The following is a 72,089-nucleotide window of genomic DNA, read 5'->3' on the forward strand; positions in this document are numbered from 1 at the left end:
GGGAATATACCCAAGAGAGGTCCTATCATATAACAAAAGTATATGCTCAACTATGTTCATAGCAGCATTGTTTGTAATAGCCAGAACCTGGAAACAACCTAGATGCCCTTCAATGGAAGAATGGATGAAGAAAGTATGGAATATATACATATTAGTGTACTACTCAGCAGTAAAAAACAAGGACTTCTTGTATTTTGCATGCAAATGGATGGAAATAGAAAACACTATCCTGAGTGAGGTAAGTCAGACCCTAAAAGAGGAGCATGGGATGTACTCACTCATATTTGGTTTCTAGCCATAAACAAAGGACATTGAGCCTATAATTAGTGATCCTAGAGAAGCTAAATAAGGAGAACCCAAAGAAAAACATATAGGCTGCCTCCTGAATATTAACCTTCATCAGGCGATGAAAGGAGACAGAGACAGAGACAGAGACCCACATTGGAGCATCGGACAGAAATCTCAAGGTCCAAATCAGGAGCAGAAGGAGAGGGAGCACGAGCAAGAAACTCAGGACCGCAAGGGGTGCACCCACACACTGAGACAATGGGGATGTTCTATTGGGAACTCACCAAGGTCAGCTGGCCTGGGTCTGAAAAAGCCTGGGATAAAACCGGACTCTCAGAACATAGCAAACAATGAGAACTACTGAGAACTCAAGAACAATGGCAATGGGTTTCTGATCCTACTGCACGTACTGGCTTTGTGGGAGCCTAGGCAGTTTGGATGCTCAACTTACTAGACCTGGAAGGAGGTGGGGGTTCCTTGGACTTCCCACAGGGCAGGGAACCCTGATTGCTCTTCGGGCTGAGGGGGGGGACTTAATTGGGGGAGGGGGAGGGAAATGGGAGGTGGTGGCGGGGAAGAGACAGAAATCTTTAATAAATAAATTAAAAAAAGAAAGAAAGATAGATTATAGGTAGGTAGATAGATAGATAGATGATAGATAGATAGATAGATAGATAGATAGATAGATAGATAGATAGATGAATGAGTGGATTTCACAATTTTAGGAGTTCTATCACCACTTACAAGTTTAATGATTTACTGGAAGATTCATATGACACAACATAAACTTATCTTCTTGGGTAAGATTTATTGCAGCGAGGAATATAGTGCAATAGCACCAGAAAAAAAGTATATCCACAGGTAAATTGTAGAAAGGTAAAAAAGATTTCTTATTCTTTCACTGTGGGGATTACAAATATTGTTTTCCATTGAAATGAAAACTGCAGGAAGCCAGGTGGTGGTGGCACAGGCCTTTAATCTCAGCACTCTGGAGACAGAGGCCAGTGGATCTCTGTTAGTTTGAGGCCAGCCTGGTCTACAAGAGCTAGTTCCAGGACAGGCTCCAAAGCTACAGAGAACCCCTGTTTAAATAAAAAAAGAAAAGAAAATTGCAGGAAAACTGCTTCAAAAATATAGAGTAACATTATTACCTAGTAATTTCATTAATATCCTAGGAGTTTTGTTTTCAAAGTCATTGCTAATTGATAAGGATGATAAAATGATAAACATGAGCAGAATTAGAAGAGACCTCTGGGACCCTGAAATTGTTCAGTGATCAAGGGAATTGTGAAAACTCTACCTCAGATTCCAGCACCCATATCATATGGTTCACAAATGCCTATACCCAAGAGATCTAACCCCCACTTTATCTATCAGGCATATGCACATATATAATCACAAATACATAGTCATGTAAACAAAGATTCATGCACACAAATACAATACAGTAAAATATATCCTAGAAAAGATTTCTCTACACTAACTCTTTCATAAGAGTTTACATACATAAAAAAGAACTCATTTAGCTTGAAAATCATATGTAGCATATTATATGAATATATATAGCATATTATATTGATCTGTATATGATAACTGTAACTAATGATAATGTAAATATAGCATTTAGATCAACTCAAATATTGAGTTTTATTCACTTCACAAGCTTCATTAGTTAATTCTCACAAACATTTTCTTATATCAATATAATTCTTCCCATTTGCAGGTGATAAACTGAAACACAAAGTACTTAGAGCTTAAGTAATCAAGTCTTATGTTTTAGAACTGAAATCGCTGTCTCTAGTTCTCATGACTCAGAATAGACAATGGGGCAAAAATCAAATTGAAATAGAAATACTCGGGAATTCTTATAAAACCTCAGGAGCATCCCTGAGGCTTGCTTAATTTTGGAATAACATGCTACTCTTAAGTCATAAGGATAAGGATAAGGATAAGGATAAGGATAAGGATAAGGATAAGGTTGCTTTTGCAGTAAAAATACCATCATTAAATTAGGCCACTCCAGGAAACTACCAAAAGTGATTCCACCCCACACATATCCAGTAGAGCTGAACATTCTATGCAACTATCTAAAATTCCATTCAGCTATGGAGCGTGAATGGAGGCAGATGATGTTGAGACAGCTAACAATGACTGATATTCTCAAGTTAGTGGTAAAATTGGATTGCACGTCGAATATACCCTTGCTTATTTACTGCAAATTATGAGTTTTATACCCTAACTTATCTAGATACAGCCTGGATCAAATCTCATTACAGATAGTTTTTATAAGCAAAGTCTTGCTCAAACACAATCATGTCTATTTGTTTCTCTGTTGGCTATGGCTACTTCCATGAGACAATACAAAGAGAAAGTAGAGTAGTAAGGATGAAGATTCCAACAAACTCTTAAAATGTTTACTGCTTAGAAAAGTTTTCCAATCCCTAAAGAAATTAAAGTTACATAGTCTTTCATTGTGCATCTATGTGGCACTACCTCTGTCCTCAGCCTGTGAAGTAAACCTTTCACATGTTTCAACATTTGACTTCTATTTCTTCATTGTTTTATTTTATCCAGGCAGTCTTTGAGAAGGAGTCTTTAGATTAATTCATTTATTTTTTATTCTTTTTTAAAATTTATTATGTATACAGTATTCTCAGTATTCTGTCTGCATGTATGCCTGCAGTCCAGAAGAGGGCACCAGATCTCACTACAGATGGTTGTGAGCCACCATGTAGTTGCTGGGAATTGAACTAAGGACCTTTGGAAGAGCAGGCAGTGCTCTTAACCACTGAGCCATATCTCCAGCCCTGTCTTCAGATTAATTTTAAGATAATTAATGTAAATGAAAATGTACTCTAAATTTTATGGCACATGCATATTATCCTAGCATTTGGAAGGCAAAAAAGGAGGATCATTAAAAGTTAAAAATTAATCTAAGCTACACAGGGAATTCTAAGCCAGACAAGGATACACAATGAGACCGTTTATCAAAATATCAGTAATAACAAATAAAAAATAAAACTGTACTCTTATTACTTGACCACATATGAATTGGAACTTTTCAATCAAAACTTTACTTTTTATTTATTTGTATTACTTTAAAAGGGACATGAGAATAGTTCTCTAGTTCTGTATCATCTTTGGGACTTTGACTAAGATCAAGGGGAGAGTAGTTCTGTGCAAGTGCATTAGCTGTTTCTGCTGAAATCAAAATGATTCACAATGCTAAATTCAGAGAAATAATGTCTTGAAGTTGTTAAAACTACATATTATTATCCAGATGCTTACCATACTCATTCTATGTTGAAACAAATGCTTCTCTTGGAAGCCTGAAGAGTTGGGTTTAATCCCAAAATGTGGAAAAAATATTGAAAATTTCCCTCTAGAAATTACACGCTTCTTGCTCTGTTGTTATTAAGATACATGGCACCATAGTTGCCTATACCTTTGTCTAGGTTGGAAGTTCCATGAGGTTTTTCCCTTTCCCATGTTAACATGTCTATTTTTGTCTTTGTTAAGGTCTTATTTACACATCCATGCTGATAAGATTTCATGGTTGTAGTTTAGGATGCACAATCTCATACAAACTTCCTGTTGCTCATGTTCTTACTATCTTTCTGCCCAATCTTCCAGAATGATCCTTGAAACTTGGGGTGCATGAGTTGTCTTGTAGAAGCATCAGTTGGGACTGAAAACCACAAGATCACTTGTCCTCTGCATCTTGATCATTTGTGGTTTTCTTTAATGGTCTCTGTATGTTGCAAGGTGAATTTCTTTCATGAAGTATGTCCTATACTTAACTTGCTATAAGGATAAATATTTAGAATGTAGTTAGGAAATGTGTTGGTTTAGTAAAGTGGGAGTTGTAGGTAACTAATAAATGCTGAAAGTGGGAGAAGTAGTCTGCCTCGGGGAAGAGCCCTCAGATTTGTTATCCAGTACCAAGTGGTCAGTCCTGAAATCATATACATACAATTAACATCATACTGACTGAGCAAGTTGTATTTTTATACTGGAATGTGTGTGTGTGTGTGTGTGTGTGTGTGTGTGTGTGTGTTTAACAGCAATTAAAGAAATAGAAGCCAGAAATTTGAGAGATGGTAGTGAGGTACATGGGTAGGATTGGATGGAGGAAAGGAAACTGTGGAAACATTTTAATTTCAAAAATAAAATAAATGGGTATAGCACCAGTAAAACTTTATCTTCAAAGAGTTGGTTCAGACTTCTCAGGCTTAAAACAATTCAAGTCAGTTATAAGAATCCAGAAGCACCCTGTATTGTCTATTCTGCTAAAAAAAATCCATGCTCTTCTATTGTTGTAAAATGCAATATGTCTTTTCATCCCTCCTAAAAACCAATTCCCATGCAGATGTGCCTTTTTCTGGGCTGTCTTGGAGATTTTCTTTTGTATTGATTTAATTGAGCTATACATTTTTTCTGCCCCCTCCCCCACAAGCCTCTCCCCTCCCCTTCAACCCTCTCCCAAGGTCCCCATGCTCCCAGTTAACTCAGGAAATCTTGTCTTTTCCTGTTTCCCATGTCGATTAGATCCATGTATATCTCTTTTAGGGTCTCATTGTTTTCAAAGTTCTCTGGGACTGTGGTTTGTAGGCTGGCTTTCTTTGCTTTATGTCTAAAAGCCACTTATGAGGGAGTACGTGTGATAATTTTCTTTCTGGGTCTGGGTTACCTCACTCAAAATGATGTTTTCTAGCTCTATCCATTTGCCTGCAAAATTCAAGATGTCATTATTTTTTTCTGCTGTGTAGTACTCCATTGTGTAAATGTACCACATTTTCCTTATCCATTCTTCGGCTGAAGGCCATTTAGGTTGTTTCCAGGTTCTATCTATGACAAACAATACTGCTACGAACACAGTTGAGCACATGTCCTTGTGGCACGACTGACCATGCTTTGGATATATACCCAAAAGTGGTATTGCTGGGTCTTGAGGAAGGTTGTTTCCTAATTTTCTGAGAAATTGCCATACTGATATCCAAAGGGGCTGCAACAGCTTGCACTCCTATCAGCAATGCAGGAGTGTTCCCTTTCCTGCACAACCTTTTCTATTGGAGATTTTCAATAGCCACAGACTTATCATTCAGCAGAACAAACACCTAGGCAAGTTTCTTGTCCTTGAGCAACCATTTTAAGAAGACTGTGAATTTCTACATCTGAAATTGCTGCTTCAGATCACTTGAACAACTTGCAAGTCAATAAATTATGGGAAGTAATTTCAGAGTTTCAGACTCTTTTGAAAAATAATATATGTACTCAAAGTCATGCTTTCCAGTATTGATGACATTAAAATTAAGCTTGATATTCAATCATAATGTGAAAAGAGAGTTGCATAGAAATAACAATTAAAAATAGCCACATGAAAGATAACAACATAGGAACAAACTGGACCTTCTGAATGTGGGTGACAATTGTATGGCTGGGGCAAACTGTGGGGCCACTAGAAGTGGCACCAGGGCTTATACCTTCTGCTTGTCCTGGCTTTTTGTAACCCATTCTCTTGGGATTTTTGGCCTAGATAAAGTAGGGAGGACCTTAAACCTTACCAAAACAATGTGCCTTACATTCTTTGGGGAGTGGATGGGGAATATGAAGAATGTGGAGAGAATGAGAAGAGAGGAGGGAGTGGAAACTGGGATTAGTATTTATAATAAAAAAAATAGTTTGTTTTCTTTTTTAAAAAAATAAAATAAAAAATAAATCTATGGGCATCACAAATTGGAATTGAAAGGTTATTAAATTGTGTTTGTGTTTTCTTAATTCTGTGTTGGATAGTTTTCTATTGAAAAATAATTTTATACATTGAAAAAAAGAGTGGCCTCATTATGTAATTCTCCCATGATTTTAATTATAAAACTGCTTCACTGCTCTCCTCCATTTTATAAGACTTCATGGAAGTAAACTCAACGAGAACGAAGATGAAGAATCTGCAACAACCCTAATTCAATCAATATACTTTCCATCAAGTAATGACTTCAAAAGGTCTTATTTAAGTATTTTATTATTCTAAATTTCTTCTTTCATTATTAAGCAGAAAGTTAGCTAGGGCTGATATCTTTTTTAATTAGTTCCAACTTTCTGTGTGAGAAGAGCTATTAGACTTGTAATTCTCACCTCAAGCCCTAACCTACAGAGTTCACAAAGACTTAAAAAGAAACAGTCTCCTCAGGTTGCCTATAATGAGCTTTTGAAGCATTTCTGGAGAAGTAAGAGAAGTCTGTTGAAGAGATAACAGAAATCAAATCTTCAGACATAATGTATATATGTATCCAACCAGTGATTCTATTGAAAAATATAGTGGTACCTGAATCAATCCAATTTACTTTTATTACATTGCACAGCTGATCTGATTCATTTTTCCTTTGAAATTCAAGTTAGTTCGGGTGAGTAACCTATAGCCCTTTAGGGGACAACATTGCTCTCTTAATTTCTAGAACTACCTGCCTAGCTTTCTCTCATAAGCTAAGTAAAGTTTTTTTCTTAGCAGCAGTCACTATAAGCACTTTTCGTTTATTTTATTTAGGACACATTAAAGAGAAACTGATAACTTGGAAAGGCTATATTAAAGTCATATACAAATCTTATCCTAACACATCCAGAATTTCTACTTTCTGCCATTTCTCTATCAAGCCAAATTCAAAACCAAACAAGGGAGTCCTAGCAAGCTCTGTTTCCATAGCATCCAAGAAAATCTCAAGTCACATAATATCATGATGTCAACATAGGAAAGAAAAGCATACAAAGACTTCAAGTTAGCAAATATTAATTCTGAATAAAACAAAAGGGAAATGGTAACCACCTTTTATCATTGTATTTGACTTCATCTATTTTTTTAAATCATAAAAATGTAACGCAGAAGCTCATTTCAACGTTCATGATAATAAAAGATAAAGTTATTTTAAATATTTGTCCTAAGAATTTATTTGATAGTATTGAAATTTTAACAATTGTTGCTCATAGAAATTTAATAGGGAGGTAGATAAAATTTCCAACATATTCTTATCTGTGAATATTAGCCATATTTCTGACTAATGTGGTAGTTAAATGAAAAAAATTCTAGTTATGAAAAATGTAAGAAGTACATCATTAGCTCATAGATCTCCATGAAATCTTGTTTTCAAAATGTACAATTATAATATGTTTAATTAGTAAGACCTTAATTATATGCTTTCAATGTGGAGAGAAAATACAAGGTCTCTACTTAGAAGGAAAAACATTTTTCAAACTTTATTTGACACATGAAAGAACAATAGTAGATATCAAACTTGGTGGTAAACTACAGATAAAGAAATCACCGTGAACCAAGGTCATCTGGATCTTTGGGGAAATGTTAAAATATAGGTAAATCAAGAGGCATAAATAAAAGCTTTTAATTTTCTCAGATATGCAAACAATCACATGAAATTAAATTAAAAGGCTGGTATGGATTCACTTAGAATGCTTATTTTCTTATAGTTTACAGATTTTTATAGTTGTAGCTCTTAAATTTTGAGACAAAAATTCATTGTTTTTCTTTTTAAGGGTTACTAATTCAAGCCCTGACATATTTTCCCAAGTAAGAAAAGGGCTTCAGGTCATATCACAAAAGACTACCATTAGAGAATGAACCTACTGCTTGTGATTTCATATTTGAGAGTAATTAGAAGACAAATTTAGTTCAGCACTAATTTTAGTGGCAAGCTCTGTCACAAAATCAGAAAGCTGGATATTTACCATAAGATTTCATTGCATTAAAGCATATGAAAATATTATTAATATTTCACTTAACACATTCTTTCTTTTCTATGTCTAAGAGTTTGGCATGATGGTTCATGCCTAGAGACTCAGTACTTGAGACACAGTAGCAAAAAGATCATCCTTGAATGCAGGAACATAGTAAGTTCTCGGCCCATCTGAGCTTCATAGGAAGAACCATTCTCAAACAAACAATCAAGCAAGCAAGCAAACAAACAGAAACAACACAACTGGAATCAGGAAATAAATTAAAATTATTTCTGAACACAATTATTACTGAAAACAAAATTATTAGTGTATCCTTCAGGATTAGCCTACCGATCATTGTTATGATTGTCAAGATTTTCATACATTTAAAAAAGATATATAAATTATTTAATCAAATTTAGAAAGTTACTAAATGACATTGTTATCATTCTAACCATGAAAAGAAATAATAATTTGGAAAAATAGAGAGTTAATAACATCAATAAAAGCAAAGTATATTAACTTCTCCTAAATGACGAAAGCTTACACTAAAAGGAGTAATCTGTATACACTTTTATCTTCTGTAGACAGAAAGACACAAACAGAAACTGACAAAGACAGCAGAAGTGAAAAAGCAAGAGAAAATTTGAAAATGTTTGACAAGCACAGGTAAGCATGATGGCTGAGATTCTGCTGTAAGAACCAACAAACATTACAGAACAAACTCGCTGTCATCGCCTATTCAGCCACAAAAGCTTTATCATGGGCCGTCACTGATTACACAAATGAACTCTGCTAACAGCAGGCATAAAAGCACAAAGACAGAAACCACTTTGCTGCGCTCTGGCAGTCAGAGAATGGACTGAAGTGAAGGCTGATAGCAGAATAGACATCTCAAGAGCCCCAAGGAAATGGAACGTGATGAGGGCAGCTATAGAACAAGGAAAACTTTCTATAAGCTCCAAAAATTATTGGCAAAGCTAAAATGTGTTTCGGGGAAAAAAAACACGCCACAGTAACACCAGTGCTCAAATTTCCAACAATTCTCAGGATATAGACATAATTTTACGAATCAAAATGAATCAAAAGCAAATCCCAAGTACCAAACAGTCTGATCAAAGTGAACATACCTTTATTTTATTTTATTTTTTTTATTAAAAATCTCCGCCTCCTGCCCGCCTCCCATTTCCTTCACCCTCCCCCCATTCCCCTCCCCCCCTACAGTTTTAAGAGCAGTCAGAGTGCCCAGCCCTGTGGGAAGTCCAAGGACCTCCCCCTTCCATCCAGGTCTAGGAAGGTGAGCATCTAAACAGGCTGGACTCAAAACCCCGTGCCATTGTCCTTGGCTTCTCAGCAGCCCTCAAAAAAAAAAAAAAAAAAAAAAAACCCAAACCACCACAGTCACACCAGCGCTCAAATTTCCAACAATTCTCAGGATATAGACATAATTTTACAAACTGAATCAAAATGAATCAAAAGCAAGTCCCAAGTACCAAACAGTCTGAATAAAGTGAACATACCTGTACCTTTTTTGTTCACTTGTTTAGTTCAGCAATTGACTTTTGGGAAGTTATAATATATACTAACTAGTGAGAAATTAAGTCACACTGAAAAAAAGAATAGGAACATTTGGTGCCTGAATAAGTAAAGCTAAGAATGACAAACTAGCTGGGTGGTAGTGGTGCACTCCTTTAATCTCAGCTCTTGTGAGACAGAGGCAGGCAAATCCCTGTGTTTAAAGCTAGCCTTGACTATATAGTGACTTAAAGAACAGAACAGCCAGAGCTACATAGTAAGACTCAGAAGAGGTGATAACTTTGTTACTGAAAAATTAGTTGATAAGGCACGGAGTGGTGGCACAGGCCTTTAGTTCAGTCAGAGGCCTGCAGATCTCAGAGTTCAAGGACAGTCTACAGAGTGGGTTCCAGGATAGTCAAGTCTACACAAAGAAACTGCCTCAAGCTGAAAGATAACCCTGTAGTCTAATTAATAAAAAAAATACTGAAATAAATGTATGTCAATGTCAAGGGCTGTAGTAGAAAGGGCAAATAGCATGATATAGAAGAAGATAAATTTCATTAGATAAATGTGTAGAAAAAATAAAAGTAATCTAAAATTAAAAGCAGAGATGATGTATTAATGTACGACAAGTATGGAAGGATAAATGAGGTCATTTGTGACTACAACAAGTTGCGTATAACAGAGGAAATAATCATGGAACTCCAACAAAAGCAAAACCAAAAGGAACAAAATACATGAGATCTGTTGGAATAACATCCTATCATAAATGCATAATCAAAGATCCCAGAAGTAGAGAAATAAGAAGGATTTCTGAGAATCTTTTCAAAAGTCGATCATAGAAAAATAAAATAAAATATTGAAAGGTACCAAGCCACAAAAATAACAGTTTCAGCAACGCACATAAAGGAGATATTCAAAACACCAAGTACATAATTAGGTAATCCATGCTTCAGCAGTTTCAATCCAAACTACAAAAAAATATATATTAAAATTATACTTATGATTAACATAAAATAATTGCAATGTTTCTCCTTGCATATTTTGACCAAAGTTCTAGCTTATTTTTTGATAGAAATGACAAGGGAGAAAACAAGGTATACATATTATTCAAATGTGCTGGGTGAAAAAGCCACCCATCAAGAATTCTATATTTAGCAAAAACGTCCTTCACATATGACAGCAAAATAAATACATTTTAGGCAGGCAAAAGCTTTGGTAATTTATATTTTCCAGACACTCTGAGCAATCCTAAAAACAATACTTCAGGCTAAGAGGGAATTAAATCTGACGGAAACCCAGAATGATAGGGAGGACTGCAAAGCAGAAGAAAGGGTAAACATATATGAAATCATAAAAGATAATTTGAATATTTTTCTGTGATATATGTATTTTTTGTGGGAATTTTCAAGACAGGGTTTCTCTGTAGTTTTTTTGTTTGTTTGTTTGTTTCCTGTTCTGGAACTAGCTCTTGTAGACCAGGCTGGTCTCGAACTCACAGAGATCCTCCTGCCTCTACCTCCCGAGTGCTGGGATTAAAAGCGTGCGCCACCAGCACCTGGCTGATATATGTATTATATTGCTTTAAAAATACTGTTTGTGCAATAAAAGTGAAAGAGGAAGCTGTATATTGGTTCCTTATCTAAATAGGATGAATAATAAAATGAAAGTTAAAACTACATGCGTTTGACAGCAGAAAGAAGAGGATTTAAATGAAATTTTCCTACTGAAAGTTACCTGAATTTTTCATCAAATTGTACAAAATTATTTGATTGGATCGTCAAGAAGTAACAGCTGAGTACTATGTAGTCATTCTAGCTAGTATAAAATAATGCAAAATTATACAGTTTAGTCTAGAGAACAGATACATAAAGTGCTGTTTAAACAACTGACAAATGTCAAGGAAGGAAAGGAAGTAACAAGTAAGAAATAAACAGCCCTCAAAAAATCCTAATAGTTAGATTGAAAAACAAACAGATGGCTTAGATGTACATGAAATTTAGCATTGCAACTAAAAGCAGACTGTCAGTCTCACTAAAATGAAGACCACAACTCTATATAGTAATAGCTACAGCCTTCAAATACAAAGCTACAGATAGTGCAAAGATAAAGGAATTGAATTTATAAGATACAAACTAAACAAAATGCCAATATACTAATTGTCAAAGTATGTAAAATTATGTACTCCATAATGACACAAATCAAACTATTAAGAGCACACAAGTCAACATGTATACATCTAATAACAAATGGGGCTTCAAGAAACATGAAGCAAAACTGAAACACTTAATGAATCTAAACTCTGAAGATTTAGTGTAGTCCATTTAGTAATGTGGTATAACAAAGAAATTCCAAAGGTATAGAATATTTGCACAATAATATTAATAAGCTTGATCCATTTGACACTAATCAAGCAGTAGAATTTACTGCAAAAATGTTGTTTCAGAACAATTTATAACCAAACATGGAAGCTCATGTCTGTAATCTGAGAATTCTGGAGTCCAAGGCAGGGGGATGAGTTCATGGCTTGATTGGGACACACATTAAGACCCTGTTCCCCAAATAAAAACAATACTGAGTAAGATAATACTGTTGTTTTGGTTAATGAGTATAATGTGACTATCAAATTGTGTTCTCTAAATACTTAGGTTCGTGGCACAAAGATTAGTGCTGCTTTGCTCAGAGATTCTTTTGAAGGACTGCACAGAAGTTGCTAGAGTAACTCAACTGTTTAGAGTATGGAGACGAAATAGTGTTTAATGTTCACCTCTAAATTGATCATCTATGGTACCTCTTGAAGACTCAGCGAGCATCATTGGAGAGGAGGCAGAGGACATTTACTAGCTGCAAGGAGAGGTAGAATGCTTTAGAATGCAAGGAAAGTCATGGCCATGGCACTTGCACTCATGAACTCAAAGAAACTTTGCCTCCTTCCCCAAGATTGAGCTCCTCTACCTTCCTTCATGAAAGGAAAAGTGGATTCCAAGGCCTCTCACTTTTCTGAAGATGGATAGATAGGTACCTATTGTTGAGGATGGTAGGATAGTATTCAGCAGGAATGGAAGGTAGACCAAAGAAGGTAATGTGAAGTAACTATGATCAGAGTACACTTAACACATGTATTCAAATGTCATATTGGACCCATTATTATATATCATTAATATGTGTGAATAAAAAGCAAAATATCTCCCCCACAAACATAAATGGAGGATAATTTGCTGTGTTCTAATCATCAGAAAAAAAAACCTTCTTAGAATTCTCATCTAATTTATTCTCTTTTTCCCTCAAAATGCTTCTCTTCTACTAGGATATACTAAGAACCCATCCTTCAGGTCTCTACTCCTCTCCTCATATATGTTTAAACCACTAAGCAATAATAAGCTTGTCACCCATAAATTATATCCCACTTGGACATGCAGCAGTCTGTCTCTCTTCTCTCTTCTCACGCTCACCACCTCCTGATGCCTTCCACCTAGTTGGGTGTGCATAAGCCAAAAGAACTACCAAAATTCCTGCATGGGAAGCATAGGAGAATAGAAAGATCACTGAAACAAGCCAAAAGACCTGAGGTCTTTGTTTCTACTCAGATGCCATCTTATTTTAACCCCTCTTAATCTCCATTTTCTTTAGAGAAAGGTAGTTTCCATCACAATGTGCTTGAGATCTTTCAACACCCTAAAGAATTTTGTAATATATGCTTTAAGGTTTTTCTTCATTCACTGATATTGTAATTTAGAAGATACCTGAAGCATGATTAATAAAAACTCAGTCAGAAATGGGATTCAACCTGAAGATCTGAAAAGTAAAACAGCCAGCCATTTGCTCTTACCTTGACCTCAGTCTGAAAATGGTGATCCTGCCTCCAGGAATCTCAGAAGGAGAGCTGTCTTTTCCCATGTTGTATTCTTCTCTAGGGCTGGGATTAAAGGCATGCACTGCTATGGGACTATCATCTGTATCCTGTCACTTGTATTTTAAATTAATGCTGATTGGCAAGTAGCTAATCAGGAAGTATAGGTGGGGCAACCAGGCAGGAAGTACAGGCGGGGCAATGAGAATTCTGGGAAGAGGGAAGTTTCAGTCTGTTGTTGTCACAGAGACAGAGAGGAAGCCAGACACAAAGCAAGCAGGATGTATTAGCCTTGCCATAATTATTATGAAATATGGGCTAATATAAGTTATGCATTAATAAGAAGCCTGAAACACTAGGCCAATCAGTTTATACTTAATATAGGCCTCTATGTGATTTATTTGGGACTGAAAAACTTGGTGGGACAGAAAACTCAGTCAACAATGGACCACTCAATTTCTATGACAACTAGTGTGGCTACTGGAATTACAGGTGCTGAGTGTCATTGTGGCTACAGTATATGTTACCATAATTTTACTCTCAAATCTTTAGCTAATCTTTATTTATTAAAATACAATTGAAGCACCACTATAAATCCCTTTTTTACAGGTAGTTGAGTAATGAAATGAGGTGTTTGTAAACCTGGAAAAATAGAGTGAAATTAAGATGGTATCAAAAGGCTCTTTGAGTCCTCTGGTATTTTCCACAAAGAATAATCATGAGAATTGCTTATGATTTGAATGTACGTGCCTGTGAGAAAAATTATAGAATTTTTTTCATTTCCTTTGCCTAAACTTTGCCTTTTTGTAGCAAGATCAGAAAATGACCGCGCGGCTTCTGGATCTCAGAAGAGGTTGTTTGCAGGCCGTGCTCACAGTAATGAGAAAGTGGAAATGTGTTCTGTGATAAGGAAAACTGGCTTTATCTTCCTCTCAACTGTTATTTATCACTGGTTGACATTTCATCATCCTCTTATAGATTCACTTTTGGATGATTTAATTTTTATTAAACTTTCATTCTTCAAAAAAATTGTATTACTTCTCTGAAAATTTCATATACTTGTTTTAATCATATTTATCTCCTCTTCCCAAATCCTCCCACACCCACCAAACTTCGATATCCACCCAACTTTGTGTTTTCAGTAAATCCATTAAGTCCAATGTATGATGCCCATATTTTGAGTATGCAGCCATCCATTGAAGCACTATGGACCTACCAGCAGTCATACCCTTAAAAAAAAAAACTAACTTTCTTTTTTAGCTTCTATTAGTTACCAATAGCTACTAAGCTAAGGTTTGGACCTCTTGCTCACTCCATCTTCATGCTCAGATTTTGTCTTACTTAGGCTTGTATAAGTATTTGCATGCTGTCTCATCTTCTATGAGTACATATGAGCAACTGCCCTCTTGTGCCTGGAAAACAGTTTTAGTCATCCACCGCATCTAACTCTTACAAATTGCTACCCAGTCTTCTGCAATGATCCATGCACCTTTGAGAGAAAGTGGTATTATTTTGCTCTCTCCTTTTCAGTATTTTGTATATGTATATACGAAAATATTTTCATACTTACCACTATTTTCCCCTGACTGCCCCAACTACCTCCTGAATAGATACCCCCTCCAAAATCCACATCTTTGTTTTATAACTCACAAAATCCCTTTACATCTGCCCTTGCTCATTTATAATCTGGAGGGATCACATTATGTACCCAGAACAGAATCTAGTACATATTAGGTATTTAACATCATAAAGCAGATAGATTTTAATTCCCAGAACACCAGGAAGTCTACTGTGTGTGTATCTCTCTTAGAAATGGCTCCATAAACACAATATGGAAAATGCCAATGTCAACAGACATGCTAACAAGGAAGGGAAACTATTTCCACAGAGTTCCACCCCTAGGCTATCAACTAAAATCAACTAATGACTGCAATGAGAAGGAGAATCAACCTCCTCCTGGGATGAGCTCCTTTATTGGTAACAAATGCCAAGTGATCAGCCTTGAAATTATGCACATACACAAACCAAAAAAGGGAAAGTTGGCAGGCTATATTTAAATGTTTTTACATACACACATATGGAACAAAAGTAATCACAGAAAAATTTGCTATGAATTTGAGAGTGGGGTGAGCATGAGAGATGTTAAAGGGAGTACCTGAAAGGCTTTGGCTGGAAGGCAGGGAGAGGGGAAGGTCATATAATCTTATTTTAATAAAAATGTATTAAGAATAAAGAAGAAAACAGAACAAAACAAATCAAAACCACAAATGACTTCTAAAATCATTGTATAGTAAGCTGTAAATAAATGTTGCTAATTTTTTTTAAATACTGAAATCATAAAATACAACTTGTGGGATCATTATTATTTTAATCCAGAATAAGGGAAACTAATAATGTTAGCAGATATGACAAAGTAAAGATCCTGAAATTAACTTTCCCACCTATAAAAATGACAAGATCACAGATGGAAATTGTCAACATGAACATCTTCAAAATTAATAAAAATTAATTCTGAAATTAACAAAACCAACACATCAATAGCATTTGTTCAGAACAATAGGCATGGCAAACCTGTGCGGCCAGTTTTACTTTCCCTAATCCTATGGCTTTCTCTTTAGTTCTGTGGCGCTCTTAGAAGTAACTCCAGAATCTTATTAAAAATCTGTCACCCAGAGGCCACTGGAGGATTCAGAAAAGCATTTCTACCAATGATTATGTTCCTGTTCCTGAACATGATAGGACCTGTTTGGAAATTACTTAGAAACCCTGCTTAAAGGGCTTTTCTACACTTGATATATGTTTAATTCACCTGTGAATAACTCTAACTTTCCTACGGTGTTCAGTGAAAACCATCAGTGCCTACTGCTTGCATTGCTATCTGCCTAAGGTAGTGATAACAATTGGAGCAAACAGTAATGATGGTATGAAACAATGGTCTGTATTCTGTCAATTATATTTTAAATAAATGCTGATAATCCAGTAGCCAGGCAGGAAGTATAGGCAGGGCCCAGGCAGGAAGTAGAGGCAGGCAATGAGAATTCTAGGAAAAAGAAAGTTCATTCTGCAGTCCTGGCCCAGCCACAGAAGAAGCAAGATGTGACTGACACGCTGAAAAAAATACTGAGCCATGTGGCTAACATAGACAAGAATAATTGGCTAATATAAGTTGTAAGAGTTAATAAGAAGCCTGAGATACTGGGCCAATCAGTTTATAACTAATATATACCACTGTGTGATTTCTTTGGGACTTAACGATTGTGGGAACCAGGCAGGACAGAAACCTTGTTCATGCTGACAGGGAAATGTATTGCCGACTGCATGGCTTAACAAGATTAATTTTTTTTTCTCAAGTATGGAGGTACAAAGCCTAAAGTTAAGTTGCCAGTAAAATTCATTTCTCCTGAGGTTTTTATCCTGACAAAAATTTTGGTTTGTAAACCTTTAGAACCCATAAGTCTCCTTTTCTATACACACACACACACACACACACACACACACACTACACAAATGTGTAGGTACCAAGATTGTTAAGAATATGATAAAGCTTTTCAGGATGTTCATGAAATTGTAACTTAATTATTTAAAAATTTCTCACTGTGTTGTCTGAGGTTTCTGTCCTGCCCGGTTCCCACAATTGTTCAGTCCCAAAGAAATCACACAGAGATCTACATTAGTTATAAACTGATTGGCCCAGTATCTCGTATTTCTTGTTGGATTTCTCTGTTTAGTGAGCCACTTTTTATACTTTGCAAGCACACTTATTATATATATATATATATATATATATATATATATATATATATGATATATGTATTTATATATTTTCTTTAGATATTTGAACATACTTACTCCATCTCGCATGTTTGTCCAGCAAGTACAAAATCTGTACTTTTTTTCTCATTTTAAAAAAATTTCTTTATTTATATTACATGCAACCTTAGTTTCTTCTACCTCTTCTCCTCCAAGCCCCCTCCTAACCTCTTCTCTACCCACCCAATCCTTCTCTCCTCAATTTCTATTCAGAAAAGTTCAGGGCTCCATTGGTTTTTAAGAAAATACAGCATATCAAATTGCAGTATCACTAAGCACCTCCCCTTGTATTAAGGCTGGGCAAAGCAACCCAATATGAGGAATAGGGTTCATCAAAAGAGTCAAAGATAGCCCATAGTCCCACAAGAAGGACAAGTCATAGAACAGTCACATACATGGAGAGGGCCTAGATCAATCCCATGCAGGCTCCCTGGTTGTCAGTTCAATCTCTGTGAGCCATATGAATCCAGGTTAGTTAATTCTGTGGATTTTCTTGTGATTCCCTTAACTCTGCTGGTTCCTACAATCTTTCCTCCCTCTCTTCAACAGGATTCCCAGAGCTCAGTCTAATGTTTGGCTGTGGGCTTCTGCATCTTTTTCCATCAGGTGCTGGATGAAGCCTCTTTGAGTCAGTTGGGGTAGACACCAATCTATGAGTATAGGCGGATTTCATTAATCATTACATTGACATTTTTCTCCAGTCCTGTTTGATTCTATTCCAGGTCTCTGAGTCATCCAGCCTCTTAGTTCTAGAGCTCCACGCAGTATCAGGGATGGGCTCACTCTCATTGCAGGTCTAAGGTTGGCCACTCCAACAATCTCTGTACCACCCTTGCCCCAGCTCATTCCATAGTCAGGACAGACCATAGGTCAAATATCTTTGTCCAGTAAGTCCAAAATCTGTAGAAATAATTTCAATCTCCATTTTACTCCTCATCCTTGCATATGGTTTGCATGTCTTTGATTCTTGCATATTTCATACGCTTTAGTTGAAGGGTGTACACTATTAATAATATAATCAGCCATATATGGTGTGTTCATCTCAGAATGTGGAAGGCTGAAGCAGTAGAGATACTATTTATAGACCAATCTGGTAAGACTTGATCTGAAAGACGGTAGGCTGTCAAATAATGTAATGTGGTAGGTTGTTATACATATCCCTTGGCGGCTTTGTGGTCAAATAAAAGTAGTAAAATATAGCATAAACCTGGAACAAAAATGACTAGTTTAGTTATATTGGTGCATTTCATTGTTTAGATAAATATAAGCACTCCCAGGTACTTCTGAGAGCTCCTTCTGAGAAACCGTGGATAAGATTAATGTCTAATTTGTAAGGCAGGAAATATTATATTAGTAAGGGAATAGTAGCATTTTTTGCTCTCTACCATATCCTAAATGATGATTCTTGTTGTAATTTGAATATTAATGCGTCATCTAAAATCTGATATTAGGTATTAATTGCTAGGCTTCTGAGAAGTGATGAGATCGTGAAAGATCTAACCTAAGCAAGGGATTAGCTAATTCCTTGACGTATTACCACGACGATGTCATTATTTGGAGTAGTAACATGTAATAGTTGGGGTCAATTTGGAGGAAGTAGTCTTTAAATGGCATGCTTTTGGGTCTGCCTTGCTCTATTGACTTCTCTCATGTCTTTTCCATTACCAAATGAAGAAGCTGCTATGCTTAGTACAAACTGCTGCTGCCATAATATTCTGTTGAATTTCATGGGTCCAAATAATCATAGACTAAACCTTCTGAAATTAAAACCAAAAAATTCTCCCCTTTTAAAAATTGTTTATGTCATGTATTTCATAATAATGACGATTAAACAGAGTGACACACTTCTTCCTAGACCTCTATTGGCACTAAGATATAAATATTAGAGGGTTTTGAATGAGTTATTTCCTTTGTAAGTAAAAAATTCTAATTCCTAAAAATTATTGATTTATGTCTGTAAACTCAACAGAAATAAGAAAATCAGAAAGGCAAACAATTCATGAAATCTTTTTTTATTTTATTAGTCTGCTAATGTGTCATTTTATTAATTTTTTAAATTTTTTTTAAATTTATTTATTTATTAAAGATTTATGTCTCTTCCCCATCACCACTTCCCATTTCCCTCCCCCTCCCCCAATCAATTCCCCCTCCCTTGTCAGCCCAAAGAGCAATCAGGGTTCCCTGACCTGTGGGAAGTCCAAGGACCACCCACCTCTGTCCAGGTCTAGTAAGGTGAGCATCCAAACTGCCTAGGCTCCCACAAAGCCAGTACATGCAATAGGATCAAAAACCCATTGCCATTGATCTTTGATTCATGAAATCTTGATGTTGATTTTCTTGTTATATTCTTGTTACATATTGAGAGAACATACACACACACACACACACACACACACACACACATATGTATGGCCCACTGATTTTGAGAGTTTGAGAAGAAAGGACTAATTAAGTTTATGTCATATCTGACTCCCTCCATAATTTTCATAGCATAGCAGCAGAAAGCAACCCGATAAATTCAAATCTCTATCCATCATTTATTTCCACTTCTCAGTCATGGTGAATGGTACTGCCATGAGCATAGGAATCCATGTGTCTCTAAAAATAGTACTAAATTCATAACCTATTGATAAATACTAGGAAGAGCAATTTCAGCATCATGTGCTACTCACATTTTCTCAATGACATCCATACTGCTTTCCACAATTCTTACACAAATTTACATTCCTATTATTAGTATAAAAGTATTTTTTTCTTGTTTCACCTTTGTTAACGCTTGTTTCCTTTTATCTTTGATAACAGGCAATTTTCCTTATGTTCTTTTACATCACAGTCTTCACTAGAGCCACAAACAGTGTTTTGTAGTTCATAGACAGTCATAGTCTTTCTAACCGAGAGGTTTCTATAGCCATTCTTCTTGCAACTTCAAATGATCTTCTTTGCCATTATTTATCTTTAAATACTCCAGACCTTTGGTTCTCAATTTTCGTTATGCTGCTACCCTTTAATACATCATGTTGTGATGACCCCCAACCATAATATTATCATTGTTATTTCATAACTGTAATTTTGCTACTGTTATGAAATATCTGTGTTTTTTATGGTTTTAGATGATCCCTGTAAAATAGTCATTCAGTCTTCAAAGGGATCACAAACCACAGGTTGGGCACTGCTACTCTAGACTTTATTGGATCCTGGCAAAGGATCCCATAACATCCCATCATTCTCTTAGCTTTATAGTCACCATAAATACTATTGCAAGCATATGTATATTGCTGGGTCACACAAGTATACTGAAACTCTTTGAGATCAGATACTGTAAATGTATTATTATTCACTCTTGAGTCTCCAGTATCATATCACAGTATATTGTATACCATATTACTAAATAAACAAGTGAACATGATAGAATTATATTAACCCAACAAAATTTCCCCTTGCCAATATTAATGAATATCCACTCAATGCAAATTACTGATAAACAAAAGCTTTACATACATAAACATAGTTTGATATCATAAAAACATTTTTATCTTTTTACACATTTGTTTAGTCATTGTGTATCAGAAGACAACTTTCAGGAGTCAGCTCTCTCTTTCCATATTGTATATCCTACAGATTAAAGTTAGGTCATCAGACTTGGTGGCAAGTGTCCTTACTCACTGTACTATCCCACTGGCCCAGAAGCATATTTTTCACTTAGAAAACTTGGTACATCTGATCAATGGTAACATGTTAGTATATTTGCATATGTGTTTCTCCAAAGTTATTTCTTCAGTACCTTCAAATATAAAATGTAAAACGATTCAGTGAAACTTTGATATACTTGAGAATGAAATTTATTTAGCCCCTATCATAGCACAAAACATGATACCAGCTGTGAAGAATTTTTACTATTGTTAAATCTTTTACAATTTCCATAGGTACTGTGATGGGCAGTTCTGGATAGTCTCTGAAGGCAAAAAAAGATGAAGCCAGAATGGAAGGAAAAGGTGTTACAGTTTGCCACATTAATTGCCCCCCACAGGAAAAAAAAGGCTCTCCTATGAAGGATCAATTTAGAAAAAGCCTGGCACCCCATTGTTCTTATAATTAAAAAATTAAATGTAATTTCTAGGAGCTTCTTTTAGGATAGTTAATCACAACTTTGAATTATATCAGAATCGGTGAAATTCAGGGAAATACTTTCTTCCTACTCATAATAATTTTGAAAAAGTCCTACCCAGGTTTGTTTTATTCCTTATAATTTAATAAAATATTTGAAAAGCACTTAAAGTGTTTATAACAGATATAGATGACACGCATTGGTAAATGCTTTGGGGAAAATATTACTGTCATTCTATTCCTCCTGATGAAAGTGAAGTGCTTAGCAAAGCTGCAATACTTATCTATTTATCTGAACTTTCACAAACCCACTGAAGCGATTTTATTCTTGGTGGACATACATGCAATGTTTGTCATATACATCATTTCTTCTCTTGTACAAACAAATTATCCCATAGCCTAGCAAGGCCAGCTACTTGATATAATAGCTAGATTCTGTTAACCCAGAGACAGATAAAACATCCTAAGACTACATCAAGCAACAATGTTACTGACTGCATTGTAGGCAGGAAAACTTTTAGGATTTTGTGGTGGTTTTGCAAAATCAATGTGATTTTCAGATGCTGGAAAAAGAAAAGAATTAACTCTGTGCCTTGGTGAATTTAGTATGCCTAATTAGAACCAAAGGGCCTATGATTTAAGTGAGGAGACAGTAATTAGAGAGTAATTGTTCAGTAGATATTTAGACATTTGGATTAAAAGGTATATTAAGGTTTATTTCAGCCATGTGAATTTTTATAAAGAACATTAAGTATTATAAACTCTTTATACAATGGCAAACAATGTTTTCCTTTATGTGCTGGGACGATGTATATCAGCAATCCATGGTCCATAGAGCGTCATTAATATTTTTGCCCCAAAATGCAATGTTTTGATACTTTTTGTTGTGTACATTTACTTTTAACTGTGTGAGGAGTAAGAGAAGTGTCTAAGTATTGCCTAAGTGACTAGGGAGAAGTGGGAGGAAATAAAGAGCAAGGAGAGTGAAGAGGAGAAGGAAGATGAAAGGGGAAGATACAGTGGGGTCAGAAGGAGGAGTTCATGTAATAGAGTAGAAAGAAAACAAAATTTCTCAATTCTTGCTTCTAAGTCTATTAAGAAGAAGAGCACATTACAATGACTGTTTTCTAATAAAAAGAAATTGTCAGAAACCATTGCCTCATAGCTGATCTCAGATTGGCAAGAATTATGGCGAGTTTCCTATGCTTTCACCAGATTAGTTTTTGTTTGAAATCCAACTGCAGAAATGCCTTTTTCTATACCTCTATCCTACTATTTGTCATTGTCCCCTAGTTTTCATAGTAACCCAATGAAATCAATATTATAATCCATCCAACACTTTGTACTACAAATGAGAAATCATATGCAATACTAAATAATTAGTTATATGTTACAATTGTTAAAATATATTGTATCATTACTTAATCTCAGTTTATATTATAGCAACACACTGTGATACATTATGCCGAATTCTAAAGGGATAGAAAGACAAACATATGATAGGTGATTCATCTGATCAATCTCATGACTCTCTCATTTATATTTAAAAAATGATTCACTGTTTTCATGACTCTTTCATTTATAATGACAAAATGATTCACTATGCACTGTTGTGGGGCCACTAAAGATTCATCACATTCTGATAAATGCCAAAGCTTGCATTCAGTGTTGCATAATATATACAAAACAGAAAGATTTCATATAAAGATTGTCAAAATTGTAGTTAACAAAGAACTAAAGATTCACATAGAGATGGTATCTATGAGCAACTTAGAGGAAAATTGCTATACAAGTCAGGAGATCTTTCCCTTGAAATACTCAAAGGATTAACATCCTTTGTGTTCGTGCTAAAATAAAATCATCTTTCCTTGATAGACAGTAGGTAATGCAATATTCTTCATTCCATTTTTGGATTCCAATTTTCACACACTACTCAACACAGCCTCATTATCCTTCTCTCTGTCTCATTGGTGTTTTTCTCTCCTTGCTCTGAACTTTCATCTCCTCTCAAGCTCCATACTTAGCCTAGGAATCTTACACTGTGTACTATGGTGAGCAGTAAAGGGAAGGTTAAGAATGAACACTATCCTATTGTCAGAAATAATATGTTCTTTTTTAATTAATTAATTTATTTATTTATTTATATTTTTTAATTAATTAATTTATTTATTAAAGATTTCTGTCTCTTCCCCGCCACCGCCTCCCAATCCCCTCCCCCTCCCCCAATTAAGCCCCCCCCCTCAGGCCGAAAAGCAATCAGGGTTCCCTGTCCTGTGGAAAGTCCAAGGAACCCCCACCTCCATCCAGGTCTCGTAAGTTGAGCATCCAAACTGCCTAGGCTCCCACAAAGCCAGTGCGTGCAGTAGGATCAAAAACCCATTGCCATTGTTCTTGAGTTCTCAGTAGTCCTCATTTTCCGCTCTGTTCTTAACAAAGTAATTTTGACAATACATACCATTAATTTCTGCATAATGACAACATCAATTGGCATGCCAACTTGGCTGGTAAAGATCTCACAAGGCTGCATTCCCTGTAAGAAGAGCTACAGGCAAACCAGTATCTGTTGAGAAAGGGAGAATCAGTGTTCGCCAAGGACAAGCCCCTGATAAGAGGCCAACTATAAACATATATTACCAAGACAATGTATTTATAAACTTACATACACATACAAAAATGTATATGTAAAAAAATATACTTAAAAAATAAGAGGCCATTTGAGGAGAGGGAGGGAAACAGAAGGAATTGGATTGGAGGGGGAGAAGGAGAGGTAGAGATGATATAAACACAGTACTGCTATATGAAATAATTAAAACAAAATAAATGAAAATATTGCTTCTGAGAAAATGGTTCATTCACAAGAAATGATTGTTGTGCAAACATGAATACCTGGGTGTGATCCGAGCTACAATTCATAGACCCAGAGAGTTTAGGTATGTAGCAAGGGACCAGTGAGAAAACATGAAACTCCCAAAGGGGAGGAAAACAGAATAGATTTTATGGGTGGACAGTGGGTGAGAACAACTGGATTGGGAAGATCAGATGGGAATAAGGAGGAAATGCAAAGAAAGATAGCTAGTATTAGGGGGCATTTGAGGGCTGGTATCAAAAAGTAGAAAAATGGAAACTTCCTAAAATATGTGAAAGTAATTTTAATGAAGTCTCCAAATAATTGAGGATATGGAGTCCCAACTAGCCATCTCTTGTCACTAAAGAAAACTTTCAGGTCATCAACTGGGTTACATTCAACTGAGTTGTTGGCCAAAGGGATCCCATAGAACTATCCAAACAACTCAGGCTGTTGCCAAGACAATAGGCTGCTGTTGGAAAACTGATGGCAAGGCCCCATTGCTGAAAATAGCATCCATACAACTCATTGAACATGATAAGATCAAGCTGGCACCTACATAGAAACTTCCCCAGTATGTTTTAGTGTCTTAGGTACAGAAAAATACACAACAGAGAAAAATAAAACAATCCACCCACACACAAAAAGACTTGATCTACAATGCTGTTTTGCCTGCAAAATATCCTAGAGCAATGGTTGCACAAAGCTTATGGGTGTAGCCAACCAATGTCTGATTTGACATACAACCTACACCATGAGTTCCAACCCATACCTGCTTGGGTGACCAGAGTCTAGATAGCCCAGAGACCAAGGTTAAAACCACTCATCTTTTTTTAAAAAGTAGTGATAAAATAACTCCTAGTGATATTCTATTATAGTCAGAGATCAGTGCTTTATTCAGCAATCATTAGAGACACTTCTTCCTGCAGCAGTTTGGAACAAATGCAGAGATACATAGTCAGATATTATTCAAAGAGAGACTTTGGAACATTCTACTCTAAATGGAATGTATTCTTGAAATCCTTCCCTTCAGAGTTCAGGGAATCCCATGCAAGAGGAGACGGAAAGAATATAAGAGCCAGAGGGGATGGAGGACACCAGGAGAAGACGACCCTCCAAATTAACATGATGAAAGTTCATATACACTTTAAGAAACTGAAGCAGACAACTATGATTATAGAAGCATTGTTTGTCATAACCAGGAACTGGAAACAAATGCCCCTCAAACAAAGAATGGATCAGGAAAATGTGGTACATTTAAACAATGGAGTACTACACAGCAGAAAAAAATAATGACATCTTGAATTTTGCAGGTAAATGGATGGAGCTAGAAAACATTGTTTTGAGTGAGGTAGCCCAGAACCAGAAAGACAATGATCACATGTACTCACTCATAATTGTTTTTTAAACATGAAGTAAAGAAAGCCCGCCCACAAATCACAATCCCAGAGAATCTAGACAACAATGAGGACCCTAAGAGAGACATACATAGATCTAATCTACATGGGAAGTAGAAAAATACAAGCTCTCCTGAGTAAATTGGGAGTATGGGGACCTTGGGAGAGGGTTGAAGGGGAGGGGAGAGGGAGGGAGGGGAACATAGAAAAATGTAGAGTTCAATAAAAATCAATAAAAAATAAAATAAATGTAAAAAGAGACTGAAACAGAAAACACAGGGACTGCAGACAGAGATCTACATATGGTCCTTTGTGTATATATTATTGGTTCTACTTTTGTGTTGTTATGGGACTCCAAGTATGTGAATGAATGGATCTCTGATTCTTATGTCTTCTCTTGAGCTCTTTTCCTTCTTTTGGTTTGCCTTGTTCATCTTTGATGTGATAGTTTTTGTTTTGTATTATTTTTATTTTGTTATATTGTGTGGGTATCAATTAGAAGCCTGTTCTTTTCTAATGAGAGATAGAAATGGAGTGGATTCAGATGGGAGGGAAAGTGGGGAGGAAATGGGAGGAGTTGAGGGAGGGACAAAACTGTAATCAGGATTACAGTATGATAAAAAAAATAATCTCTTTTCAATAAATTGGAAAAGAAAGTAAACTATCATGAACAAATAATCCTAAATAAAAATACAGTTACGGGGTAAATTTTCTTCCTTCAACTGGTTTTATTTCTTAGTAACAGAAATCTAAGAAATCTTCTTTGAGAGAAATTACTACCCTTAATATGCTTCTATCCTAATATAATTGATTATCTATTTGTTGTGTCATTTTTTATTCTTGCCTTTCTTTAAAAAGATGTAAGGTGAACAGCTTGAACACAGTTATAATTGCAGCTTTTATTAGTTAGGTCCCATGAGTATAGAAGCAGTGAGTGAGATTCTGTAATTCATAAATGAAATCAGTACAAATTCTTTAATGTCAAACAAGAGTTCCAAAGGCTTTGCCACGTTCCTTGCTGTTAAGCTTTATCCAGCTTAACTTCTTCAGTGCTGAGTAAGGATTGAAATATTATTTAAAACTTTTTCACGGTGTCAACATGTTAACTTTGACTCACCAATATATCTATTTTAGTGTTGTTAGGATCAAACAATTCTTTAAATTATTTGGCACACTCTTTATATACTTGTGCAATTTCTGTCCAGTGAAGTATCTGATATTCATCAATATTTAAAGAACAATGCAACAATAGTATTTTTAATCCAGAACACATTCTTTGATATACAATACGATTTAAAGCACAATTAAAGGCCTTGAGACTTTTTTTTAAATTTTGTAGTGATTCCCTCATACATTTGGTATTTGCAGTGTTGGCCTTTGTTTGCTCCTGATTCATGTTCTCACTATAGTGTGGCCTGGATCTCGTTAGGTAATCCAGGCTGGCTTTAAACTCATGGCAGTCTTCCTGCTTTAACCTCCCGAGTGTTGGAAATAAAAAAATGAGCCACTATGCCTGCCTTGAATTTTTGTTACTTTGTAAATGTTTGACAGCTTACAAAATCTTGGTTTCATGTTTTGTACTTGGAGGTTTGTTTCTGCATTATGAGTTTACCAATGTTACTATCATTTTCAAAGTATGGATTATTTTTATCACTTTTTGGATTGACTGGATTTTCCTTGATATTTTAGAATGCTGTGGGATGTATTGAGAAAATATAACTGGGTTTTAGTAAATTGTCTCTTCATCACATTCTAATAAATCTATCTTTACTCCAGAAATGTGAAACAGATATGATCCATAGTATAAATTCAGTTTTATAACTCTCCAACTATATAATCTCTCCATCACTATATAAATCGCAAGGAGGCATCTCCATTCCCCTACAGAGAAATCAGTGGCCACATCTTAACACGGCAACAGTTCCGTGGTCCACATCAAGGGTGTTCTGGTGTTCTCTCTAATAATGTCACAGAATGACAAAGACTATGGAGGATGGATTCTGAAGAGAGATCCAGTTATTTCCTTACATGTTACCGTAAATGAACAAACAATGACGATTTTTAGAGGGGAAAAAAACAGTTGATGAACCCTAATTGCTAAGTTATATATGCAAATTAGAAACCTACAGAAACTCATCATTAGATGAAATTTATCTAGTAAATCACAGTATAAACATGTTTAATTATACAAATTGTAACTAGCTACTCCCATTTAGATACGGAGAGTAGGAATTCTAAGTTGGAGTCAATTTGAGAACATCTCAAAAGACTAGTTTTTTTTTCTTTATACTCTTTGGGGGGCCCTCCACCCAGCTCCCAAATAATCAGACAGAGATATTCTTTCTTATGAAAGCCTGGCTTTAATCTGTCTTATTTCACGCCAGCTTTTCTTAAATTATCCCATCTACCTTTTGCCTCTGGACGTTTTTGTGTTTTTTTGTTTGTTTGTTCTTGTTTTGTTGTTGTTTTAACACTCTCTCTCTCTCTCTCTCTCTCTCTCTCTCTCTATATATATATATATATATATATATATATATATATATTATACACACACACATATATCTTTTCTTTTGTTCTTATTCCATGGCTGGATTTGTGCCTGGTCGGCTGATCAATGGCATTCTCCTATCCTCCTTTTCTTGCTCTTCTTTTCTCCTTATCTCTGTTTATTCTCTCTGCCTAGCAGCCCCACTTATCCCTCTCCTGGCTATCTACCAGCCATTCAACCTTTTGTTAGACCAATCAGATGTTTTAGACAGGCAAAGTAACACAGTTTCGCAGTTAAACAAATGCAACATAAACAATGCAACACACGTTTGCATTATTAAACAAATATTCTACAGCATAAATGAATGTGACACATCTTTAACTAATATTCCACAACAAAAGACTGAATATAGAAATATCACATTATCTAACAATTACATTTCTATTTTTATTTCTAAAAGAAATTTATGCACATGGGTACATGAAAAAGATATTCAAGGATGTTCATTGGAGTATTAATTGCATTAAGAAAAAACTCACAGGGTAGTGGTAGCACACATCTTTAATCCCAGTACTCAGGAGGCAGAGGCAGGCAGATCTCTGAGTTCGAGATCAGCTTGGTCTACAGAGTGAACTCCAGGACAGGCTCCAAATCTACACAGAGAAACACTCTCAAAAAAAAATCACTAGATAGTTCTTTCAGAGAAAGAATTGAAAATTAAAGTACTATATTTTTTGAAAGAGAGAACATGAAACTGGCTAGGTAGGGAGGTAGGAAGGATCTAAGAGACCTTGGAAGAAGAGGAGGAATATCATTAAACTATATTTAAAAAAGTTTTAAAGCTAATCTTTTGATTTTAAAAAAATACATTTTAAAAATTTTATATATTCTAGAGAATAGGGCTACTGAAATCTCAAAAGCAAAATTATCTGCAAAAGGAAATTGAACATATATATGCATCAGGCTACTTAATTTTAAAACATACTATATAATTTACAAGTCTAAATTAAAACAAAGATAAAGAAACGAACAAAAATTGGAGCTAGACCAATGTCAGCCTAATGTATCCCTTCACACAAATGGAGGTGATGAGCAGGCTTGTGAGATTTACAAGTTCATCAGAGATCGAGTCTGCCATCCTTGTGCTCACAAGATAAGAAAGAAGAGAGAATTGCAAGAAACACATGACAGGCGACTCTCATCTCTTTTACTAGGGATAGGAACAGCTTACTCAGAGTTCCAACCAACAAATCAACTCTATATACCATCTCCATAGTCAGAATTGTATCATATAAAACATACAAGGAGGGGTGGTAAAATGGCTAGCAGATTAAGTACTCAGGCACCTAGCCTTGAGGACCTGTATTAAATCCCCAACTCCTATGTGGTCAAAGGAGACAAGCAACATTCCAAGCAGCGCTATGATATCCATATGTGCTGTGGCATTTGGATGTGAACATGACACATATGTACATACACACAAACATGCACACACAAATAAATGAATGAATTTTTTAAAAAATTAAGTAGATGGAAACTACACTGTTTTAGGCTACAACCTTTGCCATCTTAAATTAAGTGGGAATTCAACAAGAAATGATGAGAGAAAAGTGGTAATAAGGAAGCCATTGATAATTGTAATGAGCGCAATATATAAGAAGGTGGCTATTTGTTGAAACCATAAAGTATAAAAAAGAACATCATTTAAGGCTAGTTACAATGGGAGTTGATAAAATATTTGTCCTGGTTATGGTATTTTTGTTGTTGTCATATTGTTTTGATTTTATTTGTCATTTGACACCTTAGGGTCACCTGAAACCTATATTAAGCTAGTCTGTATGAAAACTGTGTGACATTTTCTTGATTAATGACTATTGTTAGAGGGCCCAAATCACCATGAGCATGTGACCAAATCATGCTACCTCTGGGCAGGTGGTCTTAGATTGTATAAGACAGCAAAATGGGCAGGCTATGCAGAGCAATCCATTAAACAGCACTCTTTCAGGGTTCCTTTTTCTGTTCATGTGTCCAGTTTTCTGCCCTGGGTTCCCCTATGAAGGGACAATAACTTATAAGCCACCCAATTGGCTTTGGTCATGGGGTTTATCACAATAGAAAGGAAAATATGACAGAGTTTTGGGGAAAACTTAGGAATTTATCATGTTGTATCAGTTTACTATGAGGACATTTAACATGAATATTTAAGTTAGTTTATTTACAAAAAGAATGTCAGGACACAATACAAATGCCCTCACATCTTTGTCTATCATGATACTGGTTATCATAATCAGGTTTTAGAATCAGCCTAGATATCTGCCGGTAGGTGAATTAATACAGAAAAGATGGTGCCTATAAACAATGGAATTTCATGCAGCCATGATAAATGAAATTATGTCATTAAAAGAAAAATGATATCATCTTACAGAGAATAAGCTAGATTCATAGATACAAATATCACACATTTTCTCTCATTTATGTAAGCTATAGTAAATTAAAGTAACGTCATAAAAGCAAAAATGGATTGTTAAATCAGAGGACATAGAGAAGTAGGGGTTTTTATATAGTTAATACGACAAACAAGAGGGAGAAATGAACAGGTAAAGGCAGCTAGCTGACTGTGTTGTTGCGCTAGCTAACAGTTCTCCAAGCTGGTTGTGTCAAAGCTTTTCAGCACATCTAGGCCTCATCTTCCATAAATGAAACACATTGTTTCATGTGATAAACAACCTTATGTCCCCTTGGGTTTGAATGAAAGAAAAAATATTTCATAAGCTCACTGTAACAACAAACCTTGCATTAGCTCTTCTCTATTTGACTCTAGTTCTAGACCAAATGTGCCTCCATATAACCTGCTTTGTACTCAAAAATATTTATTGGCAACAGAGGCAGCTCAGACAGAGAAAATGTATCATCTTTCATAGATTTTTAAACACACACTGCTTTACAACTCCAGACGTTATTCTCATCCTGAGAACACAAGATCAAATGATGAAGAAAGTGATGCAAAAAGACTGCAAATTTCATAGCACCGAATTAGCGTGATAGAGCTTCAAGAAAAGGAAAAACATCAGGCAGGTTTGACATTTTTAAGAACGATAAACTTAGCTAAACCACAGTTACTGATCTACCTTTTCCTTAAAAGACAGTTTCTATGGCTACTCAGATGCAGACTTTCATGTACGCCACAAAAATGAAAAGTGCAAAAGGCTAAGAAAAAAATGATGGGTCAGCTTTGTTTGCTTGCCTCATATGACATTTACTACATCTTCACTATCCTTTCTAGAACTTTTAAGTAGTTACAATGCTAACACCTCTGACCATGGAAACCTCAGTTAAGAAATTATAGGTACAAGACTTTGCTTTTCCATTTGGTTAATAAAAGGTCTAAAAATAAACACAAAGGGTATCCATAAAAATATGTGCTAGGCTGCAATATTCACATTTGCAAAAGTTTCTTTTGCTGTGCCACTATTTAAAAGGAGATGATAAAAATATGAATTCCATTAAGAACATTCGAAAAAGAATAATGAACCAATTTCAACATGCATTACCTGAAAAAAAGCTAGCAGGCAATTTTATAATCTATAATCCAGTAAAGTTTAAGGACAAGATTTCCCTTCCAGTGTGGTATTTTTAAGACTTATAAGCATCCTGACATTTTATTTAGATTTCCCTCTATGTGTGCAATAAATAACTTTCCATTTGAATTACTTATCAGTAGGAGGAAAAGGAAGCCAAAACTGACTATTAATGCTCAGATAATGGTGAAATGAAATAAATAATAAGCAATGTCTTTGGGGGAATAAACAGAAGTTTGCAGGAAACTGAATTATTAAATACTCATTGCGGATCAGTGATGATGTGTTCAAAGATATGGTCTCATCAAATGAGTTTTTACCCTGTCAAAGCAAATCATTTCTCTTGAAACTACTGTGAAAAAAATCACCTTATCTGCAAGAAAAGAAGTAACCTTCTTTCCTTAACTTAGCTTTTGAAAAGGCTCGAAGCCAGTCTATGAAAGTAAACACCACTTTACCAATGATTCTTGATTTTTTAAACAAATTCCATGGTATAGACAGTATTGGTGAAAACACAAGTGTATTAGAAAGGATGTGGAGGAGCATTACTGTATTTGAGTATATGAAAGATTTTTATAGCATTTTAGAAAACATAAACAATATAAGGCTGAATTTATTAGGAATTTTTATAAGCACATTTTCTTTCTGTGCTAACTGAACAGGTATAAAAATATCACTAGTCTAAGCTGCAGTTTTTTGGGAACTGTGAAAACCTTCCAAACAGATACATGAAGACTGATGAAGAAATGAAGAAATTGAAGCTGCTCTCTGACAGGACAGCAGGAATTTGGCAAGGGGTGGCTTAGGCCCAGTGTGATCCACAGTGATGAAACGCAGCAGCCGGTGGTCATAAAATATTTATGAATGGCACACAAACGTCATATCCTCTGATTCTGCCTCCACTGTTGGTGGTCATGATGCATTGTTCCCCCAGATATCTTGTTTTGATCTAAGTGGGATAATACCCACTTTTTTAAATTAAAGAATAAAAATTATATGTATTTGGCTTAAAAAAATTATCACTAGTCTATACAACAGTGAACACAACTTAGAGCTTGTATTCTGTAAAACAAAAAGAGATGACATATCTTTTCAAAGAAAAGTCTTTAAGTAGATACGTCACGGGGCTAGAATAAAACCTACTACAATTATTCTGCTAAGGGAACCTAACAAGAAAAAAAAAAAAAAAACTTCTGATGGTGTGTCACTAAACCCATCGATCAGCGTCTTTTTCAACCCTCATTAGAGAAGCTTTTTTTAAAAAAGTAAATCAGAATTAACATAAATCCACAAATGGACAATGTACAGAGAATGAAAGGTTTTGAAGCACTCAGTCCCACGTGGGAGGTCTTCATCAAAGGCCCCTCTCAAGACTCAGTGATTTATGGGGAAGAGGACTCAGAAAGGTAGCAGGAGCCAGAGGTGATGGATGCCTCCAAGGAAACTGTCTTAAGATGCAATAGGGCCAGTGCACATATGAACTCACTGAGACTGTGGCAGCATGCATAGGACCTACATAGGTTTAACGCTATTCATAAAAATTAATAAGTAATTAAATGTTTAGATAAAGAAAGAAGGAAAGCATCGGGGCTAGAGTGAGGGCTTGGCAATTAAGTGTACTAAGCTCAATTCTAAGCACTACATGGTAGCTTCAGTCCCAGTGGAGCCAAGGCTCTCTTCTGGCCTCTGTGGGTACCAGAAATGGACATGACACAATTACATATATGACAGTAAAACATCCATCCATATATATACATATATATACAATAAATCATTTTCTGGAAGGAAAAAAGAAAAGGAATGTGCCTATCAACACAGCACTGGTGAGGCTAAAAAGGTTGCATTTCCATCAGTTCAAAACCAACCTGAACTGCAGAGTAAGAAAGAAAAAAGAAGTAAGGAATAAAGGAAAGAATAAAAGAAAAGAAATGAATAGAAAGTTAGGTGGTCAGGAAAGTAAATATGGTAAGCAGGGTTTTTATTGTCTGCAAAGTTCTTTCTTCTTGGTATTATGTCCTTGTTTAGTAACTTTTTAAAGGTATGGTTTTTTTGGTTTTTAAAATTTTTTTTAAGACAGGGTTTCTCTGTCTAGCTTTGGTGTCTGTCCTAGAACTAGGTCTTGTAGATCAGGCTGACCTCAAACTCATAGAGATCTGCCTGCCTCTGTCTCCCAAGTGCTGGGTAAAGGCATACACCACCACTGCCCGGCAAAGGTACTTTCTTGTTTATCTTCTCCTTTTTTCATCTCTCATACAATACATCAAAATCATGGCCTTGCCTCATTTCATATGTATTACATTTTAATAAGACATGTATTAAAATTTAAGAAAGTATGATTTCATACATGAGCCCAAATATGTCAGTTCCATCCTCATCCTCTTAATAAATACTTCATTTATCAATTTTTATTTATGAATTCATTTTTGCAACAATTATCTAAATACTTTCAAGCATGTCCTGGTGAAGGCGTAAGTCACAAACAATGCCACACCAATTCGGGGTTATGATTATTAGGGTGGTATTTATTTAAAGGGGAAAAAACTTACAGATCACTGTCCCAGGCAACAGCCCTCTACGCAACCAGGAAAGGAGTCTAGTCGCAGGCGGAGCAGGAAGTGAAGAGAGCGAGGAGAGGGAAGTGGCCGCTTTTTTAAAGGTAGAGAAACCACGCCCCAGTGGGCTGGTACCTCAGCGGTGATAGGCTGGAGGAGTGGTAGGACCTCCCGCAACACCTCCCCCTTTTGTTTAAATAAGAGAGTTCTAAACCTACTATGAAATTATATACAATAAGTACAAATATCCTATTCTAACTAGCTTAGGTCTTGTATAATAAATAACTTGGCCAAGTCATGAGAGAAAGTAACTACATTTATATAGTCTTCAACCCCATCGAAGATCTGAGAAGGGAAATAATGTTACCTGGGTAATTAGGAAGTTCAGTAAAACAACTTCCAAAACATGCAAAAATTACAGAGACAACTAGCTACCTGGGCAATCACCCAAAGTCACATTAGCAGCATTGAAGCAACCAACTTTGGCTAAGGCCTAACATAACTGACATACCATTTTCTAAGGCAAGCAACTTTTCAAAACTATCTTACCCTGTCTTGGCAGGATATGACAGTCCTGTTTTATCCATTGATGCATGCTCTGTATCTTTGTCAGTTGTTGAGGTATGGGCATTTCTTTGCCCAAACGCCAGTTCTGCCAAAAAGAAAGGCTCCAGGTGGAGTGTCTTTGGTGCTCAACATTCTCTCGGGAATAGAGTGGTGTTGCCAGGAGCAATTGTGTCTCACTACCACAAAACTCTGAGTTAGATTAAAGGCCATTTTCTACAGCTCTTTGAAGAAGTTGAAGATTATCTATCTATACTGAGTATAATCTCTATATATCAAAAGAAACTGATTAGTCTATTATAAATGACAAACTTAGATGACTATTAGTCTATATAATTCTCAATATCTATCTAACTTAAAGACTAAGACAATAAACGACTGTGAAACAAATGAGGACAATGACCTCCAAATATAAACAATGTACAAATATACATTGCAGTAGGTAAATATATATCAATACACAATCATTATATAAGTATCTTAATCAGAGGTAGAAATGTACACTGCAATATGGTAAATATATGCAATATATATATATATCAATACAATATATGTCAATACATAAAAAATGTTTTAAACAGAGGTAGAAACATGCATGCGTATAATAGTCAATATAATTTAACTTTGTATAAATATACAAGAATCTATAGCAATGTATTTGTCTAAAAACAGTAACTCACAATTACAAATCTATTATCCCATCATCCCTCTTTTTTTCTTTCAAAATGATCCCTGAGCGTATAAAATTCCTCCCCCAACCCTCAATCGTATACTAATTATAATCGACCCCTAAATGATGTCCCTAAACCCAAGGGCAAGTTTTATTGGGAAAGGGGACGTCGTCCTCTAGAATTACTTCCAGCTGTCATGGGGGCGACGTTCTTTCTGGGGGATCCTGTGAAAGTGAAATGATGGTTAAATTTCAAGATCAATGTCTTTTAAAATTGGCAATAGTCTCTGAGTATTTTGTGCAGGTCTGGCCAAAATGTTGTATAAGATGTGCACCATTTCAGCTAACCAAGTTGGAACTGTCTTGTGCAGCTGGTACCAAAAGCAGGACTTGTAGTAGCGCTATCAGTATCATGATGTCATATCAACCAGGTGGAATTGCTGTTATGGGGCCCCATCTTCTTCCTGGAAACTTCAAATGTCACTTCAGGAAAAACTCATTGTTCATTATGAAAAACTTAAACATTAATCATATAGACATATATAAACATATATATATATATATATTCAATGAAAGACATGATAGATATTTTCAATGAAAAGTATGATAGATATGAAGAAAAGCAAAGATGTTTTCTAAACTTATATTTCTTTCTCTCCCATATCATGGCTCTTGACATGAGACAGAAACTCCAGAAACTCTGGGTTTTTCTCTTACTAACAGGCTTGGAATTGGAGAGGGACTGAGCCAGAGTCCAACTTCAAAACCAGCTTTATAAATTTAGAAATATGGTTTAATATTACTTACACAACCCATTCAGTTGTCTTGATATTTCCTATTGGGCAGGTATTTTTCCATCTGTCAGTATCCAAACATCCAGGGTCCTTTGAATTTCTCAAAGATGAGTGTTTTCCTGTGGAGATAAGAACAGAACCCTGCCCCCATCCAATATGTTTTTCTTACCACCTGTATGAATATCATCGTTGTGGATGAGTTGTCATTTCTCCTTTCCAAGAGGTTTCTCCTCTTCAAATCGAAACTTTATTAATTTTGATGGTATCCACAATTTTTCTTCTCCTGTGGAAACAAGAGCAAAACCCCTTCCCCAACGTAGCACATCTCCTGGCTTCCACTGAGAGGTCAGCACATCTTTGAAATAAATCGGTTGATTTAGTTCAGCAGACTTTTCCATTATCCAATGTCTTTCTGCTGCTGTCGTTCCTTTCTCATTAGCGTTAAGAAAATTCAAGGTTAATAAAGCATTATGTAATCTATTTCTGGGGGTATTTTCAGTCCCTTTCTGTTTGTTCAGCATATCCTTTATAGTACGATTTGATCTTTCTATAACTGTCTGACCTGTAGGATTATTTGGTATACCTGTAATGTGTTTTATACTATAATAATCAAAAAAGTGTTTCATTTTCTTAGATACATATGCTGGACCATTATCTGTCTTTATTTGCGCAGGTTTACCCATGATGGCCATAACTTCCAATAAATGTGTGATTACTGAATCAGCCTTTTCTGAGCTCAGGGCAGTAGCCCATTGAAAACCTGAATACGTGTCTATGGTGTGGTGTACATATTTTAATTTACCAAATTCCTTAAGTGGAACACATCCATCTGCCAGATTTCATTTCTTTTAGTACCCTTAGGGTTACTCCCTGCAGGCAACGGTGTTTGGTTATAGAAAGAACAAGTAGGGCATTTCTTTATAATGTCCTTAGCTTGTTGCCAAGTAATGGAAAATTCTTTCTTTAGGCCTTTATTATTGACATGATGCTTCTTATGAAATTCCGAGGCCTGCAACACACTTCCAATCAATAATTGATCAATCTCAGCATTGCCTTGGGCTAGAGGACCAGGCAGACCTGTATGGGACCGGATGTGTGTTATGTACATCGGACAAAGCCTGTTCCTGATTATGTCTTGTACCTGGATAAACAATGAAGTCAACTCTGTGTCATCTGGTATAAATTCAGCAGTTTCAATATGCAAGATAATTCTTTCTGCATATTGTGAATCTGTAACTATATTAAGAGGTTCTTTAAAATCCCTTAGCACCATAAGAATGGCATATAATTCTGCCTTCTGGACAGAATTATAAGGGCTTTGTTCCACCTTACTCAATTCATCTGACTTGTAACCTGCTTTCCCTGATTTATTTGCATCAGTATAGAACGTACGGGCTCCAGTTATTGGAGCATCACGTACAATTCTAGGAAGAATCCAAGAAGTTCTTTTTATGAGATTAAGTCTATCACTTTTGGGATAGTTGCTATTAATTTCTCCCAAAAAGTTAGCACAAGCTCTTTGCCACGGTTCATTGTCTTCCCATAACTTTTTTATTTCTTCAGTAGTAAAAGGCACTATAATTTCTGCTGGGTCTATACCTGCTAGTTGACGAAGTCTCAGCTTACCTTTTATAATTATTTCAGAGAACTTTTCGACATAAGTTTTTAATTTTTTACTTGGTTTATTAGGTATAAATATCCACTCTAAAATAATATCTTCCCTCTGCATTAGAATCCCTGTAGGAGAAATTCTGGAAGGCAATATGACTAGGATACAGCTAAGATTTGGGTTCACCCTATCCACATGTGCCTCCTGTAATTTTTCCTCAATCGTTGTCAGTTCCTTTTCTGCTTCAGCTGTCAGTTCTCTTGGACTATTCAAATCTTTATCACCATCTAAGGTTTTGTTTAAATGAACTATTAGATCAGGTGTTATCCCAACAGCTGGTCGTAGACTGGAAATGTCTCCTAACAATCTTTGGAAGTCATTAAGAGTCTTTAACCGGTCTCTCCTAATTTGTGCCTTTTGCGTTTTAATTTTCTCTAACCCTATTCTGTAACCTAGGTAATTAATAGAATTTCCTCTTTGAAACTTTTCAGGGGCAATTTGTAATCCCCACCTAGGCAAGACTTTCTTTACTTCTTCAAACATCCTTTCTAAAGTATCTTTATTTGAATCAGATAATAAGATGTCATCCATGTAATGATAAATGATGGACTTGGGGAATTGTTTACGAATTATTTCCAATGGCTTACTTACAAAATATTGGCACAGTGTAGGACTATTGAGCATACCCTGTGGGAGGACAGTCCACTGATATCTCCTATTAGGCTGAGAATTATTATAAGTAGGCACTGTGAAGGCAAATTTTTCTCTATCCTTTTCTTGTAACGGTATAGTGAAAAAACAATCTTTCAAATCAATAACTATAAGAGGCCATCCTTTTGGTAACAGAGAAGGCAAAGGAATTCCAGATTGTAGTGGGCCCATAGGTTGAATTACTTTGTTGACAGCTCTTAGATCTGTCACCATTCTCCATTTACCAGATTTCTTTTTTACAACAAACACAGGAGAATTCCAAGGGCTGGTTGATTCTTCAATATGGTGAGCATCTAGTTGCTCTTGCACCAGCTGTTCCAATGCCGGTAGTTTATCTTCAGCTAGAGGCCATTGTTTGGTCCATATTGGCTTCTCAGTTAGCCATTTTAAAGGTAGGGCCGTTGGTACCTCTAAAGGTTTGGTATTTGCTGTATGTTCTTGTACAGCCTGAATGGCTGGTGACCTTTTTCCATAATACCTCATCATATCCTTCCCAGAATTATGAGTTCCTGGAAGTACAGGAATGTTAATCTGGGTATTCCATTGCTGTAGCAGGTCACGGCCCCATAAATTTATGGCAATATTGGCTATATATGGCCTTAGTCTTCCTATTTGCCCTTCGGGCCCTATGCATTCAACACATCTTGTGCTTTGTTTTACACGAGATAGGGTTCCAATTCCCAGGAACTGAACATCTACCTCTTGAAGAGGCCAATTCGGATGCCAAGATTCTGGGGTAATGATACTTACATCCGCACCTGTGTCTAATAAGCCTTCAATAAAAGTGCCATTTATACAGACTCTTAGCTTTGGTCTTTGATCATTAATAGAAGTCTGCCAAAATATACGTTTACTCTGTCCTATTGGGTTTTTTGACTCATCCTCCACACATAATTCTTCATTTAGACCAGTATTACTTTTTACAGCAGAAATTGGAGCTTTTAATTTTCTTGGTGAGGCACGTTCTCCACTGTGACTGGGAATGACTGGGCCACTGTTGGCTTGGGGGCCTGCGAGAGGCCCCCCAAGGAGTTTCCCAATGATATCGGATTGCCCCATCTGTCTGTTGTTGACCTACATTCGTTGGACCAATGCCTGCCTTTACCGCATCTCCTACATATACCTGAAGGCCGAGGTCTCCTATTTTTGTCATTCCCAGAAGAGATATTATTCCTAGAAATTCTTTGCCTGCAATTCCTTTGCAAATGTCCTAATTTACCACAATTAAAACACCTGGCAGTTTGATGTCTCCTCATTGCTTTGGAAATGTTTGCATTCTCAAAAGCTAGAGATTCAAGAAGTATTCGTCTAGCTTCTGGGTCTGTTACCCCTATGTCCAGAGTCTTAATTAATCTTTGCAAAAAGTCAATAAAGGGTTCTCTCTGTCCCTGCCTAATTCTGGTATATGATTCAACCCTTTTTGCTGGATCTTGTATCCTATTCCAAGCATTTAAAGCTGCTTGGTGACATAGACACAGTACTTCATCGTCATAAAGAGCTTGGACCTGTGGATCAGCATATTCTCCTGCACCAAGAATTTGATCTTGGGAAACCTCAATACCTTTTGCTCTTCCTTGCTGTTCCATATGTTTGGATTCTTCTCTGAAATAAATTCCAAACATCAAGGAAGGTCCATTATCTAAAACTGCAGACACTAACTGATGGAAATCATGGGGAGTAGCTCTAGCATTAGAAGCCCAAGTCCTTATCATTTCCTTTACATATGCATTGTGCAAGCCAAAATTAACAACAGCTTGCTTAATTTCTTTCAGATCATTCATTGCTATTGGTGTCCATCTAGCTTCTCTGACTCCCTTTGAGCCTTTAGAAGTTGATGCTTTTTCAGAATTAAGTATAGGGTATGTCGCTAGAACCCTGGGTAAGCCAGTTCTAATAGCTGGTGGAGGCCTTGTATCCTGTCCTTGTGCCTCCTTCCTCTGTTCACCAGCTGCAATAATTTCCCCAATCTTTTCAAATCTTTTTATCATTGTCTCTCTTAAATCCTGAGTCTCCTGACCTGTATATATTTCCAGTGATTTCACTGAGGTATCAATTTTTTGGTCCCCATTCTGCACCTGTGATTCCAAAGCTTTAATTTTTTCCTTCAAAGATAACATGTCCTCCTTAAACTTTTCTTGTATATCATGTAGATTCCCATCTTGGAGGTACATTCTGTCTGTTACCTTATCAAAACTTTGTGATAAAGTCTGAACGTCAAATTCAACAGCCTGAACCCTTTCAGGTAACTTTCTAATACCCTTGGATATGGAATCAATTTTGTCTGTCATAGTATCCACTTGTTCAGATAACCTCTGATTTTCAATAATTTTAATCCTGTCAATTAGTTGTTCATTATTAGTTCGTAAAGATTCTATCATTCTTAGGAGTGCCATATTCTTCTGTTCATTATTAGTTTGTAAAGATTCTATCATTTTTAGGAGTACCATATTCTTCCTTAATGATAGAATATGGAAAAGAAAACTGAAGGCTAGTAACAAGCAAATTAAGGTATCCCCATAATCATATAAACCTTGTATGATGTAATTCATTGTATTAGTAAATATAAATTTACTAATCCATTGTATTAGTGAAAACAAAGCAGTAAAATTTGTGTTAGAAACAAAAACTGCAATATTACCTATTATCCAGCAGGTGGCACTGTTGCAGAGTCGCGGTGAAAACATGGTCCTGTTTCAGTGCCTTAGTGGATGTTAAAAACTGGAAAATGCAAGTTTCTCAACAAAGTAAATGTAATTAAATCAATTCCTGAGACGGAACCAGAAACCCAGAATCCAGGGGTAGAGAAGAGCAATCTGGAAGCCGCTTATGCCTCCACGTGACAGAGTCACCCTGAGGGGTTGCAGCTTTCAGCAACCACGTGCTCTGGTTCGTGCCACTTAAGAGCTGTACTTGCAAGGGAGATTTAAAAATGACTCAGAAAAGAGCAAACCACGCGGCCAGAGACTACGCGGGCCTGTGGAGTTTAAATCCACATGGGGAGTCCAAAGTCGCTGGTGGCTGAGGAAGGGGAGGGCTCCCGCCAAGCCAAACTAGAGCCCGCCAAGCGCGTGGCCGCCAAGCTGAACTTGCGCCCGCCAAGCCCGCAGCCGCCAAGCCGAACTTGGGGCTGCCAAGCCGAACTCGCGGCTGCGAGTGGGGAAAGGAGAGGTTCTAAAACCAAACGTTGGGCGCCAAAATGAAGGCGTAAGTCACAAACAATGCCACACCAATTCGAGGTTATGATTATTAGGGTGGTATTTATTTAAAGGGGAAAAAACTTACAGATCACTGTCCCAGGCAACAGCCCTCTACACAACCAGGAAAGGAGTCTAGTTGCAGGCGGAGCAGGAAGTGAAGAGAGCAAGGAGAGGGAAGTGGCCGCTGTTTTAAAGGGAGAGAAACCACGCCCCAGTGGGCTGGTACCTCAGCGGTGATAGGCTGGAGGAGTGGGAGGACCTCCCGCAACATCCTGGTACTTGGGAAAAATTTTATTATATTTTTGAGATTATAATATAGTTATGCCATTCACTCCCTCCTTGCCCTCCCTCTAAACTTTCCCATATACCCCTAATGGTTTTCCTTCAAAATCGCATCCTCTTTATTCACTATGCGTTATTTCATACATACATAAATACATACACATATACTATTTCTAAATATAACCTAGGCAGTCTGTATAACATTACTTATATGTATGTTTTCAGGGTTGAACATTTGGTATTGTATAAACTACTGGTATATTTTTTTCCTTGGGGAAGACCATTTCCCCATCAACCTGCATTTCTTAGTTGGCTACAGGTCCTTGTGTAGGGTTGAGGTCTCATAGGTTTTTTTCCATCCAGTTTGGAGTCCCTATTTATGTCATTCTTGTTCAGCTTATGTTTAGACAGTCATGTTGGTGAGACTTTATGAATGCAGATTCTTATTAGGAGACACAATGTTACAGCAAACTCCCCTTGCTTCTTATAATCTTTCTGTCCCCTCTCTAAATTTAACCCTGAGCAGGTGTGGGAGGTCCTTCTGTCTGGGTGTTGCTTTTCTTGGTTAACGATTAGTGATCCTACAGAAGCTAAATAAGGAGAACCCAAAGAAAAACATATAGGCATCCTCCTGAATATTAACCTTCAGCAAGCGGTGAAAGGAGACAGAGAAAGAAACCCACATTGGAGCACAGGACTGAAATCTCAAGGTCCAAATCAGGAGCAGAAGGAGAGAGAGCATGAGCAAGGAACTCAGGACCGCGAGGGGTGCACCCACACACTGAGACAATGGGGATGTTCTATCGGGAACTCACCAAGACCAGCTGGCCTGGATCTGGAAAAGCCTGGGATAAATCCGGACTCTCTGAACATAGCGGACAACGAGGACTACTGAGAACTCAAGAACATTGGCAATGGGTTTTTGATCCTACTGCACGCACTGGCTTTGTGGGAGCCTAGGCAGTTTGGATGCTCAACTTACTAGACCTGGATGGAGGTGGGGGTTCCTTGGACTTTCCACAGGACAGGGAACCCTGATTGCTCTTTGGGCTGATGAGGTATGGGGACTTGATTGGGGGAGGGGGAGGGAATTGGGAGGCGGTGGCGGGGAAGAGACAGAAATCTTTAATAAATAAATAAATTTAAAAAAAAAAAGAAACTGCCTTGGCCTCTTGATAGGGCAAAGCTTAGGTAGGCGGGGAAAACAGGACTGAATGTTGGGAGGAGGAAGGTGGAATCAGAGGGATGCTCCAGAGCTGCAGCCAGAGTCAGACATGCCAGAACTTTGCTGGTAGGCCATGACCTCATGGTGATATACAGATTAATAAAAATGGGTTAAATTAAGATGTAAGAGTTAGGCAATAAGATCCTGACTTCATTGCTCATGTTCTCCCTCCTTCTGTTCCTCATTTGGACGTCGAGAGCTCAGTACAGTGCTCCAATGTAGGTCTCTGTCTCTATCTCCATCCATCGCCAGGTGAAGTTTCTATGGTGATATGCAAGATATTCAACAGTGTGGCTATAGGATAGGGCCAGTTCAGGTGCCCTCTCCTCAGCTGCCCAAGGAACAAGCTGAGAATATCTCCTTGGACAGCTGGGAACCCCTCTAAAATCAGGACCATGAGGGGTGTGCCCACCCACTGAGACGGTGGTACTGATCTAATGGGAGCTCACTAAGGCCAGCTGGACTGAGACTGATGGAGCATGTGATCAAACCGGACTCTCTGAATGTGGCCGAAAATGAGGGCTGACTGAGAAGCCAAGGAAAATGGCACTGAGTTTTGATTCTACTGCATGTACTGGCTTTGTGGGAGCCTAGTCTGTTTTTATGCTCACCTTACTAGACTTGGATGGAGTGGGGAGGACCTTGGACTTCCCACAGAGCAGGGAACCTGGCTGCTCTTTGGACTGGAGAGGAAGGGGGAGGGGGAGGGAAATGGGAAGAGGAGAGGAGGTGGGAAAAAATAAAATAAAATAGAAAAAAAAAACAGTTAGGCAATAAGAAGCTGGAGCTAATGGGCCAAGCAGTCAGTGATTTAATTAATACAGTTTCTGTTTAGCTATTTTGGAGCTAGGCTATCCACGCTGCCAAAAGAACAAGCAGCCCTCTCCTTCTAACACTGAGCCTTAGAGGTGGGAGTGTTTTGCAGATGCATTCACTAGAACTTGGCCCCAACTTTTGCATTGACTATGCTTTTCTGTAGCAATTTCAGTTGCAAAGAGAAATTTTCCTGATGATGGGTGAAGAGTACACTTATCTGGTTGAAGAAAAATTTCGTTTAGGAAATTAGAGGTTGCAAATTCTCCTTCAGTAGCCATGATTTCACTAACAGTGAATAATCAGATAGGTTCCTACACTAGGCATGGTTTTCTATTGTTGAGAGGGCCTAAAATCCAGTTAGAAAGCTGTTGGTTGCCAGCAAAGTCACATTTATACATTTTTTTTTTAATTTAAGTGTTTGGATTGACTATAAAGAGCATGGATCTCTAAAATCAGGCTTTGTAGCTTCCTTTATCATTGAAAATAGATTTTTTTCGTACAGTACATTCTAATATGGTGTCCCCTCCTCCAGTTAATCCTAGATGCTCCCCATTATCTCCCTCACCCAAATTCATATCCTTTCTTCTCTCTAATTAGAATAAAAACAGAACTTCTTGATGGGTTTTCACACTGAACAGTTGTTTATTTTTTATTTTGTATCAATCTCTTTTTCTTTTTACTTTTGTCTCTGGTAAATGTTTAGGAAAGTGCCACCTCCACACCACCTTCATCAAAATAAAAACTACCCTTCCTGATCTGAATCGAATTTCTGAGGGCCAAATAGTGGGCTATAATAAATTTATCACTGGGAAGAGTCACTAGTAAGACCTGTCATTATTTACCAAGACTCTTGTTTTTGCCGAAGGATGTGGCAGCAATTTCATAGATAATTACAGTTTTATTTATAATCCCCCAACGGACTTAGAAAGTGACCAAGTTAACTAACGTGAGCTCACACCCCAGTTTTTCAGTATTGAAAAATAGCATTTTACTAGATGCGTTTCTGAATTTATCAGACTTCAACCCTGATTATGTTATCAGTGTCCCCTAAAGCTTCTTTTGGAATTGAGGAATAAAAAGAATGATTTTTAAATAGCTAAGTCAGAATTACTTTGAAAGGGAAATTTGAGGTAAAAGAAATGAATCTCTTTGATAATTATCACCTATCTCTTCATTCTAATATTTGATAATTACTGCAGGAGAGAAACCACGGGGAAACTACGGAATAAATGAGCAAATAACAGTGACTTCTGTATTGGGAGCTAGTGATACAATGAAATATATCAGATGTGGAATAGTGGTTTCAAGTTTACAGATTCCCAAGTAATAAAGAGAATGTCCTCTAGTAGTCAAAGTGACAAATATTTTCAGCAAGTAATGCTGAGATAAAAATGCTAGATTAAGTCTTTTCTATTGTATGCTTTTGTGCAATACAATAATATCTGATGTGTTTTGAACTGAATTCGTCAGCAAGCCAAATTATCTATTTCAAAGCTGAGAGAGGATATGAATTGTTTCTCTCTGTGAAAATAGTATATGCATTAAGTCATAAATTTCACTTAAAGGACAACTCATCAGTCCTCTGTTCATAGCCTCTGTCTGTACAATTCTAATAACCTTTATTACACATTTTGTCTATTAAAATCTATATACTAGAACGAAGGAAAAGATGCTCATCCAGGAAGTAACACTCTGTATGAAGTGACAGATGACAGAACAGGAGGAGACACAATATAGAAGTGGCAGATGCACCCACCATGTCTCCCTCAGAAAGGGGAGAACTGATCAGTCTTAAGTTGCTTATTAATGCAGTGAATATGTATGCACATTTGATGATGGCCAGGGGGTACCACTATGTTGAAACAAGGGCGGTGGGCTGCGTCCCCGGCACCCGACCGCCCCCACAGCTAGCTTTACCCGAAATAATTACACGGAAACTGTATTCTTTTAAACACTGCTTGGCCCATTATATCTAGCCTTTTCTCGGCTAACTCTCGCACCTGGACTAGCCCATTTCTAATAATGTATGTAGCCCATGAGCTGGCTTACCAGGAATGATCTTAACCTGCATCTGTCTGGAGTGGGAGAACCATGGCGACTGCCTGACTCAGCTTCTTTCTCCCAGCCTTCTGTTCTGTTTACTCCACCCACCTATGTTTTAACCTATGAGGGCCAAGCAGTTTCTTTATTGCTTAACCAATGAAATCAACTGATTGATATATGACACTCCCACATCGCCACTATGCCTCTAACAACATTTAAGCTTGATTCTATAATGAGGCTATTTGTCCTTAAGAAAGAGAAACTAAATTTTAAGAATATATTATTTTGAAGATTATAGTAAAGGGAGTCACATGTTATAAAATATTTGATAAAAAATTAAGAAAGAATTTTTGAAGGAATATGTACATTATTAAGAGCTATGGCTCATCATCCTTATCACAACTTTTAAGAGCCCTCGTTGATAGTTTGTTGTCTAGGCAGTTAATTTTTTGAGGAAAGGATGACTTTGGGGGTTGTTTCTTTTTCTCAACTGTGAGTCTGTACCCATCAATACCACTGAAAGTAGTGTCCTTGTCTTTTACAATCAGCAGAATCATAAACATCTGTAAATTATCTGGAATCAGAATATGCCAAGTACCCCAGAATGGTATCCAGTGGCATGTATTAGATCAGGACATCAGCATGGCCTTCTGACATGACATAGGCCACAGACACCATCATAGCCTTCAATGGGCAACATGAGCCATGGTCAGCAAAATTGTCAGCCTGACCCATGGACATCAACATGGCCTAGATTTGGCTTTTCAGGTCACTCACATCAACATGTCCCTGGTGATAGGACAGTCCAAGTACATAAACATGTGTTCAGGCAGTGGCACAGACCACAGACATCCACATGGCCTTGGGTTGTAACATGGGCCGTGGACATAATACGGCCCTATCTGCAGTAGGATCATTGACCCAAACATGGCCCTCTACCACAGCATGGGCTGTGGACATCAACATGGCCTCATGTGTCATCTCTCTTAGTACCTATTAACAGGCCATAGCCCCGTAGTGGGTGATTTTATGAGCCCTTCACCAATTAATAATAAACTAATGATTGTCCCAACCTTATTCAGGTCTTGTAAAGATACCAAGAACTACAGTGAGTTCGACTTCAATAGCTTTGTCACTTCCAGAAGGCATTGCTTTTCAGCATTCCGTCCTGACATCTGGTTCTTTGTTAAAAATATTTATTTATTTATTATGTATACAATATTCTGTCTGTGCATATACCTGCAGGCCAGAAGAGGGCACCAGACCTCATTACAGAGGGTTGTGAACCACCATGTGGTTGCTGGGTTTTGAACTCAGGACATTTGGAAGAGTAGGCAATGCCCTTAACCTCTGAGCCATCTCTCCAGCCCATGATATCTGGTTCTTATGTTATCTCCATCCCCTTTTCTAGATGTTCCCTGATCCTTTCAGGAGAATGATATTGACTTCCCATTTAGGATCAAGCACTACATAGTCATAGCCAAATATGATTATGCACATTTTTACTAGTTGTGCATCTGTGCATTGACAAATGTTCTCTCATGAAGGCTTAAAACAGCACTGATTTATGCATATAAATCTAAGCACTTAAAAAGTAATAATTCCTAAAGTACATTCCAAAACTTATCCTTTTAAGCAGAAATAAGTGTAACTCTAATCCTTCATCAAAGACGCTTTTCTTTACGAGAGAGAGAGAGAGAGAGAGAGAGAGAGAGAGAGAGAAAGAGAGAGACTATCACAGAAAGCCACAAATGGACACAATGCTATGATTAATGGATTGAGGAGAATCAGGCTTCAGTGAATACAACTTCAACACAACTCTTACACCTAAGAGTCAGGGAACATCACAGAATGGGTATCTGGGTTTCAATCCCAATATCTTCTACTAACTTAGTAACACTGGCAGCTTTTCTATTTCTGTAAATTACAGCTTCATCTGTAAAATACTAACTAGCAGTTGTACTGAAAATTAATTTAATTAATATATACAAATGGCTCAGATCAGTGCCTGTTGAATGTTAAGTACTTAATAAATATGGATGGTTATTATATTACTGTCTCATTCAATATGCATGATCAGCCTTGTTTATTAAAAACTTAGTATTCCAAGTCTATACAATATATAACGCAAACCTACATAGAAATGTGATCCATATTTGTTACTTTTACCCATTCTGTGGATGCTCGATTAAAAGAAATAAAACTTTGTAAGCCTTATAACTATTTTTAGTCTAGTAAACACACACACACGAGAGAGAGAGAGAGAGAGAGAGAGAGAGAGAGAGAGAGAGAATTTTGCCTTACAACTGATCCAAGAATCTTTCTCTTAATCACAACTTTATGTGACACATCAACTATTTCACAAAAAAATTCAGTTCCTAAGTACCTTCTGCAAACATGAACAAGACCAACTGACAAGTCTTAAGCAAACAAGCTTACCCAGGCCACCCGCCTAGGTTTGTTTAGTTTGAAACCAACTAATACTTCTTAGCTACAAAACCAAAAAATAAGAAAAAGAAAGAAAAAAGAAAAAGCTTTGATGTTTCTCATTAGTGTTTGAATGAATTTCACTTCTGAAGCATTTTTAGATGAAAAAAAAAAACAGAAAGACATCATTCCTTATGGATTATAATCAATGAAGCACTCACCTGCATGCAAGCCCATGCAAAAGATCACTACAATGAGACTTGGATTGAAAAGACGCCTTTGACTACTGAATAACAAGGGATGCAATGTTTTAGGGTTTGTTTTTGTTTTTTTTTAAAGATTTAGTGGTTTTAGTGATAAAAGTTCTTAGGGACAGAATGACATTTGCTAATAAAGGATGTGACTCACCAAAAGAGAATGGTCACAGACTGTAATGCATTTGTAAACCAAAGTAAAAGTATGACCAGGTCGTCTATCAGTTCCTTTTTTTGTATTCTTAACAAAAAGGCGAATGTCAGAATCTAAAATGTGCTCTCTAGCAGAAAGAAGATTTGTGTTTCTGATACTGACAGCAATTTTAATCATGGACAGAAAAAATATAGACTTTGTTAGCATGAATAGCAGAGAGTGCATTGGCATTAGAGTCTAATAGAATGGGTTCCTGGTAACCCACCACACTTCAGTTCCCCATGACAAAATTTTCTTTCCTTAAAATAAGAGTGATTAAAAGCATTCAAACTTACAAGTATTTCAACAAAAGCAAATTCAGGTTTTTTTGTGTGTTTTTTTTTTTTGTCTATCTTTCTTTTATTCTTACAAATTCAGGTTTTCTGATACTACCTGGTGGGATTATTAAGATTTAAATCAAGAAAATTTTAACTTGCACAGCCATAATTCCAGTACAAATGAAACTAAAGTATGATGATCCTTAATTTTTTTATTTTTTATTACTTTATAAATAATACCAATCAAAGAAGATTCTGAATGTAAGACAACTTAAAATACATAGTGAATAAACAGAAAAGGAGTAAAAAGGATTTCCTTAACCCAAAACCGTGTGTTAGTATGACATTAACTCATTTTATTATAATTTTATTTAAAGTGATCACGCAGTTTTTTTCACAAAGAACGTGAAAGAATAGATATTCCAAAACAATTCTTTAGTGAATTTCATAAGAATAATAAATTCTCAATAAAACATAATTATGCTATTCAATCCATAGCAAAAAAATATAGACTTAAAATCAGTCATATGTGAGAACCTCCTAGGAAAACTTGGAATTATTTCTTCTAAAAAATTTAGAAAGAGACAAAGCTGTCCACTCTCTTCTTTTTTCTTCAAAGTAGGGCCCAGAATCTCGGTTGCTTCAATAAGAAAAGAAAATTTGATAAAGGGTATTCAAATAGAAAAGGAAGAATTAAAATTATCCCAATTGTCAGATGACATGGTCCTCTACTTAAAAGGTCCTAAGGACTTCATGACATTCAGACATGAAAAATATTTTCATCAAAAGAGCAAGATAAGGGTTTGCAGAAATATCTCGGTGGTTAGAGCACACAGTGCTATTCCAGAGGCCCTCCAGTTCAAATCTCAGAATTCACATGGCTTTTCTCTGATTCTGCCTTCCTCCTCCCATGCTATAGGCCAAGCCAGTTCTTTATTCATTAACCAATAACAGCAACACATAGACAAAATGACCTCCCACACTAATGTGGTGAAAGATATCTCAAAAAAAATTAAAACAATGAAGAAAAAAATTAAAGAAGACATTAGTATACAGAATGAATGCTCATTGTAATGCTCTGTCTCTTTAACAGACAAGCCACACCTACTCCTTTCCTGCTTGTAGCCTCAGCCCAGCTCTCTCTCTCTTTCTGTCCCTCTCTCCAGAAGAAGCAGCTTCTGCCTCTCCCCACTTCTTCCCTTCTCCCTTCTCTGTCTCTCTCCTCTCTTCTCTTCTCCCCCCTCTCTTTCTCTCTCCTCTCCTCCCCTTTTCCCTTCCCCTCCATAAACCGCCTAATAAATGTCTAACTTCACTCTGCATGGTGTGCCTATCTATCTGCCCCTTGCCTGCCTGTGGCCCACATGGCTAGCCACTGGTGACCAGCCACCTTTGGAGACCTGCCGCATGATCTCGTACCCGGGCCCTGCCTGGGACTGGCTGCTCTCTGTCAGCTGCCCCCTGCCTGCCAGGGATCCCACAACAAGCTAGTTGGGGATCCTCAGAATGGCTCGACAGGGACCAGCCAGCCACCCATATGGCTGGCTGGGGACCAGCCCTCTTCCTGCCGAGTCCCAAGCCATCCCTGCTTGGGACTGGCTGCTTTCAGGACCCTGGCAGCTTGCAGAAAATCCATTTCACTCATGTTCACAGGCTCAGTATTGTAGAAATGGCTATTTCTCCAAACACAGTATACAGATTCAATACAATCCTCATCAAAATTCCAATGCCAAGCCGGGCGGTGGTGGCGCACGCCTTTAATCCCAGCACTCGGGAGGCAGAGGCAGGCGGATCTCTGTGAGTTCGAGGCTAGCCTGGTCTACAAGAGCTAGTTCCAGGACAGGCTCCAAAGCTACAGAGAAACCCTGTCTTGAAAAAAAAAACTAAAAAAAAAAACAAAAAAACAAAAAACAAAAAAACAAAAACAAAATTCCAATGCCAGCCTTCACAGAAATAGGAAGAGGAATCCTAAAATGCATATGGAAGGTAAAAAGTCTCTGAATGGCTGAAGCAATATTAATACAAAACACTGAATCTCAAATTATATTACAGAACCGTAGTAACAAATGCAGCACCGTACTCTCACAAAATAGGCATTATAGTGATAGAAAAAAATATAAAGAACCAAGAAATAAACTCAAATTATTACAGTTACCTAAGTTTTTATAAAGATGCCAAAAACAAACATTGTAAAAAATGGCCTTTTTAAATAAATGGTTCTAGGAAAACTAATCTCTCATGTGTAGATGAATGAAACATGAAAATTAACACATTTCTTGCCCTGTACAAAAGTGAATTCAAAAGTAATTAAAGTTTCTAATTAAAGACCTGAAGCATTGAAACTGGTAGAAGAAATCAGGGAAAGCAGTTCAACAGACAGGCATAAGCAAGAATTATCTGAAGAGAACTCCAATAACATAGCATATAACCCAAGGAATTGAGAAATTTGATTACAGGAAATAAAGAAGCTTCTGCACAGACAAGTAAATAATCTCCACTGTAGAGACAGCCTGCAGAATGGGAAATAAATCTTTCTTAGCTACATATTAAACAGTGCCTTGATATTTAGGATATATACACAAATGAAAAATTTAAATACCAATTATTAAATGGATTATTAGTAACACAATTGGCCAATTAGTATTTGAAAAAGCATTAAACAACTTAAGCCTTTAGGAAAAAAATTAAAACTGACTGCAGATTCCATTTCTCCCAAGTCAGAATGTCTATCATATAAAAATAAATGAATAACAAACGCTAGCAAAAATGTAAGGAAGGAAGAAGTCTTACACACTGCTGAGGTGAATGCTATCTAGCCCAGAAACTATGAAATCACTATGGTGGTTCCTTTAAAAAAAACTTAAATTAAAATTATATAACTTTTACATGTATTTCTGAGGAATCTAAATCAGCATACCAGAGAGGTACCTGCCTGTCCATGTTAATAGCTATACTATTCACAATTGTGGAACCAGATTAAACATCCCATCACAGATGGATGGATAAAGGAAATATGATAAGGTAGAGACCATCACTATAGATAGTCGTAACTGGTCAAAATGAATGCATCAATGGGCTATGGGCTGCCCACACCTAAGGCTCAGAGAACATTATAGAAGAGGGAGTACAAGGATTTTAAGAGTGGATGAACCAAGACAACTTTTATGAGATAGTCTCTTTTAAATCAAATTTTCAAGAGGCTACAATGTAGAGGGAGACTGTAAGGAAGAAGAATGTAGATCCGGGAAGGGTTGGAAGGAGGAATGGGGGGTACTGAGTACGATAAATATATATTGCAGTAAATTCTCAGGGAATTTATAAAATAATACATTGTGTTTTGAAAGAGAGTGTGCTACATACTCACAAAGGAATTTTATGCAGCCATAAACAAAAACTGAAAACACGACATTTCAAGGAACTTGATTCATCTGGAAGTCACTGTGTACAGCAAAATAAGCAAAGCTGGGACAAACAAATGTAACATTTTCTGTCATACTTGAGATTTAAATTTAAATGTGTGCATGAGTGTGTGTGTGTGTGTGTGTGTGTGTGTGTGTGTCTGTGTGTCTATGTGTCTGTGTGTTCTGTCTGGTTGGTTGTGAAACTAGAAAGAAGGTAATGAAAATGGAGGAAGAAATCTTAAAAGAGGTGGGAAATAGGATAATGGATTATATGTAAAATGCAAGAGAAAGAGTAACTGAGGGAAGGAGAGACAGCTAAAATGGTTGATTGGGGTGGAAAAGGGCACTAGGAGAATAAGTTTTAAAAATCTATAATGACATATACATAAAAATGCCACCCAGCTCATGAGGTTCATGGTGGCTACCTGTAACTCGAACTCCAGTCAGTGGGTAGTACAACCTCTTCTCATTTCCTTGAGCACATGTAACAGACTCTCAGAGCACATGCATACACATAAATAAAAATAGATCTTAAAAACAGAAAATGATCCAAAAAATATGGTTGTTATCAAAGAGATTTTTTTTTACATCTTTGCTTATGTTTTAGGCTACTGTAACTGTGATTTTTTTTCCTTATTTATTACTCAGGGACCTTGTATCTGATTTTCACATGTTGATAATGAATCGTTATACTTTGCTGAGATTAATTATCAGAGTAAAATTTTTGTGTGTAATCTCCAGGGCTGTTAGTTTATTGATGTTCTGATAATTGAACCCAAGAGTTTGACAAGTCAGGTGATACTGTTACATTGAGTTGTAGCAACATTATTTTTAATAAGTCATCTTACTTTTAAAGCCAACAAGCCTATTTTTTCTTTGTTTTTATTGTTATTTTTCACTCTTTCATTTGTTTTCTTTTATTTACTTTTTCTTTATTTTTAAAATCAAATAAAACACCAAGAAGGAAAACCTGTGAGATACAAATGGCATATACAGCAGCTATTATCTGGTACATAAAAGAAATTTCTGAGTTAAACACCGTAATATGAAATCTTGAGAAATCAAAAGGCTGGGAAATATTTAAAAGAAGTTTAGAGACCCAAAAATAAAATAAGAAGTCCATTGAGAATATGGTAGAAGTCTTAGAAGGCAGAAATTGTGAAAATAAATCAGGTGTTCAGAAGGCAAAGACTCAGCTATTAACATTATATCCCAAGAAGGATAAGTTAAGGAATGCCTCACCTAATATGTCATAGTAGAACTGTGAAACACACACACAGTATTAGTAACAGTCAAAAAAGTACAACAAATGGTTTTATAGAAATGACTATTCAGGGCATGAAACATAAGGCTGATAATGAAAGGGAAGGAAAGGCATATGACCAGGAAGAAAAGGTAATTGGAGGTTCAAACCAAATCCTGCATTTTTTTTTCTCAATGTGCAATCCAGGTTCCAATATGCCTATCTTGGTGCTTTCCTTGTTGGTTATAGGAAAACTACTGATAGTTTCATGTTGATTTTGAATGTAATACTATATCATCTGCATGGAAGAATAACTTTTCTTTCCTGTGTATTTGGTATTGATATTTTTTTTTTCCTTTAGCAACTAAATTACAAGCAAGAGGTGAGAAACTGAAAGACTGGAGAGATACATGTAATAGGAGAAGGATTCTTGGGAAAAATCAAGGGGGTCAACAGAAAGAGAAGCTAAAGAACAACGGAGGGCAACAGTGGTCATTCTTATAAAGTACATGCATGCAAGTACAGAAATGTCAAGGTGTAACCCACATTTTATATGATAAATAAATTGGAAACAGCATTCGCTAGCTATTCTTTGTGTTGTGCTTTACTATTTTTTGATTTTCCTGGATTTCAAAGAGTTAATTAAAAGTATTTTAAAATACATAAAAGGAATGACAACTAAATAGAAAATAGACTTTTCCAGTACAGCAATGGAAAAATCAATGTAACAATAAATTGAAAGTCTTGGGAAATGTAAATCTTAATTTACTGTCTGACATTGAAATATTCTTTCATTCAAAATTTCCTTTTCTAGAAAAGAAATGAAAGAGAACTTAAATGAATAAAATGGACCTTTTCTGAAGTAAAATCTAAAAGTAATGCTTTAGGAAGAATAAAAACTGTCCCTGAGGAAAGGCTCAAAACACAAAAGGAAACGAGCTAGGCCTTTTGTTCTTCCAGATGCCCCTTGTCCAAGAATGTCCTTGAGACTTCAAACACCTGCCTCAGCCAGAAAAACAAGAAAACATCCTGTCTATTAGTCTAGTTAGGTGATGTCAGTTAGCCTGAGACTGTTTCCTCGTGTTACAACACTGCTTCTCCCACCTAATCCTCTCACAGGGCACCTTAGAAGAGCAGGTTCTGCATTCCGCAGACAGGTCAGCCACTTTCTACTTCAACCTTCTGTCATGCAGTACCGCCTGCCTACCTGCCTGCCTGCCTGCCTGCACGTGTTCTGAAAGCTCTTGCCTGAAGGATGACTCATCTCAGCGCCTCTCTTTAACCACCACTAATCCTCTCAAACCCCCAAAGTTAACAATTATATGCTTGAAAACTGCAACAACGTAACTTTTAAGCATTCTCACCACGTAAAGGCTAACTGTGTGAGGCAACACATCTTCTAATGAGTTGCCCCTAGGCATTTCACAGTGGGCCAAAACAGTAACTTGTTCTCCAGAAATCCATACAGCTTAAAAATATATAATATTCATTTATTTGTGTGGTTGTACTTGTCTGTGTGTATATATGTTTGTGTCTGTGTGCCTGTGAGCCACAGAGTTCTTGTGGAGGTCACAGCATAGATAACCTGCAAGATTAGTTTCACATCAACCATGTGAGTATTGGGAATGAACACGGGTCCAACAGGGTTGGCAGCAGGTGCCTGTACCTGCAGAGCCATTTTAAAAGACCCATAAACCCAAATGCTTTTTATTTCTCTAAATAAAACAACATGAATGCGCCCGGCGGTGGTGACACATGCCTTTAATCCCAGCACTGGGGAGGCAGAGGCAGGAAGATCTCTGTGAGTTCGAGGCCAGCCTGATCTACAAGAGATAGTTTCAGTACAGGCACCAAAGCTACAAAGAAACCTTGTCTAGAAAAAAACCAAAAGAAAAAAAAATACATTTTAAAAAGTCAGAAATATCCATTTGGAGTAGATGCTTTCAGATGAAAGAATTTATATACATGTATGAGTCTATTTCTGGATGCTTCTTTCTGCTCCTCTGATCAACCCCTATTATCTACACACTACTACTGTCTCTGTTACTGCAGCTTTATTCTTAGAAACATTCCCTCCAACTTTGTGTTTGTTGGCTACTATAAATGAGTTCCCACATAAGTTTCGAAATTATGTTGCCAATTTCTACTTAAAAACGCAGCTGAGGTTTAGACAAGCATTGATTTGAACATACATAGATGGTTTTTCGAATTTTCTGATATATAAATGATAAACATTCAGAAATATGCTGCCTAAGTCTCCTGTTCCTGGTGGCTACTTAGGTAGCCAGCAGCTCCATTCTTGGCTGTACCATCACATTTGTGTGAAGAACACATGCCCTACTACTCTTTGCCGAAATTTAAGCACTGTTTTCATTTTGTTTTGTTCTTTTAGGTACAAGTTGGTTTCTGCAGGATAAAAAATATTGAATTATTTAATATGACTAAAATTGTCTTAGAGCTACATCATAGACTGAGACTCATTATAACCCCACAAAGTTCCTAGTTTCAACTCCCAATGTCTTCATTTTGTCCTTGATCGTCCTGTTCCAGGTCCTCTTCCTCCATCCATTCATCCATAACTATCTGTTCTAAATAGGATGTTTCCATCAAACCTCTGAGCTCAGAGAACCCTGCAGAATAAGGAAGCAGGAAGAGTTCAAGAGCCAGCGGGGATGGTGGAACATTGAGGAAACCAGGCTTTATAAACACAGCTGGACACATACAAACTCACAGAGACTGAGGCAGCATACACAGTTTCTGCATGTTCTGCACCAGATTTGGTGGGATGGGCATCCTAGAGCTGATAGAAGACATGGACATATGCCCTATCCTTAGCCCAGAAGTTACCTCCAAATTATAACCACCGATAAATAAAAATAGTTTTCTCTAAAGGAGTCTCCCTGGGAAAATACACTACTGTTAAGGGTGGTCTCTGCATGCCCAGCAGTAGATGGCCAACAGGAAACAAACTCAACAGCATCTTTGGAGGTCCTTTGTTTCATAATGTATCAGGTTTCTTTACCTTTGTTATTAGGTTTTTTTTTTTATTTTTAACCCTACAGCTTTTCCATATAGCTTCCAGTTTAGTGGGTTTTGTGGGGACTCCTTAGTATGTGAAGAATGGATGTCTGTGTCTTTATCTGTTTCTTGTGCCTATTCATGGGCTCTTCTCCTTTTGTTTGTTTTGTCTTATTCTGATTTGTTTATTTTTGTTTTATCTTATTATAATATAACATATTATATTTTATTATTATTCCCTGGATGCCTGTTTGTTTTCTAAGGAAAGATAGAAAGGGAGTAGATCTGGATTTGAGTGGACGGAAGGGGGACTGGGAGAAGTAGAGGGAAAAAAAACTATAATCAGAAGACAGTGTATGAAAAAATTATTTTCAATAAAATAAAAGAAAAGAAGAGTAGAGGGGTAGTACTGAGGGCTAAAGTATTAAACAGGGACATGAATGGAAGATTTGGGTGAGGAGGTGTGGGTTAGCCAACCTTACGAGTATGTGAAAAAGCCATATAGAAACTCACTAGGCTATCAGATGATTTCAAAATGAAAGCTGTTGGGGGCTTTTGTTTTGTCTTTAAGGAATTGAATGGAGGTACCCTGCCTGCATGGACAATGATGTTACCACTGACCATGGGTTTTTAAATATCAGGCACAGAATACCTCCTTAGGAGATACTGATTGGGTAATGTTTAGCAGTCTCCAAAACAACACAGGCTACTGTTATTGCTTGCTCTTGGCTGCCAAACATAACTACATGATAAAATCCTATCACCAAACATACCACACACTTTGGTTGCAAACATAAAAAAATCAACCTTGAAATGGGCAGCAAACTGCCTTTTCTGTAACCAGCTTCCATAGTGCAAGAAGGTGCTATCAAGATCACTATACAAGAGAAGACATGAATGTTCTTACAAAGCATTACACCCTGCATGATTCAAACCAAATTTGCTAGGCTAGATGTACCTACTAGTAAAATATTGCCATGACCGCTATAGAGGTATCCAATCACCTTCTTAATGGACATGATGTCTACTCCACACATAAGAATTCATGCCTTGTATTGTAAATCTGGTAAAATTCATGGTTGGTGAGGTTTTAGACACTAGGAGAGAGAGGCTAATACTATTGTGGTTAAAAGATCAAATCTCTAAAATGCTTTATAAACATTTATACATATACCCATAGATTAGTGATACTCCCAAACTAGATCAGGAAAGCAGAACAGTAATGGTCTAAGTGCTGAGAATAAGTGATTTTGGGGTACTGTGCCCTAAATCAACTCTCCTCCCTTGCAAAGTTCAGAAGTATCGTAGAAAAGAAGGCAGAAAGAATATAAGAGCCAGAGGTTTGGAAAGAGCAGTATAAAATGTTGTCATTTGAACATGGCATGGCTCTTGTGCTCCTAAACTCACAGAAGCTGTGTTTGCCTGCACAAGACCTACACCAAATCAAGATAGTAAAAGTTCCAGTCAGGAACTAGGTACTGGCTGTTTAGTATAATTACATTGCCTTATTTACTGGTGGTAAATGACACAGTTTTCAGTCAGTGACATTAACAGGTACATTTTCATTTCCAATGCCCTGAATATCTTATATGCTTCACTAAGAAGTATTAAATTATAAATGCATTAATACTGAATAATAATATTAACTGTTGAGATGTGCTTATAAAATAAGTTTTATAAATTTAGAAAATCTACTTTTTAAAAAAATAATATTTAAATATTGTACGTTTTTGTTAAATAGAAATAACATATTTGAGTTAAAAATTTACGAGAAAAAAATAATTTTTTAAAATATTAGGAAAATTTAATTTTTTCTTTATATTAAACAAAAGCATTCAAAATTTGTAACATTTAACAATAACATTTTCACTCTTGATCATTGAAAACAGAACCAAAATATCAGCAGAGAGTATGTGAAAATCACAATGATAAAAATTATTAAAATCATTCTGCAATGAAAGTAAGAAAAAATAGTTTTAATGGAACAATACACAATAACATATGGGTTATTTATGTATTTATTTGATGCTAATACCACTGGATTATATCCAGATAACCAAATATGTAAAAACAACTTAATTCCTTAATTTTCATCCTTTTACTTATTTTGAGAATATTAAAATCATAAGTTTACATGGCTCAATTTTGTGAATAAGGTATAGTCATAGATGCTTCATATAGAATATTATTTAAACTCTACTTAGCTGCATATGCATTTTTATGAACTTAAAACTTGACTTTTGTTATTTCTTTGTAGACATTTGCTTATCTGTGGTCGAGGAAGAAATCCTTTCCTTCAAAATTAAAGAGGTGGTGAGTAATAAGGCAGGAGTGAAGCACAGGAAAAACATGACCAAAATATATTGTATGAAAAAAATAATTTCTAATTTAAAAAATGAAAATTCAACTTTGCATATGTGTGTGTGTGTGTGTGTTAGCATTTAAATTTTATTTTAATGAATAAAGATTACCTGAAGATCTGAGAGTAAAACAGTCCCACTTGTCAGCCTTACAGACCAGATTAGGGTAACACACACTTTTAATCCCAGTAGCCACAATGACACACACCTTTAATCCCAGTAGCCAAACTGGTTGACATAGATACTGGGTGGTGCATGCCTTTAATGCCAGTTTATAAAATGGGAGAAAACAACTCTCAACAGACAGTCTCATTCTGTGATTCTAGGAGGCAGGATTGTCATTTCAGACTGAGGCCAAGATAAGAGCCAGTAGCTGGCTGTTTTTCTTTTCATATCTTCTGATCTTGAGTTTTTGTTAATTGTGCTTAATTTAATTGTGCTACAAATGGCACCTAACATGGGGCATTATATCCACATAAAACCTGAGAGAGCTTGGAAAGTAATTCTAGACATAAAAGCACGGCTTTTTGGTAGCAGCATTTTCTCAGGTATTCTCTGTTTGCTAGAGGCAAGCATTTCTCATTTATGATAGGCTTCGTGACTCAGCTTTAGCTGCAAAAACCTTGCAGCTCTTTCAAAAGGCCCCAACACCAAACACTTAAATGATGTTTATGAATAGCCAGGTGGTGGCAGGGACCTTGAAACTCCATAGAGTTGTCCCAATAAAAATGACTCCAACCAGTATCTCTGTCATGAAGCTAAACTCTCAGAAAGCTAAGGAATGAGATGGATCCAGCTGACAAAGCCATGCCTTTAATCATAGCCATATTGCTTAGCAAATTAAAGACACATATGATCAGAAAAAGGGAGATATACAGTAAAGGTAGATTCAGACAAAGAAAACCTCTAAATGATTTACAGTGTGGTTAAAAAATATATGTAGGCTAGGGAGAGGAAAGACAAAGGATAAAGTCCTTAGAGAGAGAGAGAGAGAGAGAGAGAGAGAGAGAGAGAGAGAAGAGAGAGAGAGAGAGAGAGAGAGAGAGAGAGAGAAAGATTGATATTAGTTGGGTGTTGTGGCACACACCTTTTATCCCAGCACTTGGGAGGCAGAGGTAGGCAGATCTCTTTGAGTTCAAGGACAGCTGGTCTACAAAGTGAATTCCCAGGACAGCCAAAAACACACAGAGAAACCCTGTGTCAAAAAAAAATTAAAAATAAAAGAAATAGAGTTTAAAATAAAGCCATATAAAGATGGAAAATACACAGAGAATCTGGATATTGTATGTTATCGTGTTGTCTTTGAATTGTTTGACAGCTGAGGAAGGAACAACAGCTGCTAAAAGACATTGGATTATAAATGCTGCTGTATTAATCCAACATAAATATTTTGAAAATGCTTTGACTTTAAAATTTCAGTCTAAGGATATGTTACCTTGGAGAAGAAGTTTTGCTTCTGTTTTCACAGGAAATGAGAGGCTGTGGATTCATTCTGGGTTAAAAAAAATCAGGGGGGCTGAAGAGATGGCTCAGTGGTTAAGAGCATTGCCTGCTCTTCCAAAGGTCCTGAGTTCAATTCCCAGCAACCACATGGTGGCTCACAACCGTCTGTAATGGGGGGTCTGGTGCCCTCTTCTGGTCTGCAGGCATACACACAGACAGAATATTGTAAACATAATAAATAAAGATTAAAAAAAATCAGGTTTGATCAAGGAAGACCCCCTGAAATATCTACAATAGGAACAGATGGCACAGATGATGCATGATTTCAGAGGACCTCCGTTGGAGTTTTCTCTGTGATCTACATCCAGAACAGCCTCAAGACTGCTGGCTGAAATGCTCAAGCTTCACAGAATATTCCGGTCAGGACTTGTCCATAACCCTAAATTTTTTAGGTCCCAATAAGTTTATCAGTGCCCCCAGTCCACAAGAAGTAGCCTAGAAAACTACACCCAAATTCGCCCCAAAAATGGATTATGGATATTTGTCTTTGTTTAGAGTGTTGGTTACAAATTGTTATGGATATTGGTCAGAAAAAAAGCTAAACAAAGGAGATTAGGTTCAGAGTTCTTGTTTTGAAAAGAAAAAAAAAGAGGAAGTACTTGTACCCTGTAAAGATTTGTCACTCCTATTGGTTTACTAAAATGCTGATTGGTACATAGATTCATCTCTGTCCCTGTATACTAGTAAGGTCATTGGCCTTTTTTACCCATTGACTTTAATGGATAAAAACTCAATCAAATTAAATCAAAATTTCAGTAACTTTTGCCTGCATCTAAAATCGAAACCAGTTATATTTTTGACTTTCCTATCAGATTTATCTCTATTCTATCTCTAGTTAGATCAGTAACTGATCTTTTTTAACATGCCTGTGTCTTTCTGATTTCACCCTCTTTATTTATTCAGGATGTTTGTTTAATTTTCCATGTAACTTTTTTTCATAAAATATATTTTGTCATGTTTTTCCACTTCCCCAAGTCCTTACAGATCCCCCAACCTCTTCCTCATACAACTCTATGTTCTTCCTCTCTTTCAACCACACACACACAAACCACACATGACCATTCACGCACATACGTGCACACACACACACACACACACACACACACACAATGAAAACAAACAAGCAAGCAAAACAATAAGATGAAAAGGCCAAAAACAAAACAAAATGAAATAAAAAGTCCACAAAAAATAGTTAATTTTGTGTTAGGCAACTATTTCAAAGAATGGGGCCTGCCCTGGAGTGTAGTTGATATACAGAGTGGCATTTCATTCGAGAAAACTGATTTTCCTTTGCGAACAGGTACCAATTTGTAAATAGTACTTTGTTTCCCATCCAGCTTGAAGCTAAGCAGGTCTTATGCATGCTCTCACAGCCTTTGAAAGTTCCTATGTGCACCTATCCTATATCTGGAAGACACTGTTTCCTTGATGTTCTCCATCCCTTCTGGCTAACACAATCTTTCTGCCTCCTCTTCTGTGTGATCCCAGAGCCTTGTTGGGGGAGCTTAGATGGAGACATCCCATTTAAGACTGAGTACTCTAAAGTCTTGTACTCTCTGCATATTGATCAGGTGTTGGGTTCTGTGTTAATTCCCATCTACTGCATGATGAAGCTTCTCTGATGAGGGATGAGACAGGCATCATCTATAAGTATAGTAATATGTAATTAGAAGCCATTTAATTGCTATAATCTATTACAAAAATAATAATAGGTTTTTCTCTATGCCCAGGTTTTATTTATTCTCAGATTATTGACTACTTTAGCAGAATCAGATATGGGTTCCATCTCATGAAATGGGCCTTATTTACAATTATTAAAAGTGTTTGAAGCCAGGTGATGGTGGTGCATGCTTTTAATACCAGCGCTAGGGAGGCAGAGGCAGGCGGATATCTGTGAGTTTGAGGCCAGCCTGGTCTACAAGAGCTAGTTCCAGGACAGGCTTCAAAGCTACAAAGAAACCCTGTCTCGATCCCATCCCTAAAAATAAGTGGTTGGGTCCTTATATAACACTTTGCTTATATTGCATCAGTGTATCTTGAAGGTCACTAATGTAGGTCATATGTTTGTACCAGTGTGATATTAGTGCGCACCTTTCCCGTCTGTGGTGCAGCGTCCCTTTCAGCACCACAGATGCTAGTCAGTAGGGGTAAAGCTTCTAATTGAGCAGAAACTTGACTTCTCTATGTTTGATGCCATAAATAAGTGTGTACTTCAGCATAGGATCTTAGCATCAAGTTGTAGAGAACAATCAATAAACTTGGCAATAGCTTGTGTTATTATAGGGGGCCCATGGAACCCCTTTGATCAATGGATGACTCTACAATAAGTAATCCACTCCTGACACAGGTTGAGACAAGGCCGTACTATGTAGTGTAGGCTAGCCTCAAATTCCTGTTCCTTATGACAACTCAGTCTCTCAGATGCAAGGATGACAGGAATGTAGCTCTATATGTGGTCTACTTTTATTTTTATTTTCATATCTAAATTAGGGAATATTAAACTCATGGCACGTTTATTTCCAAGAACTTCCTTTCTTCCTCCCTCCCTCCCTTCCTTCCTTCCTTCCTTCCTTTCCTTTCTTTCTTAATTTCTTTCCTTCTTTTTAAACTAACTTCTGAAACATTTACTTGTGTTTACATTCCTTTGTCATACTCTCTTTTGTTTTCAAACTTTATAATTTATCAATTTTCCCTGCATATTAAATGTTTTAACCTTTTGTAATACTTACACAAAAAAATGTACAGTTTATCATTTGTCACTATATTTTACTTATTGCCCAGTGAGATAGACAGGTTTCAGTTCATACATTTAATTTTAAATTTTACTCCAATTTAAAAAATACTTTAATAATTATGATCTAAATTTTTATTCTGTTAATTCTAAATATTTTACTATTTTACTATTTTCCTCTCATTATGAAGAATACTTTGTTTGAAAGACTTTCAATATCTGAACTCCCTTAAAACACTTGCACAAAACTAGAGCGTCTACCCTTCAATTTCTACCTGCAGTGAATGTTTCAAAGGCTCTGTAACGTAGGTGCATTATTCTGATTCCCCATTTTATGACTAATTGAATCTATTGCACAAAACATTTTGCATAACAGCTGGAGAATTAAAATATTAAACTCCCACTGGTGATTGTTAATTATTTTCCTTTTTTCTTGGTGACAGACCTCAAGTTGTCAGAATGCAAAAGCAATGTATATTACAAATAGAAGTCGCATTACTGTGAATTCAACTTCCACACATCATTATTAGACAAAGCCACTAATCATAACTTACCAAAGAAAACACTGTAACCTGAATAATTTGTGTTTAATCTTGAATGTAAAGAATGTCAAAATGCTTCTGAAGTTTCTTTCCACAAGTGCTCTCCTCGTGTGAGAATTAGCATGTATCTGCTAGCTGGTTTCCTTCCCGAAAAACACACTCTATTAGTTGTCTAAATTTAATAGATGGTCCCTTCTTACATTGCTGGATTCTCAGCCGTACTTTTACTTTCAGCTTTCAATATTCTGTTGCTGAGTTCCTTCCCCAGGTTTCCTTTCTGTTTGGATGAGGAAAATCAAAGTAAGAAATGGATTCAGTCAGAAATAAAGTATTCGAATCTAGGCAATCAATTTCCAGCTGAGTAACTTTGATCTGCTTACATAGTCCTTCTGAGCACTAGCATGGTCACAAAGCTCTTAGGATAATCACATGCAAGAACACATGCAAAAATGCTAAGCCTGGGACATCCTGCCTAATCACAAAGTGGTGTTGGTTGCAAGTCAGAATTTACTCCTAGTCATTTAGAGGACACCATGGTTCAGTATTAATCCTTTCCTTTTTCCCCCATTGCAAATTAATGACTTACACGGACGGTCTCATGACATAACTTTGCAAAGTCTGGTCCATCAGAACTCATCACATTAATTGCCACCACTAGTGATTTCAGCCTTTAGTAGGGGCCCAAATTGTTATAAAAATCAACCGACATTTGTTGATAATTTTGCTTAATAAAGAATTCCCATTGTGTGGCCAGTCAAACTAAGAAGACAGTCAGGATTTTGAAGGTTCAAGTCATATCACCAGTTTCTGCAGACTAGTGTTCCATTAACATACCGAGAACAACAAGAACTCTATAGCATGTGGGTAAATACATACTAAAGCATTCTGTCAGTGTGCAGGTTTGATATAACTGATACGATAGGCTCATTTATCAAAACCAATGAAATCATTCTTTTTGAGCAGCATGATTGATGTAAAAGTATAGTTTCAATTCTGTGACAATGCTCAGGACAAGCCAAGTATAGTATGCCTAGTGAAGAATTGCTGAGGAGCAGTGAGAAAGGAGGTATGCCAAAGGGGGGAATTTGAAGGACTTATTGCTTGTTCAGTTCTAATAAACAAATGACAACATGTCACACTCATTGCTAGTCTATTGGCAATCTTCCTTTATGAAAATTCATTTTTTGACCTTCATGCACCTTTTATAGATATGCCTGCACCCTGCTGCTTGATCACCACTGCTTCAGCTGCTGTTAATGAGCAGGGATCACAGATTTTTTTAACAGCAGGTCAAAGAAAACAAAAGAAAGGAAGAGACTGAGATATGGATCAAAGTGTAACAAATATAATCTGGAAAGAGGACAGAGGATAACGTCAAGGTGAGAAGCCTAGAAACCATGATAGGGTGTGAAGTAATTGTGGTAGTGATTGAAGTACAAGAATTGAGATCTTCTGTACTGTATTCAGATGGGGCTTGCTGGCTTGTTTAGACCTTCTTGGTTTTGGTTAAAAGAAGTGCCTATCTCTAGGATCTGATGGTATCTGATGAAATCCAGAAGACAAAAAGATTCAGAGAAGTTGCTTTCCCAGCACACTCTCACCACCCTCTTCTCCACATAACAATCTCTCTCCACTGCTCCTCCACCCCATTTTCCTCTCTAGTTCTGAATGTTTCTCCTTTGCTATGACAAGGAAAACATAGATGTATTCTTATTAGTCATGACCTTTTACTGAATTTGAGTAACAAACAAGTTAGAGGGTGTGCATAACCCTTGACTAGCTTACAACCACTTAAAATACACAGAGTTTGTCTAACACAAGGGTAAAACGAGTGGTAGAAATATCTCCATCTTGAATATTTAAGTTGTCACTAATCTAAGAGAAGAGACCATTTATCTTTGAATAACTCAGTAAATATTTGTAAATTATCCATAAATGAAAAATATAAAATGAAAATCCCTATAACTAACAAAACTATGTACTTCCAAGGAAAAAAGATTTTCTTATTCTGTTGCAAACAGAATTATTTCAAGAGATATTCTCAAAGGTAATTGGTAGTTCATTTTGGAATGACAGTTAAGATTTATTTCTTTGCCTTTTATGAAGCAGATTAATTAAATGATAACACACACACACACACACACATATATATATATATATATATATGAATGAGATAGAGTCATTGTACTATGACAGACCAGAAAACTAAAGATGAAGCAGGAGCCCAGAGTGAGAATAGCCTCCTAAGTCCCACCCCAAGCCACCTAATTTTGCTAGCTAAGCCTCATCTATGTCATGTTCTGAAGTTTCCCAAAACACCATCCCGGAGACAATATTTCAAAGAATGATCCTGTGATGGACATTTCATATTCAAACTATATCATTTACCTAGAAAAAAATGAATAGTAATTGGCTTGAGGAAAGATGAGTTCAATTCTAGACACAAAATACTGAAGTTCTATAAGGATAATTTTATATATAAATAAATACCCATGACATATGAGAATATAGGACTGAATCCTCTGAAAAGGCTAATGACCCAACACATATAGAAAAAAATGATCTTTCCAAAAAAACCTGTGATGAAATAGAAGAAATAAGTAAGAGAGAATGAGAAAGATGAGAATCAGGAGAGCTCAATCCTGTAGAAAGCAAACAAAAGAAAAAAGTTCCAGTAGTAAGAGATACTCAAAGTTGTATATCGTAATGTATGAAGATGTAGTAATGAAACCCTTGTCTACATATAGTTAATAAATGCTAATAGAAACATAAAAGCATACAAGACTACACAGGAATTCAGCAGGACGGGAGCTGAGGAGATGCTGTTGCACTGTCACAGTAGTCTGAAAGAGCATTTTCATTAAAATGGTGAGGGCAGAAGATGCATTACTAGTCACTGAGAACAGAGAAATGTTAGCAGTGATAAGAGATGATACACAGTCCTTTCAAGACACTCAGGAAGGAAGAAGATGTAAGTGATAAAGTGCAGTTTTAAGAGGAAAACAAGGTTAGATAAGGTCTTCTTCAAGCCACAGACTCCTTTAGCATAACTGTAGACAGAGATGAATTACCCAGTGGAAGGTATTAAAAAAATAAAGGATTAGAGGACTAATTTATTTTCGATATGAGGATGATAGCACAGGAATATAAAAGCAGAAGGGGATGACATCAGAATTCATGTTTCCCAGAAGCCAGCTCATGAACTGCTTTTAGAAGGACTGAATCGGAATTATCTTAACATTTAACCCCCCTCCAGCTTTATTGGCATAGTATTGTTAGATGAGTTTGGACATACATATGCACATGAGTTATTACCACAATCTAAGAAATAAATATAACCATCACCTTTAAATGTTTCTTTGTTTCTTTTTGCTTTGTTTCTTTGGTTTTTGAACTGTAATTTCACTGCATGAGAGCATAGAGGGAATGCTCTCCTGCCAAATGACTTGCCAGTGAGCATTTGCCAATAACGCCAAAAGGACAGGCCACAAAAGTAAAATAAAAGCACAGAAGCCAAATTTCATCACAGTAAGAAACTGCTACCCAGCAAATGAGGAACAATAGAAGGAGTGGGAGAAAATATTACCACAAATGAGCTAATTTCCACCATATATAAGGAACTCCTAAAGTCAAATAGTTTACTGAGATAGATTTCTGAGCTCATCTCTCAGGGGTTCATACTTACTAGTCTCTGTCTGGAATTCACAGATGCAAATTGCTGTTCAAGCAACACTATTACACAGCTGGAGAGTCGCCATCTTGCTGCTATCAGATCAATATATTGCTTTGTCTTAGTGTTTTTATAATTCCTTCTGTTAGATTCTAAACTGGGGAATTATAAAACTATTATCCATCTGCACACAGGGTTTCATAAAAATCAAACATCGGGCATGTGCATAATAGAAGACTTAATGAAGTAGTCAGGTGCTTTCACTTCAAATGAAGAGGTGTGGATTTAAGATAAGCAAATATTAAATTAACCATAACACTACTTATATTTAGATTTAAAACTTCAAAGTCTAAAGAAAGACAGCCACAGAATCATGAAAATGAAAGACATTACCATATATGCAGAAACTACAAGTACAGATTTGATCAACAGCTCAGATGTCACAAATATGCACAGGCAGTGATGATACAACGCTCAGCAACAGTATGTCAGCATAGATTAAGTTCAAAAGCAAACTACCACACAATCTTCCCTTGATTTTCAAAGTAGCAGAATTTCTGAAAGGATAACACCATGTGAAAATACTTTCCTTCCATATGTAATCAGTGCTACATTGGAGGGACAGATAATTTTATGATTTTTGTCTCCATTTTAGATGGTCCTTCTGGGGGAGGGACATGAAAGTAGTGTGTGACACAGGAGAAAAGTGCTTCGTTGTAGTGTTTGTTGAATCATCAGTGATGAACTTAGTGTTGTCAGCTAGGGTCTTTTTTACTTGGTTTGATATAGAAGGAATAAAGAAGCAAGCAATTCCTACTGAAGTAAGTTTTTATCTGGAATTAAGAGCCAGCAGGAAGGACACCATGCTGGAAGCAGTCCAGGACTGGCTCCTACAAAAATGAGAGGCTAAATTTTACAGCCTGAGAGGCAGCTCACACAGCATTACCAACATTCTAGACGTTCTTAGGACCTCTGCATGCATCTCATTTGATTGTTAGCTGAGAGCCACTCATGTGGGTTTACTTTTCAAAATATTCCTGCTATTTTAAGAAGGTCATATAGCTGAGAGTGTGGCATTTTGTGAAATGGAAACCAGAAGACAGTCCCTTTTCTAGTTTACAGGACACAGGTAATATGAATAATAGTGCCCTGCAAAAATTTGCTTGGCCTTAAACGTAGAAGTGAAATTGGTCTTTACCTCGTCTCAAGGTATATTGCAGAGCCTCTATTACCTCAGGATTCCCTTTGCCTTATTGAATGTTGAAATCAACCCCAAGCATTGTGACAATGGAAAACGATAAGCTGTCCCCCATACTCCAATTTTCAAAACATTCCTCAATGGTACTCTCTGAGGTTGGAGAGATGGCTCAATGGTTAATAGCAGGTGCTGCTCTTCCAGTGGACTAGGGTTTGGTTCTCAGCATCAACATGGATGAGAATAGAAATCATCAGAGTTCATAAGTATATTTATTTAAGTATTTAGTTCTGGAGTTGGGTTGAGGCCCGGGTACAATTTTATCACTTAGGAGGTTGAGGCAAGAGAAGTGATACAGTTCCAAGGCCACTCTGAACATAAAGTTCTTGACTAGACTGAGGACCAGTGAAATAGCTCAATGGGTGAGGAAGAGAGAGAATCATTTCCCAAAAATTGTCTCTTAATATCCACATGTGTACCATGGCATACACGCACACACACACACACACACACACACACAAATGAATGAATGAATGAATGAGTAAATAAATAAGTAAATAAATATTTTTTTAAAAACTACTCAGGATACAAATTCAACTCCTGTTTCACACACACACACACACACACACACACACAAAAGAGATTATAAGACTTTGTGGACACATGTGTTCATGTCTATGATATTGGAATGATACCCCCTGCTTAGCTTTACTGCAACTTGATATGCCATGTCTTATTGATACTCATAGGAGACCTGCATTTTTCTAGATGGAGATAGAAGAGGAGGGGATTTGGATTCGGAAGGGAGAGGTGGGAGAGGGATTTGTAGGGAGACAGAAGGGAGGCTGCTGCTGAGAGGTAAAACAAATAAATTAATTTAAAAAATGGGGAAAAATGACACCACCGTATAAGGTCTTCCTAATTGACCTGCAAAATTAGAATGAATGTAGTTTCAAATTTGTACCAAATGTTTTGCTCCCATTCTAAAAGTTCTTTGAAGTAACTAACGCTTTCATATTTTTATTGGTTATCTACTGTTGTGTATCAAGTTACTTGAAAACTTGGCATCTGAAAGTTCTATACGTAGCCCCATGAGGTTTCCTCTCACCAGGGATTTCTGAACAGCTAAGAAGGGTGAATTAACTCAGGACTCCCAGAAGGTGGCAGTCAAGCTTGTGACTATGGAGATAATCTCTGAAGAATCCATTTACAATCACATGTGATGGTTATACCAGCAAGTTATGCTCTTGTGTAAGATAGTGTATTTACAGAAAAAGATCACAAATAGAAGGCAACTTGTCATTTATAATATAATCTCTGTAGTATTGTGACTTCTGTCATATGCCATTGGCCAAGTGTGTACAGAGGCAGGAGCATTTCTGGAGAGATCATTTTGAAACTGACCATCAGCACTATTTACTGAAGCTTCATGCACTTGAAATAAAGTTTTAAGGCATATATGAAATTTTGCAGACATAAGTAATGTTACTCTTAGTGTACTATGAATATTTCAATTTATATTAACACAAATTTGAAGAACCAGCAATTTTGTTAATGATGCATGATTGCGATTTATTTAATAAATCACATGTTCATTCGAAAAAAATCTTGCACAACCTGAGAACGTTATCTTTATTTCAAACTATATATCTAAATATACCTCCATTCTTTCTACTTAATATTTGTCCTTTTAGATAGAAAGATATTCCTCAAGATATATTTGCTTGTATTCTAAAAGGAAAAGAAAAAGAAACTTCTTCTCTTGGGTGTGCAATTACATAGGAGTTAAGACTGCAAAAGCAAAAATCAATGAAGATTTTTGATTAACATAAGCTTTTTCAAAGACGATGCAGGCAGAGTGTGAAATGCCAATATTCTTAATGCTGAAACTTTGATAGTATACATTAAAATAATTGCAAATTGGATTTTAATCTCAATATGTAAAAAAAGTTCTGTAGTCAGATAATGTTAATGAGAAAAATAATGAAAATTAAATTGGAAAATCAGTACTCCATCTTTAAATATTACACCAAGAATTCAGTTATTTCCAAGGTTTTATATAATTTAAGAAAATGTTTATAGATATTTTTAAAATTTAGCTATAAGATGTGAGAGAACATGCTCAGAATCTTAGCATGTGACAAACTAAAGCAGGGATATCACAAATACATGTCCATCTTAGGCCCAGAGTGAAATTATACAATGAATGAATAAATAAGTGACTTCAGTGTCAAGTCTATCTTGTTTTAAATACATCTCTGAGGCAATTTTACTCACACTATTTTTCAGAATTTCTTTTGTAAGTCCTGTATTTACATCATTTTTATCTCTACCTCTCCTCCCTCCACCTTCTCCTATGTGATCTCCCACCCCACCCCCCCCACACACAAATACTCTCTCAAATTCCTTTCCTGCTCTTCTATAAATATTGTTTTACACACACACACACACACACACACACACACAATATACTGAGTCGAATTAGTTTTGCCCGTATGCACATGCATTTAAGGCTGAGCATTTTGTCTAGGATTACCCATTATAGTGCTCATCCCTGAAGAAAACTGATTTTTCATCCTCGAATAACAATTGGCTGTTTCAAAAGAAGTTATATAAATGGCCAAAAAGCACAGTAAGTATTCATCATCATTACTTAGTAAAGAAATGCAAATCATTACTGTACTGCTATACTCCTGTACATCCACTAAGATACTGATACAAGGGTGATGGTGATAATGACGATGCTAACAGACCACACTAAGTGCTGACAAAGATGGGAGCAATTGGAAGCTTCATATATCATACTGCTGGTAGATAGATAAAATGATTTCCTTGCCTTGGAAAATAAGTCTGTCAAGTTATTCCAGTGGAATTGCACCCAAACTAGCAGTTTCACTCCTGGGTATATAACCAAGAGAATGAAAACATGTCTACAGAAAAAAAAATACATGAATTGATGTTCATAGAGGGTTTTTCATATGTTCTCCAAAATGAAAACATTCCAAATATCTTCTAACTGGTGAACTCTTCACAAAATTATCTGTTCATACTAAGAAACACAACTCAGCAGTAAAAAAAGGAAAGTATACCCAAACTTGAATGAATCTCAAGAGCATGTTCATGAAAAAAGCCAATGGCAAAAGGTACATGATGTATGATGTCATATATTTAACATTGGTGCATGGGAAATACTATAGTGTCAGTGGAAGAAGAGAAA

This window comes from Microtus oregoni, unplaced genomic scaffold (assembly GCF_018167655.1).
Source record: "Microtus oregoni isolate MIOR12 unplaced genomic scaffold, Mior012 000073F_ref0000255, whole genome shotgun sequence".
Lineage (NCBI taxonomy): Eukaryota > Metazoa > Chordata > Mammalia > Rodentia > Cricetidae > Microtus > Microtus oregoni.